This window comes from Malaclemys terrapin, chromosome 23 (assembly GCF_027887155.1).
Source record: "Malaclemys terrapin pileata isolate rMalTer1 chromosome 23, rMalTer1.hap1, whole genome shotgun sequence".
Lineage (NCBI taxonomy): Eukaryota > Metazoa > Chordata > Testudines > Emydidae > Malaclemys > Malaclemys terrapin.
In genome coordinates this window covers 11909714-11977610 of record NC_071527.1, presented here as the reverse complement: position 1 = coordinate 11977610, position 67897 = coordinate 11909714, and the positions used below count along the sequence as shown (strand labels likewise).

Genomic DNA, 67897 nt, shown 5'->3' with positions numbered 1-67897 from the left:
GTGGCGATGCCCCAGTGTGGGGCTAGGGGACGCCGTGCCATGGGGACGGGGTGGCGATGCCCCAGTGTGGGGCTAGGGGGCGCCGTGACATGGGGACGGGGGTGGCGATGCCCCAGTGTGGGGCTAGGGGGCGCCGTGCCATGGGGACGGGGGTGGCGATGCCCCAGTGTGGGGCTAGGGGGCGCCGTGCCATGGGGACGGGGTGGCGATGCCCCAGTGTGGGGCTAGGGGGCGCCGTGCCATGGGGACGGGGTGGCGATGCCCCAGTGTGGGGCTAGGGGGCGCCGTGCCATGGGGACGGGGGTGGCGATGCCCCAGTGTGGGGCTAGGGGGCGCCGTGCCATGGGGACGGGGTGGCGATGCCCCAGTGTGGGGCTAGGGGGCGCCGTGCCATGGGGACGGGGTGGCGATGCCCCAGTGTGGGGCTAGGGGGCGCCGTGCCATGGGGACGGGGTGGCGATGCCCCAGTGTGGGGCTAGGGGGCGCCGTGCCATGGGGACGGGGTGGCGATGCCCCAGTGTGGCGCTAGGGGGCGCCGTGCCATGGGGACGGGGTGGCGATGCCCCAGTGTGGGGCTAGGGGGCGCCGTGCCATGGGGACGGGGTGGCGATGCCCCAGTGTGGGGCTAGGGGGCGCCGTGCCATGGGGACGGGGTGGCGATGCCCCAGTGTGGCGCTAGGGGGCCTCTCCCCTGTCCGGCTCTGGGCACCGCTCCAGCTTACGCACACAATGGGCTGCTGTTCGGCCCTGCTGCCACAGCTGGTCGCTCTGCTGGAACAGCTGGCTGCCTGGGTGCCTCACCCCGCTCTGCTGGGCGGGGGGCCCTGGGCAGGGACGGGAGCAGCTGGGAGCTGACCCCCCCTCCCCCCGCTCCCAGCCAGCCCCAGGGCCCCTTCACAGGGGGCACCAAAGAGCCACTGAGCTGACATAGCCCCCTGCCAGGCCCCTGTATCCTACAGACCCCCACCCTGACCCCCTGGGTCACCCAGACCCCTCTTCTTCCTCCGGGGTCACCCAGACCCCTCTTCTTCCTCCCTGGGTCACACAGACTCCCCCTTCATCCCCCCAGTTCACACAGATCCCCACCTGACTCTCCCCAGTCACACAGACCCCCCTCTTCATCCCCCCGGTTCACACAGATCCCCACCTGACTCTCCCCAGTCACACAGACCCCTCCTTCCTCCCTGGGTCACACAGACTCCCCTTCATCCCCCCAGTTCACACAGATCTCCACCTGACTCTCCCCAGTCACACAGACCCCGCCCTGACCCCCTGGCTCCTCCCCAGTCACACAGACCCCGCAGCTTGTCTCGTATTCTCCTCCCTGGGGTGACTCCTCACCCCTGGGCAGAGCTGGAAAGGGAGCTCGGAGTGGGGTCAGATGAGGGGCAGCCTCTCTGGGTCTGACTAGACCATTTCAGGCTCTTGGCCTGGGCAACTCTGGGGCATCACGCCCAGATCAACCAGCTCATGGGGCTACAGGGCCACCTGGCAGAGCCAGGCAAGCTGCTGCCAGCCTCCCTCCAGCTCTGCCAGTGCCCCTCAGTCCTATCCCAGCCCTGTGCTCCCCAGGTCTGCTGAGGCACCTCGGTTCCCCTCTGCTGCCCCCCGTCCCAGGTCCCAGCACCCAGTGGGGGATCCAGCTGCTCTGGAATGTGCCCGGGCTGCTTTTCCTGAACCACCTCCCAGCACCCAGGGATGGGCAGGACCCGCTGGCTCCCTGCTGCCAAGGGCTGGCCAGGGGTGGGGGGAGCAGCCCGCCCCCCCCCCGCGCCGCAGGTGCCTGGAGCTGGAGAACCAGAAATTCCTGCTCCCTGCAGGAGCTTGCCTCAGGGGAAGGGGGTGGAGAGGGAGGCCCAGGGGGTGTGGGATGGGGGCAGAGGGGATAGAGGGACAGAAGAAGACCCAGGGAGAATGAGGGGCAGAGGGAGGCTTGGGAGGATGTGAGGCGGGGGGAAACCTGGGGGGCAGAGGGGAGGTGTGGGCAATGGGGAAAAAGAAGGAGACCCAGGGGGGATGGGGGCAGAGGGAAGCCTGGGGGCAGAGGGGAGGCACAGGGGAGATGGGGGCAGAGAGGAGGCTTGGGGAGAGGCGGGTAGGGGAAAGCCTGGGGAGCAGAGAGGAGGCCCAGGGGAGATTGGGGCAGGGGGAAGCCTGGGGACAGAGGGGAGACTTGAGGGGATGCGGGGCAGGGGGAAGCCTGGGGACAGAGGGGAGGCCCAGGGGACATGGGGGCAGGGAGCACCTGTGCAGGGCAGGGGAAACCTGGGGGGGGGGCAGAGGGGAGGCCCAGAGGGAATGGGGGTAGGGGAAAGCCTGGGGGGCAGAGGAGAGGGATGGGGCACAGAGAATCCTGTGGGGGGCAGAGGGGAGGCCCAGGGGATTGCAGGGGTAGGGGAAAGCCTGGGGGGCAGAGGAGAGGGATGGGGCACGGAGAATCCTGTGGGGGGCAGAGGGGAGGCCCAGGGGATGGCAGGGGTAGGGGAAAGCCTGGGGGGCAGAGGAGAGGGATGGGGCACGGAGAATCCTGTGGGGGGCAGAGGGGAGGCCCAGGGGATTGCAGGGGTAGGGGAAAGCCTGGGGGCAGAGGAGAGGGATGGGGCACGGAGAATCCTGTGGGGGGCAGAGGGGAGGCCCAGGGGATTGCAGGGGTAGGGGAAAGCCTGGGGGGCAGAGGAGAGGGATGGGGCACGGAGAATCCTGTGTGGGGCAGAGGGGAGGCCCAGGGGATTGCAGGAGAAAGAGCCAGGCCTGGCCCAGGGGGCTCCCCCCTTCCTCACTTGGGCTCAGAATTAGCCAAGGGACCTCAAAACAAGCTCTACAGTTAAGGAGAGAGAGCATGTGGTTACAGCAGGGGGGCTAGGAGCCAGGACTCCTGGGTTCTCTCCCTGGCTCTGGGAGGGGAGTGGGGGCTAGTGGGTAGAGCAGGGGGAATGGGAAGCAGAACTCCTGGGTTTTTCATAGATTCATAGACTCTAGGACTGGAAGGGACCTCGAGAGGTCATTGAGTCCAGTCCCCTGCCCGCATGGCAGGACCAGATACTGTCTAGATCATCCCGGATAGACATTTATCTAACCTACTCTTAAATATCTCCAGAGATGGAGATTCCACAACCTCCCTAGGCAATTTATTCCAGTGTTTAACCACCCTGACAGTTAGGAACTTTTTCCTAATGTCCAACCTAGACCTCCCTTCGCTGCAGGTTAAGCCCATTGCTTCTTGCTCTATCCCTGGTTTGGGGAGAGGAGTGGGGCTGGGAGCCAGGCACTTGGAGGGGAGTTAGAGCAGAGAGGAGGCTCCCAGCTGGGTCATGCTCCCCAGGGGAGATTCTCTCCTCACCTGTGGGGTGAGCTCATCCCCTAGAGCCTGAGCATCTGCAGCGCAGCAGCTGACCCCACTGACCAGGAGCTGGGGAGTGGCGGGGCGGGGGGGGGGGGGCGATTTGAAGGTCTGGGGATGGTGGAGAGGCAAATGTCCCAGGGTCTGGTGGAGAGGGAGGAGGATGTTGCAGGGGCCCATGGGGGGGCTGGGTTGAGCCCAAAGGATTAAGGGGGAGAGTCTGCCCCAGGGATGTGGGGGACTCTGCACGGGGTGTGGCTCTGGGGAGAAGTCTGTTGGGGCAACACCCCTCCAGCTCCATTGCTGGGCCCAGGGCAGCCAGAGCGCGATCCTGCCCCCGAGCTCTTGGGGCTGGGATCTGGGGGCCAGGGCCCTACCTGGTTTGGATTCCTGGGGGCCCAGGGCAGGGGCAGACCAGGAGCAGCTCTTTGCCCTGCAGGCTTTATCCCGCCCACCCCCACTGGCCCCGCCCCTGCCCCCGCCCCATCATGGGATTAGCCAGGCAAATCAGGGGCCTGAGGCTGGCCCCTCTCATGGCTCCGGCTGGCCTGTACTCCCGCACCAACCACTTCTCGCATCCCCACAAGCTCTGGGGCCGCTGGCCTGAGCTGCAGCTCCTGACCCCACCTGCAGGGGGCAGTGGGGGGAAGTGAAGCTTACGGGACCTCCCCCACCTTTCTGCGCAGCTCACCCAGCAATTCCTCCTCGCCTGAGCGTGGCTCTCTGTTTTCCAAGTGGGGAAACTCCCAGTAACAAATCATGGCCAGACAGACCAGCCCAGCGCCTGGGAAAGGGGAAGCAGCTCAGCTGTAAAGACCTCCCCCTGCACCCCCCAGCCACACCCCAACCACCCAGCTATTCCCCTGACCCTTGACCACTCTACCTGACTTCCTCAGCCATGCCGAGAGCCCAGCGCTCCCCAGCTTGTCTCCCATTTACAAGCCTGTAAATTATTGCTCCTTTGCAGAGTCTTTATCAGCATCGACCTGGAGGGGAGGGGACCGGAGGGGTGCAACAGTCCAGGGACTTGGCTCCCTCCTTAGGGGCTGCTGCTCCCTCCCCCACACTGGACTTTCTGTCCCTCTGGTCCTTTTTCCATGGTGGTGGGAGCGCGGGGCTGGGATAGCAGGGGGCTGTGGGTCGGGACTGAGTTCTGAGGGGCATTGCAGAGCTGCGGGGGCTGTGGGTTGGGCCTGAGGGGCATTGCAGAGCTGCGGGGGCTGTGGGTTGGGCCTGAGGGGCATTGCAGAGCTGCGGGGGCTGTGGGTTACGACTGAGGGGCATTGCAGAGCTGCGGGGGCTGTGGGTTGGGACTGAGGGGCATTGCAGAGCTGCGGGGGCTGTGGGTTACGACTGAGGGGCATTGCAGAGCTGGGGGGGCTGTGGGTTGGGCCTGAGGGGCATTGCAGAGCTGCGGGGGCTGTGGGTTGGTACTGAGGGGCATTGCAGAGCTGCGGGGGCTGTGGGTTGGTACTGAGGGGCATTGCAGAGCTGCGGGGGCTGTGGGTTGGGACTGAGGGGCATTGCAGAGCTGCGGGGGCTGTGGGTTGGGGCTGTGGGGCTGTGGGTTGGGCCTGAGGGGCATTGCAGAGCTGGGGGGGCTGTGGGTTGGGCCTGAGGGGCATTGCAGAGCTGTGGGGGCTGTGGGTTGGGACTGAGGGCATTGCAGAGTTGCAAGGGCTGTGGGTTGGGAGGGGGGGGGCATTGCAGAGCTGGGGGGGCTGTGGGTTGGGACTGAGGGGCATTGCAGAGCTGCGGGGGCTGTGGGTTGGGCCTGAGGGGCATTGCAGAGCTGCGGGGGCTGTGGGTTAGGACTGAGGGGCATTGCAGAGCTGGGGGGACTGTGGGTTGGGACTGAGGGGCATTGCAGAGCTGTGGGGGCTGTGGGTTGGGGCTGTGGGGCATTGCAGAGCTGGGGGGGCTGTGGGTTGGGACTGAGGGGCATTGCAGAGCTGCGGGGGCTGTGGGTTGGGACTGAGGGGCATTGCAGAGCTGCGGGGGCTGTGGGTTGGGACTGGGGGGCATTGCAGAGCTGGGGGGGCTGTGGGTTGGGGCTGGGGGGCATTGCAGAGCTGGGGGGGCTGTGGGTTGGGCCTGAGGGGCATTGCAGAGCTGGGGGGGCTGTGGGTTGGGCCTGAGGGGCATTGCAGAGCTGCGGGGGCTGTGGGTTGGGACTGAGGGGCATTGCAGAGCTGCGGGGGCTGTGGGTTGGGGCTGTGGGGCTGTGGGTTGGGCCTGAGGGGCATTGCAGAGCTGGGGGGGCTGTGGGTTGGGCCTGAGGGGCATTGCAGAGCTGGGGGGGGCTGTGGGTTGGGCCTGAGGGGCATTGCAGAGCTGCGGGGGCTGTGGGTTGGGACTGAGGGCATTGCAGAGTTGCAAGGGCTGTGGGTTGGGAGTGGGGGGGCATTGCAGAGCTGGGGGGGCTGTGGGTTGGGACTGAGGGGCATTGCAGAGCTGTGGGGGCTGTGGGTTGGGCCTGAGGGGCATTGCAGAGCTGCGGGGGCTGTGGGTTGGGACTGAGGGGCATTGCAGAGCTGGGGGGGCTGTGGGTTGGGACTGAGGGGCATTGCAGAGCTGCGGGGGCTGTGGGTTGGGACTGGGGGGCATTGCAGAGCTGCGGGGGCTGTGGGTTGGGCCTGAGGGGCATTGCAGAGCTGGGGGGGCTGTGGGTTGGGACTGAGGGGCATTGCAGAGCTGGGGGGGGCTGTGGGTTGGTACTGGGTAACATTGCAGAGCTGGGGGGGCTGTGGGTTGGGATTGAGGGGCATTGCAGCGGGGGCTGTGGGTTGGGCCTGAGGGGCATTGCAGAGCTGCGGGGGCTGTGGGTTGGGACTGGGGGGCATTGCAGAGCTGCGGGGGCTGTGGGTTGGGACTGGGGGGCATTGCAGAGCTGGGGGGGCTGTGGGTTGGGACTGAGGGGCATTGCAGAGCTGGGGGGGCTGTGGGTTGGGACTGAGGGGCATTGCAGAGCTGGGGGGGCTGTGGGTTGGGGCTGGGGGGCATTGCAGAGCTGGGGGGGCTGTGGGTTGGGGCTGGGGGGCATTGCAGAGTTGGGGGGGCTGTGGGTTGGGACTGGGGGGCATTGCAGAGCTGCGGGGGCTGTGTAGGGGAGAAGTAAGAACTGCCAAAAGCCAAGCAGAGCTGGACCTTGCAAAGGGAATTAATACCAACAGCTAAAGGTTCTATAGCCAAATAAATAAGAAAACAAGGAAAGAAGAAGTGGAGCTGCTAAGCACTGAGGATGGGGTGGAGATTAAAAATAACACAGGGCATGGCCCAACACCTAAATGAATACTTTGCCTTGGGTTTTAATGAGGATAAAGAGGAGCTTAGAGGTAGTTGCATGGTGACTGATGGGAATGAGGATATGGAGGTAGAAATTACCACATCCGAGGTGGAAGTCAAACTCAAACACCTCACTGGACTAAATCAGGGGGCCCAGATAATGACCATCCAAGAATATGAAAGGAACTGGCACATGAAATTGCAAGCCCAATGGTAAACTCGAGGGTCGTATCCTATGGCTGGAGTTCCTATTTTAAGAAAAGGGGGGGAAAATGATCCGGGAAACTATTTTTTATCTCAGCTATGCAAGGTCTTGGGACAAATTTTGAAAGAGAAAGTAGTTAAGGACATAGAGATGAACAGTAATTGGGATAAAATACAACCTGGTTTTACAAACGGTAGGTCCTGCCAGACCAACCTTATCTGTTTCTCTGCGAAGATAACTGATGTTTTAGACAAAGGAAATGCAGTAGATCTAATCTACCTGGATGTCAGTAAGTCATCTGATACAGTTCCACATGGGAAATTATTAATTTAATTGGAGAAGATGGGGGTTAATATGAGAATTGAAAGGTGGATAAGGAACTGGCTAAAGGGGAGACAACAACCGGTCACACTGAAAGATGAACTATCAGGCTGGAGGGAGGTTACTAGCGAGTTCCTCAGGGATCAGTCTTGGGACCGGTCTTATTTAACATTTTTATTACTGACCTTGGCACAAAAAGTGGGAGAGTGCTAATAAAATCTGCAGATGATACAAAGCTGGGAGGTATTGCCAATACGATGGAGGACGGAATATCACACAAGAAGAGCTGGATGACCTTATGAACTGGAGTAATAGAAATGCGATGATATTTAATAGTGTGAAGTGCAAGGTCCTGCATTTAGGGACTAATAAGAATTTTTGCTATAAGCTAGAGATGTATCAGTTGGAAGTGACAGAGGAGGAGAAAGACCTGGGTATGTATTGGCTGATCACAGGATGACTATGAGCCGCCAATGTGGTACAGCTGTGAAAAAGGCTAATGCAGTCCTAGGATGCATCAGGTGAGGTATTTCCAGTAGCGACAGGGACGTGTTAGTACCATTATACAAGGCACTGGTGAGACCTCATCTGGAGTATTGTGTGCAGTTCTGGTCTCCCATGTTTAAGATGAATTCAAACTGGAACAGGTGCAGAGAAGGGCGACTAGGGTGATTAGAAGAATGGAAAACCGACCTTGTGAGAGGAGACTCAAAGAGCTTGGCTTGTTCAACCTAACCACGCAGAGGCTGAGGGGAGATCTGATTGCGCTCTGTGAATACATCAGAGGGATAAATGGATATAAACTGCTCATCAATGAGTTTAGGCTTGAAATTAGATGAAGGTTTCTAACCATCAGAGGAGGGAAATTCTAGAACAGCCTCCCAAGGGGAGGAGTGGGGGCAAAAAAATGAACTGGCTTCAAGACTGAGCTTGAGAGGGAGGGGATGGGATGACGAGACGGCCTCCGATGGCATAATTGATCTGCGACTGCTAGCAGCAAATATCCCCAACGGCCGGAGATGGGACACTAGATGGGGAGACTCTGACTTATCACAGAGAATTCTCTCCCAGGTGTCTGGCTGCTGGGACTTGCTCACGGTTCTCAGGGTCTAGCTGATTACCAGATTTGGGATTCGGAAGGAAGTTTCCCCTGGGTCAGATTGGCAGAGACCCTGGGAGGTTTTCGCTTCCTCTGCAGCGTTGGGCCTCGGTCACTTGCCGGTTTAAACTAGTGTAGATGGTGGATTCTCTGTAACTTGAAGTCTTTAAACCAGGATTTGAGGACGTCAGTAACTCAGCCAGAGGTTCTGGGTCTATTCCAGGAGTGGGGGGTGAAGTTCTGTGGCCTGCAATGTGCAGAAAGTCAGACTAGATGATCACGATTGTCCCTTCTGACCTTAAAGTCTCTGAGTGCTCACCTCTCGTGTCCCGCCTGGCAGGTCCCCTGGCTCTGGGCTCAGGTGCAGCCTGAAGGTTGGTTATGAAACGCTTTTGGTGGGTCTGTTCCTCTTCACACAGCAGCGAAGAGCTGAAGGGAGCACAGGGCTCCGGATGCTAAATCCCCATGGCCTGCCAGGCCCAGGTACGCACCCACGACTGCTCTGGGGGCTCCACAGCACAGATGTGGCGAGTGCCGCTTGAGGGGTCACAACCACACTGCCCTTGCCTACACCACACCTATCCATGGCACACAGCCACGCGGGGCCCTCATGCTTCACAAACTGGAGCAGATTCCACCCCCACCCCCAGCCAGGCATGGCAGTGAGTTGAGCCCGCTAAAGGTGGGAAACTGAGACAGAGCAAGGGGACTACCCCAAGCTAGAGATGTGACCCAGGAGTCCTGGCTCTCTCTCTGCTGCCATGACCCCCTCTATGTGTTCCCCTTTGGGGAGGAGCTGGGAACTTCCAGGCCCAAAGGGATTTAATGTCCAATCATCGCAGAGAAAAAACAACCCAAGAAAGAACCAAGTCAGGCCCACGGGAGGGAGCCCAGGCCTGTGTCCCTGCACTTCCCCAGAGCCAAGGCTGTAGCTGGGGGGGTGCAGCAGTGACCTCAAACAATGGCTGCATGGTGCCACCCAGCTGAGCCAGAGGAGACTGTGCCCAGGGCCCCCACTGCTAGGCAGACACATGGGAACTCAGCTGGGGAAGTGGCAATGTCCAAATCCCCCTGCCCTGCCCCTGCAGGCCCCAAATGTTACTGGCTCTACCCGGGATCCAGGAGCAGCTCTGCCCAGGGATCCACATGTGGCTGTGCCCGGGGATCCATGTGCAGCTCTGTGGGGGGGATGGTGGGGCTGGAGGGGAGGTGTGGGGGGATGTGGGGATGGAGGGGACATGTGGGGGAATGATGTGTGGCTGGATGGGAGGTGGGGCTGGAGGGAAGATGTGGGGGAATGTGGGGCTGGAGGGGAGGTGTGGGGGGATAATGTGGGGCTGGAGGGGAGCAGGGGGGTGGCTGGGAAGGATCGTTTTGAAGCTGAAAAGATGCATCTTTGTCATCCGTGCCTAACCAGGGAACAGCTGCAGCGATTCCAGCAAAGCCCGGCTGGGCTGGGACCCAGCAGAGGCTGCGGCCCGGGGGGGTGGAGCCTGGGAGATGGTTATGGACAGAAATAACCTGCGTGGGCCCCACTGCCCCCTACAACCTGGCTCCCCCATCCCTACTGCAAAATACATGGTATGCAGGGACCAGCCAGCGCTGAGCTGCAGCCACTTCTGGGGTGGGCCGGGGCCAGTTTAACAGCCACATGCACTACATGGCTGTGCAAACATGGCTGTTTAGGACAGGAAGTGAAGGCCGAGGTCATAGCAGGGGAGATGGAGTCTGGCTGCCTGTTGGGGTGCCTGGCCTGGCTCTGGGGTGAGCCCCCATAGTAGGAACCATCCCAAGGGCAGCACCTCGCAGCCCTCCTGGGCCTCTGGAGTAGTTCTGACCCCACAAGGGGTGGAGCCTGGGCAGCTCAGGGCGGAGCCTGCCCTCTAGCTGTGCCACCCAGCACTCACTATTCTAGGGCTGGGCAGTCTCCCCAGATCCAGCAATGTGCTCCCTGTCGTGGAAAAGGGGGGGGTCTGAACCAGTCACGGGGTGCCCCCAGGCACCCCCAAATCCTCACTGTGGGAGCCCCCCGGTACTCCTGAACTCTCACTATGTCAGCCCCTGGGAACCTCTGAACCCTCACTGTGTGAGCCCCGCAGGCACCCCCAAACCCATTGCTGTGTGTGTTCCTTGCCCCCCTGAACCCATCACTTTGCCACCCCAAACCCTTCACAGGGAGCACTCCTAGGCACCCAAACCTCTCACTGTGCTCCCCAAGCCCCTCTGTGTGTTCCCAAGCCCCACACACTGTCCCTCAACCTGTCTGTGTCCCCCAGAGCCCTGGAGGCACCTTGCTCCCCCAGTCCATGGCTCTGGCTGCACCTTGGCACCCCAAGCCCATTGCTGAGACTGCTCCCTGGTCCCCCAAACCTCTGCAGATGTGCTCTGAGCGGGGCTTGGCAGCTCTTTCCCAGCGCCCCGGCAGCCGGCCCTGCTCCACAGCTGGCTTTAGCTTTCACACAAGAATGACAAAGGAAAATAAATAGGAGGATCTGGGCTGTGAGAATCGCACAGAAAGGGGGGAGCAGGAAGGGCTCACAGAGGAGGAGGCTGTTAGACCCGGCGCTTTGCAAAGCCTGGGGCAGCAGCAGAGGGAGCTAATGCCATGGGGGGAATAGAGGGGCTGTGACTAGTGCCCCTTGCAGACATCGCAGCCCTGGGGCAGGCAGCTGCCTTGGGACCTGAGGCCATTCCCATAACTCAGTCGGGATCCCAGGCGCCCAGTGGAGCTGCTGATCTCCAGCCCAGGGGACATCCCAGCCTGTCCATAACAGAGTCCTCGTGATGGCCGTGTCTCAGCCCCCATGAGATGAGTTGGCTGGGCCTCAGCCTGGAGATCACTATCTGCCCCCCGCAATAGGCTAGGCCCCAGGTTGGCAGCCTCAGCCAAGCTCTCCGCTGCCCCCAGAGGGGCCTGTCCCAGGCAGGGGGCGGTGCATTGCTGGGGGTCTGGGTGCAGATGCTTGCCCTGCAGTAGATGAATCTTCAGGGCCTGATTTACAGAGGTGCTGAGCACCCACAAGTCCTGTGAGTGCTCAGCCCCCCTGAAATGAGCCCCATAGCTCCAGCTATGCCCCATATCCCATGCCCCTTGGTGTCATGCGGAGACCAGCCAAAGACGGGAGCATGGCCTGCTGTGTGCCAGCCTCAGGGCACTCTGCCACTTTGTCACAATTGGGGCAGCTGGGCGTGCCCCACCCCATGTGCTGTGGGGTGAGGGGCCCAGAGAGCATCACCTGCCCCTCCCCCCCCGGCTCACACAGCAGCTGTGCCCGCTCCAGTCACTGGGGTCTGAGATGGCGGCAGCAGCGCTGCGGCTAGTGAAGGAGTAAAATGGGTGTGACGATATCCCATCCTCACCGAGGGTCAGGACAGCAGGATGGGAAATGGGGCTCCATCGTCCAGACAGCCCCCACAGCACCACCCAGTCTTTGACCCCAGCCAGCAATTCCCTGAGCCCCACTGCTCCCTGGGGAGATCGGTCTCACCCCATGATACTGGGGGCTCAGGTGCCCCAATGGGAGGGCACCTGCCCAAGGCCACCCAGTGAGTTTGGGGGAGATTTGGGATCAGAATCCTGGAGCACAACCCCCTCCCTCCCCGAGATGGGCCTGAATCCCCAGGCCCCACCAGGAACCTTCTCTCTGGAGAAAATGTTTCTGCCAGATACACCCCCACTGCCAGCTGCCGTGGGGGCAGCAGGGCTAGGAAGGCTGCAGGGGAGGTTCTGCTGTGCAGGGTTTCTCCTCTGAGCTGCTGAGAGCTCTAAGGCCAGAGAGCAGGTGGGCCTGGGGAAGGAGAACGGCCCTGTAGGGAGGGCACTGGGCTGGCCCCCAGCAAGACCTAGGTTCTGTTCCAGGCTGTGCTGCAGTCCTGCTGGGTCACCTTGAACAGGTCACCTCCCCTCTCTGGCCTGTTTGCTCTCCCAGCCTGAGAGCTCTGTGGGGCAGGGACTGTCTCTCCCTAGGCAGCTGTGCAGGGCAACGGGGCCCTGATCCCATCTAGGGCATGTATATGGGCCATGCTAGCAATAACTCCCACCAGTACCAGCACCTCTGAGAATCAAGAGCCCTGGTCTCTTGTGACGGAGCAATCTCTTGGGGGGGAGGGGCAGGGCAGCCCCTGTTCCCTCCTTGGGAGGCCAGTCACATGTGCCAGAGGCTGCGAATTGGGAACAGGCAGCTGTCTGTCTGTCCCACACGCCGACCAGTAGGAATAGCAGTGAGCTGGGGAGCAGGCTGTGGTTGGGTGGGGTGCTGTGCCAGGGAGCAGGAGGCCTGGTTCTATTCATGCTCTGCCACTGAGTTGCTGAACGGCCTTGGGCAAGTCATTTCCCCTCCCTCCCACTGGATGGTATTTCTTGCCTCAGAGCTTGGCCGGGGGGGCTGTGGCTTGCAGCTGGCTGTGAAGCCCTATCAAAGCGCAGTGTTAGTAGTGGGATTAGAGCCCCCCAGCCCTGTGCCCATTCCACCAGAGAGGCTTCTACTGCCTGGGTCGCCCTAGTCAGATAGGACGGAGCGTCCCGGTATGTGATTGCCCAGGGGGGATGCACATGAGCCTTGGCGCGGCTGTGGCAGCCAGACCCAGGGGGTCAGGGTGCAGACGCTCACCCAGCTGTAGATGAATCTTCAGGGCCTGATTTTCAGAGTGCTCAGCGCCCCTGCAAAGAGCCCCACAGCTCCCTAGCTCTGCCCCATATCCCATACCCCTTGGTCCCTCCATGTCCTCTTCCTCAAATAGAAGTCAAACTGCCTTCACCCCCACAATTTGCCTCCTGCAATGACACCTGGCTTTCCGGAGCCTGGAAGAGCAGTGTCTGGGCTGAGCTGTCTTGGACTCTCCTGGAGCCCAGCTGTCTTGTCCGAATTGCCTTGAACTTTCCAGGAAAGCTCCATCCTGCCAGGGCAGCATGAGGCCGAAGGCTCTGGGCTGGCAATGTTACCAGTGTGGGCACAGCTGGGCCCAACTCCAGCTGGTGATGGAGCAAGGGGGGGCTCTGCACTGAGGAGGGGCAAGTGGCTCTCTCCAGCCCTTCAGCAGCTGGGGCCAAGTGGCAGGAACCCCCGAGATACTAACCAGCCCCCCGGCCTCTCTCTCCAGTACCCCTGGCTGGTTCTGCTCCAGCTGGGACTCAGTTCATCCAAGGTCTGCTCTGTTCCATCCCCGAGTCTGCCTGGCTCCCCCCAAATGCTAACAAAGCAGCGGGGATCCTGCCAGGGCTACAGCCGCCCCAGTGTGCGGACCCCACCAGTCGACTCGGGCTGGAGTTGCCGGAAGCGGGGGTGGATGAGAGGCCGCCCCTTGCCACAGCCAGCCAGCGATGGAAACTTTCCCCTCCTTGGGGACTTGGATGTTCATAAAAAACAACCGCTTTTTTGGTCATGTTGGAGGGAGGATTCATGACTCTGTGGGAAAGGCCGAGGCTATGGGGTCTGAGCCAGCACATCCCTGACCCCAGTACACACCGCTGCCTGTGCCCCCTCCCCCACCCTGCTGGGGGGGGGGGCAGGTTTGTACCCCTCTCCCCCGGGGAACCTTTATCAGGTCGCTCAGAGATCTCCCAGCAGAGCCCCCCACTGCATCCCGCTCCCTCCATAGTCATCTGTCCCCCGGAGCCCGAGCCCCACTGAGCGCCGCGCTGCCCCCCTCTCCCCCCGCCTGCAGCGAGGGAGCGCGGCCAGCCCCCCGCCACCTGCCGGCGCTAGCTGCAGCGCGGGGCTGGGGCTGGGCCTGGCCGGGAGCGGGCTGGGCAGGAGGGAGCGTGGGAGCCCAGGGAGGAGGAGGCCGGGCCCCGCCCCGCGCAGAGGAGGGGCGGCCGGGCCGGGCCGGGCCGGGACTCGAGTCGCTGCTGGCGGGGGAAGTTTCCCAGGGTCCGGGAGGGAGGGAGACAGCCTGGCTGCGCTGGTGTCTGGCTCTGCGGCGCGGGGCTCTTGGCCCCGCCATGGATCTCTAGGGCGGGGGCGGCGGAAGAGCGGGGTCCGGGTCCGGGATCGCGAGCGGAGCAGCGGGATGGGCTCGGGGGCCGGGTCCCGGGCGCTGCTGGGCGGCAGCCTCCTGGGCATCGCGCTGCTGGCGCAGCTGGGAGCCGGAGCAGGTAAGGGGGCAGGGGATCCCGTGCGGGGGGCGCGCCGGCTGGGGGAGTTGTGGTCTGGAGAGCTGGAGCGGGGATCGCGGCAGCTGCGAGTGCCAGGGGACCCCCGCCCCCGGCGAGCTCTTGTTGCTCAGTGTTGGGGCAGTTTCGGGGACCCTGTTGTTGAGGGGTCCTCTCTTGCTGTTTGGGGGTCCTGGCGATTTCGGGGGGCCCAGGTTGGCGTTCCGGGGGGGGCGTCTAGTGGCGTCTGGAAGGGGGGCGACGTGATCTGGTCCCTTCACTTTCTCTTTATAAACTTTGCAAAACTTTTTTTTTTGGGGGGGGGGGGGGGTTCAAAGCCAGGAATCCGCCGCGCGCCCCAATGATGCGGGCTCCCCCGGCAGGGCTCAGCGGCTGAATCGGGGGCTCAGGACGGGGACGGCTTCGTCCAACTTGGGAACTACTTGTAACCCGTCTCTTGTGCGCTCCCCCCTGCTCGGAGCCCCCTCCCCTGTCTGCGCTGGGGGGAGGGGGCCGGCCCTGTGTCTGAGCACAAAGAAAATACTTAATCATTGTATAATCCCCGCTTGGGGGAGGGGGCTGCGCGGCCCCTGCCCCGCGGCTGGGCTGGGCTGGGAGTTCGCAGGCACTGATTTGAGGCTGCGGGGAACAATCCTGCGCTCCTCTTCTTTCACTATTGACTAGAAGTAAACTTTCCTCGCAGCCAGCCTGGGAGCGTGGGGAAACCTGGAGCTGGAGCGCGGATCCGGCTTCTCTCTGCTTCCCCAGCCGGCGCCTTCCCCCTGGCCGCCCTTCCCCCTCTCTGCGATCGCGGCCTCCTGCCCATGAAATCCCCACGAGCCAGGCGCAGAGCGTGGGGGGATCCCATTGCACTGTGGTGGGGGTTCGTGGGTGAGTTGGGGTGGGGGGAGCAGGGCTTCCGGGGGGCGCTGGGGCTGACCTTACATTTGATGGCATTTTTGTCGCGGTTCAGGGGGGGCTGATGTCCTGCACAGATGTTTTGACTCTGGTCTCTTCCCAGCCCCGATGCTCAAACTTTTTGTGTTGGAAAGTAACTCCGAGGCCCCGTCCTGGGGCGCTCCCAGACCTGCCCGGGCTGGGCTCCCCTGCTTCTTCACAGAGCTGGGACATTGGGGCAGGGCACCCGCTGGCTAGGAAGCACTGAGGAGGCTGGGAGAAAACTTCAAAATGCTCCCCCAGCTCTGCATTGGGCCAGCTGGGATCTGGCCTCCCCTGGCTCTGCCGGGCAAGTGGCAAACTCAGCAAGAGTCCGGGGAGCCCCGCTGGTCAGCTAGCGGCCCCCCCACCCCCCAGTGAGTGTGAGCTGGGACTCGAGGTGATGCATCTGGGAGATAAGATGAGTTAATTGCGTGTCCTGCACCGACTTGCCAGCACACAGCGATGTGCCAGCAATGAGAGAACTGCTGTGAAAGGTAAATACAGTGCAGGGTTATTATTCAGCGTGGGTTTCACTCGCCCATGAAGCTGCTGGACTGGTTTGTGCAGCTTGGCGAGGCCGGCCTGCCCTGCGCTCCCAGCCAGCGCATGGGAACACATGTGGATGGGCCCAGGGTCTGTGGGATGGCTGCTGCAGGTTGTGGATGCCCTGAAGTATAACCCCCTCCACCCCCCCTTGCTGCCTGGCTGGACATAGACCAGCATTGTTCTTGTTGAGTAACTTGCTGCATTGCGGGAGTCCCGCCGTGCTGTTCGTTCCTGAGCATTGCGTGGCCCCATGGCTAGACGGGGTCTGGCCACTCTGCCCCCGCACAGACTGCTGGTGCCAACCCCCCCTTGCAGGAACTTGGAGCGTCTCTGTCCTGGAGCCAGCCTCCAGATGCACCCAGACAGCGTCCTCGCTAGGGAAAGGCACCTCTAGCCCCGAGTGAGGCAGAGGCCTTCGCAGCAGCTCCAACTGCTTGGGGGCTGGGAGGCCTTGGGCTCAGCTCAGGTCTCTTCTGGGTAAATTCTCATCTTGGGCAGTAGTAGTGGAAATCAGGAGGCAGCCTGGTCCTCCCCGTCCAGGGGGATGAGCTCCAGTCGTCGTCCCCCTCCCCGCTCGGGGGTCTTGGGGGGGGCAACAGCCTAGCTCCTCGCCCCCATCCTGGGTATGAGGTCCTCCTACCTTCGCAAGGTCTCCCACTTTCAGGACTTTCCCTGGTTGATTTTAGCCACCCCCTGTTTAACCTCCCCCCTTCCTCCAGAGCAGCCTCAAAACTGGCTTCTCTGTGCCGTGCTGCAGCAGCGTGGGCTCCCCGGAGCGCGATGGTTTGTGTGCCCATGTTGCCCCCTAAGTGAAGGGGCTGGTGGGGGCAGCTGCCCCGTGGAATGAGGTGGGGTGGGGAATTGGGTGGCAGGCAATGGCTCGGTGGTGCTGGCCTCTGTCATTCACCCCATAGACAGTCTCATAGACCTGGAAGGGACCTTGAAAGTTCATTGAGTCCAGTCCCCTGCCTTCACCAGCAGGACCAATTTTTTGCCCCATCCCTAAATGGCCCCCTCAAGGATTGAACTCACAACCCTGGGTTTAGCGGGCCAATGCTCAAACCACTGAGCTATCCCTCCCTGCCCCTCCCCAGTGCTGGCTATGCCCAGGGAGCGCTCAGAGCTGCAGCAGCTGCCTCCCCTCCAGATGCAGGAGAGGGCCGGCTGGCTGGGCCATTCACTCGCCTGCCCCTTTCTTCTCCCCACTGCGTTGCTAGCCTGTGAACAAAGCGGCGAGGCAGCTGGAGAGCTGTGGAATCTGGAGAGGGCCCTGGAGCCGCCTGAACAATCACACTGGCTAATCCGGTTGTAAACACTCCTCCCACAGAGCCGCTGGCTGCAGCAATAGGGAGACCTAGGGACCCAACCGGCCAGGGAGGAGTGGGGCTGGGGGGCCCGCCTGCCCCAGCACAGCCAGCGCAGGCCGTGCTCTCCTGCCCAGCTGGCAGGACAGTATGGACCTGTTCTCAGGGGCTCTCTGCCTGGCTAGTGAGCCCCCTTCCCTGCTGCCTTGCGGACTGCAGAGCTTTCCTCAAGACAGCATCCAAATGTGCCCCAAAATCAGGGCCTGAACCTGCTCGCCCACCCAGGATGGAGACCAGGAATCCTGAGGCGGGTGGCGTCTCCCGAGCCCCCCTCCACTCATGGGCTTTTAGCAACACTGACCCCTTCCCCCACCATGGGGAGAGTGAGGGGCAGGTGAGCCTCCCCGGGCCCTGCCGGGGGCGCCAGTTGCACTGAAGGGTGCCTAATGGGGCCAGTGATAGGGGTCCGGATGCTGGGCTTGGACTGCACCATAGAAGTGACCGGTCCTGTCTCCCACTCCCACCACCCCCGCACCAGTCGGTCTCCCTGCTCTGGGCTGGGTCACAGAGGCCCCGACTCTCCCAAGCCAACCACTTGGCTCTGAATTGGCTGCACTGTTGGGGCAGGGGCAGTTGGCTGTGTCTGCCAGGCCAGGGGAGCCAGCTCCACTGTCCTGTGAGGGTCAGTTCTGGTCCATCCGTGGGTCGTCGGCTGGCAGGAGCAGCCCTTCCCCTGCCCTGGGGAGTGGGGGATTTGCAGCAATGGGATACAGCCTGGGGCGCTGGCTGAACCCTCCCTGGCTCCTGAGCTCATGAGCCTTCACAAATGCCACAGAGGAGGCAGGTTGGGGCTACTTCTGCCCCAGCATGAATGACTCCGAGAGGGCAAGTGACTGGCCCAGTGATTGGCAGAGCTGAGGCTAGAACCCAGGAGTCCTGGCTGCCTCACCTGGCTCTGGACCCCGTGTACATTGGGCTGGCTTGGCCTTTGGGGGGCTGTGTCAGGCAGTTGGGAGTTCCAGCAGTCCCTGGGCTGGCTGCGGCTGTCGGACTAGCGTAAGTGGTCCGGCTAGGCTGCCAGTGGTCAGGATCCCAGGGCGCTGGGGCTGCTGGGCAGCATGGGTCGGGGTGGGAGACTCTGTAGGTATGTGCCCTGCCTGGGCTGGCATACCTGTCAGGAGAGCATGCCGGTCCCTGATGCAGAGGGGTGAGGGGCTGTGTCCCAGCATGCACTGCCCTTGTCTCAGCTGTGGGGGGCGGGGGATTACGGGGGCTGGGCCAGGTGTGTGTCGGCACAGTGCCCCCCTCGCTGCCTGTGAGCCCCCAGGGCTCAGTGCTGAGCCCCCACTGCTCGCAGCACCTTGCCTGCAGGGGCTGATGGGAGACTGTGCCCCAGGCCTGCCGGAGTGAGAAGCTGGGGTTGGGGGTGTGTGTCTTGTGTTGCCAGCAGCTGTGTGTCCTGAGCACCGGTGGGGGTTCCTGTGTGTGAAGGTATCCCACTTTGGACAGCGGGACTTGGGGGAGGGGTGGGGGGGTCGTTCTGTGCCTCTCACCCCCCCAGGAATCCCAGAGCCCTCCGGGGCAGCAGAGCCTCCAGGGTCATCCTGTCTTACCCTGCCTTTGGCAGCGTGGTGAACTCCCCCAGCGTTCCCACAGGCTCTTATCTCCACTGTCCTTTAATTTCTGCAGTGATGGGGCCTTGACTGCTGCTGGGTTTATTTTTGGGAGGGGGGAAGTGGGCGCTAGTGGGTTAGAATTGGGGGTGGGGCTGGCAGTCAGGACTCCTGGGTTCTATCCCTGGCTTTGGGAGGGAATTGGGGGCTACTAGGTTAGAGTGGGGGAGTGAGGTCGGTAGTCAGGACTCCTGGGTTCTATCCCTGGCTTTGGGAAGGAATTGGGGGCTACTAGGTTAGAGTGGGGGAGTGAGGTCGGTAGTCAGGACTCCTGGGTTCTATCCCTGGCTTTGGGAAGGAATTGGGGGCTAGTGGGTTAGAGTGGGGGGTGGGGCTGGCAGTCAGAACTCCTGGGTTCTCTCCCAGTTGTGCCACTGACTCGCTGGGTGACTTTAGGCAGTCCCCTTCCTATTTCTATGCCTTAGTTTCCTGTTGGTGCTCTCTTTGGAGGGCTGTGCATGCTGAGGGTTCCCCATTGCACTTCCTATCAGGCCTCCCTGCAGATGGGGAGTTGGAGCTGGCACCCAAGGGGTTAATGTTCTGGGACCCCTCCCCCCCCATTCTGACTCTAGGCTGGAAGAAGTTAGGACTCTTCTTAAAACTCTCCCCCACTCCGCTGCTAGGCCTGCCCTGGGTATCACATTGGGACCCCCGCATCGCACGTATCCCAGTGTGGAACAGGCCCCCGCTCCACTGGGGGGCTCGACTGGGTTTGCCACTCTCCAGACACATCTGTGCCTGACAGGCGGGGTTTCCGTGCGGGGCCTGAGCGTCCTCCTGGCACCTGGGGCAGCCCCACCAGCTACCCAGGAGAATGAGCCTCTCAGCATCTCGCCCCCCTCCCCCAAAACTGCCGCGCCTGGGGCCCCTCATGGGGCTGGGGGTTGGCGCCAAGGGTGAAGGAGCCCAGGGATCAGGGTGTGGGGGGGAGCTGTCTAAGCCCAATGCCACCCCTTCGGTTGCAGCCGCGTGTGGGGAGGGGGCTGGCCGGCCGGCGGAGCAAATTCCACTGCAGCACTGGCTCTGGGGACTGGAGTGGGGGAGAGGGGCGGGGGCGGCATTGTCTCTGGGAGCTAATCTGTGTGCTGGGCACGCAGCGCGCTCCAAGTGGGTCTGGAGGAAATAGCTGGTGGGGGAAGGCGCGAGGCCCCTGAGCCCTATGTGGCCTGTGGGGCCCAGGCTTGGCCTCCTCTCTCTCTCTGTATGGGGGAGGGGAGGGGGCTGTTGGGTTTGTGCCTCCTCAGCCATGGAAAACTGCTGCTGGGGTTTCCTTTTGGGATCGGCTCCTCCATGGGGCCTGGAGTTGCAGCCCCAGGGGCATAGAGATGTCTGAACCCCATTTATTCCGGGGTCCAATCCAGCTGGCCCCCAGGAGAGCTGGGGGGGCTGTGACCAGCCCACCCTACCCTTCCAGTGAGTCCCCTTAGAAGCCCAGGCAGTGGCCCATGGGTGTGGGGTGTCTCTAGTTTGCCCCCCCCCCATGCTAGCCCAGCTGCTGGCAGAGCTGTCCAGGGGTCTGGAAGGGGAGAGGGCTCACAGGGCTGGGTGTCCTGGCCCCTCGACCCTAGATTGGGTCCAGCCAGGGCTGGCAGCTGGTCCCTGTCATCCTGGCACAGGCAGCCTGGGCCTCACTCTTCCTGGGGAGGCTTCTTCAGGAGCCTGTGGGGCTTGGCAGAGCTGGGGCTGCCTTGGACAACAGGTCCCCGTGCTGGGGGCTGGGAGGGTGGGCTCTGAGTCGGTCTCCCACAGAGCGACCCTACATCCCCAGGCTGTGGGAGCCTCGCACTCAGGATGGAGGCAGAGGGCTGGGCTGGCTGTAGGGTGAGCTGTGGGTGGAGGTTCCTGGCTCGTTTGTCGGGGAGCCGTCGGGCCTCGAGCTGCTGTAACACCCAGGATGGTTCAGTTGCAATCCCCTCCCAGCTGTGCTGCTCTGTCCCCTGCATGTGGGGCCGAGGCCCCCGGCTCTGTTCTGCCTGTAGCCCTGTGCTGCCTGGCATGGCCCAGCTTCCTTGGCAGGGTCTGAGCCGAGGTTCGAGCTGGCAGGCTACTGCTGTATGAGGGACCCGGGAAGGGGCAGAGATTAGCAGGGCAGGTCCCTGGACACTTGATGAAGACACTGGCTGGGCTCTGAGGCCCTGACAGGCCCAGCTCTCCCTGTGGGGTCCTGGTGGCCTGGGCCCATGTGCCACAGGGCAGAAGGTTCTCGGAGCAGGAGCTCTGGGGGCTGCTGTCCCTTTGGTCCCAGGGGGTGCGGGGCCCTAGCATCTGACTGGAACCTGCAGGTTGTGCCTGGAGCCCTGGAAACCCCTGTCCCCCTTCCCCTGTGCTGGATGGCACTGGGGGCTGGTGGTGGTGGAGTCACACAGACCTTTCCTTGGCTCACTGGTAGGGGGCATCCCCAAGCTAAACTTCCTAGTCATGCATGGAACTTGACTATCAGCTGCCCTCCTCCTGGTTTGTGGTGTGTGTGTCTCTTCCCTTTGCCTGCTGCTGCTGGGATGAAACGTTCCCCATGCAACTTCAGTACCAGTGTCAGTGTGGCGTTGACTCTGAAGCCTAATGATGGCTGTTTAAATCCCAGCCCTGATAGCAGCATTGCTGTTGATCATTTCAGGGTGGGGCTTGGGGTTATGGGCAGGGTCCTGCCACATCCATCCAGTTTATGGGGCGCTCTGATGTTCCCTGGGGCTTGCCCTGAACAGTGTGCTCTAAGCCAGACGGGTGAGGTTTTTAAGGTCAGGCTTGACAAAGCCCTGGCTGGGATGATTTAGTTGGGAATTGGTCCTGCTTTGAGCAGGGGGTTGGACTAGATGACCTCCTGAGGTCCCTTCCAATCCCGATCTTCTATGATTCTATGGACCAAGGACCATCTGGGTGGGGCGGGGGGACAGGGAAGCAAAGAGCAGCTGCTGTCAGGGGTTGCTGCTAGGAAGCCCTCTGGATCCCAATGCCCTGATGCCCCTACCTTGGTGCAGCTGGCATGGCCAGTGACTGAGCTGGGCTCCCCACTGAGGGGCTGGGTGCGAGGGAGCTCTGCATGGGGATGGGGGCAGGGAGGTGAGGGGGCCACTCCTCTCTGCTCTAATGGGCTCTCTCCCGCTCTCTCCCTGCAGCCGTGCAGTGTCTGGAAGGCTCCATGCCCTGTGAGAATGGCGGCCAGTGCATCCTCTACTCCAACGGGAAGGCAGCCTGCGTGTAAGTGACCCCCTGCCCTGCAGGTTGGGATCCATGCCTACTGCCATCCAGCACGGGGCTGTGGGCAAGACGGGTTCCATGGTGGTGGGGTGTTGCTCACAGGCTGCGGGGGTGGGGGGGCTTTCCCACCCTCCCTGGGGTGAGGGGATGGGCAGGTCTGAACCAGCAGGAACTGGAGGCCTGGGACTGGGTTAGCAGGAGGGAGGGTGGTTCCCGGCAGCGCAGCCATACGGAGTAAGGGCTGCCTGGCCCAGTGGTTCAGCTGGCCCAGGCCAGGTTCTGGAGCGCTGGGTTTTGTTCCTGGCGCTGCCCCCATCTTGCTGCGCCTCACCTGATGTATGTCCTTGGCTAGGGGCCTGCACAGCCCCTGTCATCGTGCCTGGCATGGCCCTGCCCCAAAGCGCTGGTGGTGATTGGGGGTGCCAGCCAGCAGGGTGGGGGGGTCATGGCACCAAGCCCCAGTCGCTGCTCTGCTCTGTGGAGCTGGCAGAGCTGCCTGGGGGTAGGAAACACTGGCAGGGTAGAGGGTCAGGGCTGGGGGATGTGGGGAGCAGTCATTTACTGTGAGGTAACCTCTTGCCTGCTCCTCGTGGTCCCTGGGAAGGGATGCAGCAGAAGGGACCCTTGCCAGGCCAAGAGAGGGGAGTCACACCCCCCTGGGGCTGTGAGCATGTGGGAGGGGGTAGGGGTTCCCCTGAGCTGATGGGAGCGGGGGATGCTTGGGGCAGGGTGGGGGGGTTATAAGAGTGCGGGGGGTGGGTGGGTCTGTTTCCATGTGAAATGAGGAATGTCAGCAGCCAGGCAGTGGGCGACTCACTCTGCCCCTGGAAGCCCGGCTGTTGGGCGTGACCCCTCGTGTCCCCAGGCTCTGCGCTGGGGAGGGGAACACGGGGTGATGCTTGCTGACGCAGAGGGGCAGGAGAAAGGGCTTCCAGACGGAGTCGGATGAGCTGGGAGGGCGGCTGCAGAAGAGGTGAATCTTGTGCCTGGCGGGGGGCTAGTGGAGGGCAGAGTGACAAAGTGCCTGGATGTTTTCTTTGGGGCTCCCTGGGCAGAGAACTGACACCCTGGAGCTCACATCCTCTGGCCCTTTCCCCTGCCCACCCCTACTGGCAAAGGGGCGGAGATCTGCCCCGTGCCCGCCCGCCCTTGTTTCCTCCCTGCTGTGGCTGTTGCAATCCCAGATTGCAGAGCAGTGTTAGCAGTGACGTATGCTGGCCCCCCTGCTGCTCCCCACTTCCTGCGGGGGGGGGGGGGGGGGGGGGGGAAGTTCCTCCTTCCCAGCCTCCTTCCCAGAGTCTCCCAGACAGGGGGCCTCTTCAGGAGGGGGCCCTGGAGTCATTTGATCCCAGCGGCTGCAGACAGTGCTTGGAAAGGAAGCAGCTGCTGATCTGCAGAGCTGGGGGGGGCGGGGGGGAATGTGAGACCCAGGCTGTGTCCGGAGCTGAGCTGACCCCATCAGGCTAGGGTGACTGGGCTGACCCCCTTCCCCAGCCCCCAGTGGAGCAGTTGGCCCGCATGGGAGAGGCCAGGAAGGAGTGTGTTGAGTTTCCTGGTTCTCAGCCCTGCCAGCGGGAGCACCTGAAGGGAGGCCGTTTGAGTCCCCGGCCCTGGCTGGTGGGAGGGCCTGCCTTCCCTGGGCCCCAGCCTGGCCAGGTGCTTTCCCTGGTGGGGCTGCTGTAAAGGCCATGTGGGGGGACCCAGGAATTCTAGCTGTGGGTGGGGAGGGGCTGGGAAATAAAGGGGAGGTGGCAGTGGGCCATGGCAGCTCCTGCCATGCCTGGACCCGCTTGGTCAGTGTGGATGGGAGATGGGTTTGGAATGGCGATTGCCACTTCTGCCATGCTGTGCCACCCGACAGGATTGCAGAGCCCTGGCGAGCCAGCGGCAAGGGGCTGGGGCTGACTAGCATGGGGTGCTTCAGTGAGTGACATCACCCTGCTTCACGGGAGCAGAGCTGGGGATAGAACCCAGGAATCCTGACTCCTAGTGCCCCTGCTCTAACCACTAGACCCTGCTGTCTCTGACTTTCTCTGTGAATCACTTCCATTTTCTTCCTGCTTCTGACTCTGCAGTGCGAGCTCTGGACGGTGGGGGCTGCCAGTGGGGCAAGGCAGGCTGATTATCTGGGAATTCTCTCTCCAGGGCAGGGCACCCTGATGCTGGGGAGTTGGAACCAGACAGGGCTAAGCCCTGGAGACTGGGTGCAGGGGGCCTTGGCAGCTCCTGGCAGTCTGTCTGCAGAGCCGTCTCTGACCTGTCACCCAGGTCGTCGGGTTCCAGGGGGAAATGGTTGGCGCCTGGTGGGGGCAGCGGCTGGCTCTGTATGGGTAGCCTGGGTGGCCCTGTGCCCACCACTTCCTGCCTAGTGAGCCAGGAATAGCTGACTAGTTTCTGTGCTGTGCCCTCGCCCGGTCCCCGCTGCCCCTAGTGCCAGGCCACGGCACAGCTGCCGCGCGGGCAGGTGCCGGAGCTCGCAGTGGCAGGTTCCCCTCTCCTTGCTGCCTGCGTTGGAATGCCAGACAGGTGGATGGGCCTCCTGCCGCCCCGCCCCGAACAGGTGAATCACCGGTTGTGGCGCCGCCTGGCCTGGAGCAGGAGTAGGATCTGGATTGGGCCTTGTTGCCTGGCTGCTGGAAATCGTGGGCTGGAGTGTGGGACTGGAGCACCAGCTGTATGCTGACCTGGCCTAGTGCCAGAACAGGCACAGTGCCCCCAGCCCCCTGCCCCATCTCACTGGAGCAGGCTCTCGTCTGCATGCTGGGTTCTTGGTGCTCTGGAGACAGTCCCCCAGTGCTGTGGGAGAATCGGGGGAGGGTGCAGAGAGGATTGGGTGTGGGGGGCAGGAGGGGCATGGCGGGGCCACTGAGGATCAGGGGGTGGGATGGGAGCAGTGGAGGGCAGAGAAGGACAGGGGAGGGGTGGAAGGGGCACAGCAGAAGCAGAGATGATTGGAGATGGGGCAGAAATGAGCAGCTGGGGGGTGGGGGTGGGAGAGGCATGGTGGGGCACAGAGAGGAGCAGCTGACAGGGGACTGAAGAGGGGCAGAGAGAAGCGGCCAAGAGGGTGGGGGCAGGGGGAGAGGAACATTGTGGGGGCACGAGGGGGCAGCTGGGAGGGCAGAGAGGAGCGGTGGGGGGGCACAGGGGACATCCAGGAGGACAGAGAGGAGCGGCCAGGGGTGGGGGGCAGAGAGGAAAGGCCGGGGGGATAAGAGGAGGGCAGGAGCAGAGAGGAACAACTGGGGAGGGTGGCAGGGGCAGAGAGGAGCAGCCCTGGGACAGAAAGGGGGCAGGGGGTAGAGAGGGGTGGCCAGGGGGACAGGACGGGAGAGACAGGGAGCAGAGAGGCGCAGCTGGGCAGGCAGGAAGGGGGTAGGGGACAGAGAGGAGCAGCCAGGGGGGCAGGACGGGCGTGGCAGGGAGCAGAGAGGAGTGGCCAGGGGGCTCTCCCTGCCGTTTGGCTCAGCATGGTGCTGGTGATGCTGGAACCTGTCGAACGGGTTGGAACCGGCTCAGGAACGGCTGAGAGGGGGGGAAATGTATCCCCATCCCAGTGCCAGAAATCTGCCCCCCTCCTCCCCAGTATGCGGGGCCCCTCACAGGGGGACAGCTCCCCATGGGCCCTACTGTGCCAGCCTGGAACTGGGTTTGCTGCCTGGGTCCCTCTGCCAGGCGCCCTCGGGGCAAGAAGGGGAGACTAGTTTAGGCTGGATTGTGCCCGCCCAGGTGCCGCAGGAGGGGGCGCCGAACGAGCGTGGGAGTTGGAGAAGTGGGGAGGTGGGGGACAGGATTGGAGCAGGGGCTGATGGGAGATGGGGTGGGGGGAGTGAGGATGGATGGGGGAGGGGCCCATGGGGAGTGTGTAGGTGGTGGACAGGATTGGAGCAGGGGCTGATGGGGTGGGGGGAGTGGGGATGGAGGGGGCTGCTGGGGAATGCATGTGGGAGGATGGAATTGGAACAGGGGGGTGAGGTCAGGGAGTGCAGCAGAGACCACTGGGGGATGGGAGGGGGCACATGCCAGGGTAACCCCCATCTGCCAGGCGAAGGGGCATTCTGGGAGCAGACGGGCAGTGTAGCTTGGTGGTCAGAGCAAGGGGAGGCAGGCTGGGAGTCAGGACTCCTGGGTTCTATCCTCTAAAGCTGGCTGCTGCCTCCTGCGGCTGGGAGGTATGGGGGGAAGTTGTGCCCCTGTGCGCTCTCGTGCCCAGGGGCATCCCATCCCTCCAGGAGTGGGTGCCTGAGGCAGCCGCCGGGGTGACTCATGGGGTGATGTGGCAGTGGAGCCGCTGAGTCACCGCCCCACGGAGTGGGCTGGATGCCGGGCTCCACTCCCCAGACATGAGCAGGCAGGAGCACTGCCAAGGGGCTGGGAAGGGGGCTGCCTTCCCAGCGTGGGAGCCTGGCTCTGCCTGCAGGGAAGGGCGCTGCCTGGTGCTGGGATACAGGGCCCTGCTCCCTGCCACAGGGACGCCTGTCCCCACATCCCCTTTCCCTTTCCAGGGGCTGGGTGGGTGGATGGGGTGGGAAGCTCTGCCAGCCCCAGCCCTGCACTCAGGGTGCCTCCCCCCCACCACATGCAGGGAGAGGGGAGTTGGCATCTCACTAAGTGCTGCTGGAGGGAGCCCAAAATGGAGTGAGCAGGACAGGGATGGGGGGGTCCGCCGGGCATTCCTGGTCCGTACTGGGACCAGTGGAGCTGCCCATGTCAGTGCTGGGGGGGCTGTGGCCTGGGCTGATTGGTGGCATTTGCTGTGGCTGTTGCTAAGGCAGGCATAGCCATCTGCAGGCTCCAGGGCATGAGGGTCAGGCAGGGACCAGCACACCAGGGGATGGGGAGGGGATGGAGTTCCTACAGGCAGTATTGGTCAGTGGGTCTCAGCCTGGGGCAGGGGGGTTATGGTCTAGATGGGCCCATGGCTCCCATCTGGTCCAGTGGGGCAGGAGAGAAGGGCTACAAGGCTGGATGGGCCTGTGGGTCTGGCAGGCAGGGGGGATCTGGCCTGCGCTGTCTCTCTCCTCACCATCCCTCTCCCCCGCCCCGTCTGTGCCCCTAGCACCATGTGTGCTCTAGCACCGCGCTGCCCTTTTTTCTTTCCTTGTTGGACCATGCCCCCAGCTCTGTGGGGTAGAGCTTGGGTCCCCGGGAAGGGCCCAGCGCTCTGGGGAGCTGGTGTAATTCCAGGCCTGGGCAGAGTCCCTGCTGTCCTGTGGTACCTGCCTGCAGGGGGCGTTGGAGGGAGTGGGGCAGGAGCTCCTCCAGTCCCAGCCTCTCCCAGCAGGGGGTGCTGTATAGAGCAGGCTGGGAGCCCCCGTGCTGCTCTGGGGTGAATTGAGCGCCCCCCCGTTTCTGCTGCAGGGTTCTCCTCCCCCCTGGAATTGAGGGCCTGGACAGCAGAGCAAACAGGTGTTGTGCGTTGCCCTGGTAACGGCAGGCGGGGGTAGGGGTATAATCTGTGCACCAGTACCCAGGCTGTGGTGCGGCTCCCCCCAGCCGGTGCCCTCTGGAGCCGGCCCAGCCTGATGGGGAGCACCCAGGTGCTGCCCAGCGCTGGCTCCATCCTGGACCCTGAGCGGTCGTCAGGAGCGAGCCCAGATCTGGGACTGGGGAGGCAGGATGGTCCTGTCTGGCCTGGCTCAGCCCGGCAGGCTTGGCTGCCCTCCCCTCCTCAGCCCCTGCACACCGTGGGTCTTGGACCCAGCCCTGTGGTGCATGCAGAGCCCAGGTCAGCCCCTCCTGTCGCCTCCCCACTGCAGAGCTCCCAGCATGCCTGCTTCAGCTTGGTTAGTTAGAGACCTGTGAGCTGGGCCCTGGTCACTGGGGGGCTGGGTCTGCCCTGGCTCAGTCCCATAGGATGTGGCCCTCTGGGTCAGAGTTCAGGGCCCCTGCGTGACGGGGGGGATTGTGGAGGGCAGGAGGGACTCTGTACCCTACTCCTTCTGCATGCTCCCCGAGGAGGTGAAGCTGGGGGGCGGGGCAGAGAACCCCTCACCAGGCTCTCCCAGAGAGAGGTGCGGACCTGCTGGCTGGACCAGGTTCCACTGGGAGTGGGTGTCCCTGCGACGAGCTCTAGGCAGTGGGGTCCCGGGGTCAGAGTGGGATTCTAGGGCCGCCCCTGCGGACCAGCTCTAGGCAGTGGGGTCCCTGGGTCAGAGCGGGGTCCTGGGGCCGCCCCTGCGGACGAGCTCTAGCCAATGGGGTCCCGGGGTCAGAACAGGGTCTGGGGTTGGGCAGGTGCTAAGAGGTGCAGCAGCAGGCGGGCTCTGAGGAATGATAGGGTGCGGGGGGCCCAGGGAGTCAGTCCTGAATTGGCTGACGCCTGCTCTGCAGTTTGTAGCGGGTGGGGGTGATTCTCTGCCGATCCGAGGTTACAGCATCATGTGAGGGTGCCGCTCTGCTGCTATAAAGGTGCCTTGTACTGGTGTAGCACGTTTCCTTCCCTGTGCAGGGATAGCTACACAGTGGGGAGCCCCTTTACATTGGCACAGCTTCCCCCATGCTTGGAGCTGTACCCTCATGCCGAGCCCAGTCTGGTTTGCCAGCAGACCAATCCTCGGGGCAGGAAGCAAAGTCAGACTCAACGGCCCCTTCTCCCCTGGCCAGGGCTATAGGCCGAGTCCGGGAGGCTCCCCCTGGGGGGAGCAGAGAGGGGGGTTAAAGGCTTCAGTGGAGATCTGGCAAGGGCTGGGGGAACAAGGAGGGGGCAAAGTGAGCAGCTGGCACAATGATGAGTCCAAGCTGGTGCCAATTGAGGCCCTGCAGAGGGAGCTGAGCCCACAGGGCGAATGGGCAGCACAGAGTAGGGGGTGTTTGGAGCGGAGCAATGCCAAGCAATGTCTGTTGGAGGGAATAACCTGAGATCTGGGGCAGCCCCCAGGACCAGCACCAACTGCATGAGGGCCAGGCTACCCTGGGGGCAGTTTGATGGAGCTGCAGGGATGGAGGTGGCCGATGTGTTGTGGCATAGGGGCACATGGTTGGGTGCTGAGTGCAGGGCTGGGTGCCCACCCACAGAGCACAGTGGGGGGATGGGATGGGCCAGAGACAACTCCCCCCCCCCCCCCAGGAACCCCTGGAAACCAATAAAAGCAGAGGAAATTGATGGACTCTAGCCCCCCCACCCTGCCCCAGAAAGGCAGACCAGCTGGAGACTCCATGATGCTGCCCCTAGGAACTTCATTGCCAGTGACGTGATGTATAAGGCGCCCAGATGCAGTGGTGATGGGCATGTGTCCTTCCTGCACTGGCTCCAGGCGGGAGGGACTCACACCAGTGTGCCCCCTCTCTGCAGGTGCCAGCCTGGGCTGATTGGTGAGCGTTGCCAGTTCCAGGACCCCTGCCACCAGTCGCCCTGTGCCAATGGGGGCGTGTGTGAAAGCTCCCTCAAGGATGGCACCGTGCAGTACCAGTGCACCTGTCCCAAAGGCTTCCGAGGTGAGGGTCATGTAGGCGGGGGGCATGCTGCTCTAGGGGAGGTTGGGGAGGGGGTGGGACCAGCTTGGCCCGGTTTGAGGAGGTGTCAGGATCTGACCAGGCCGGAGAGGAGAACCCATGCCACCCAGGCCTAGGGGAAATGGGGGATGGCCATGGGGGTGCTGTGGGAGATGGGGAGGGACCCTCAGCCCAGCTGGGGGAGGGGAACGGAACCTGACTGGCTGGCGTGGGAGGAGGGCTGGGCACATCTTGGCCCCGGAGCGGGGACCTGCTGGACCTAGGGGGAAGGGCTCTCTGGAGGGTCCTCATGCCCAACCAGGCCCCGCTCACAGACATCCCCCCCTCCCCCCAGGTCAGGACTGCTCCCTGGGTGATGCCTGCGCCAACAACCCCTGCGCCAACGGGGCCCGTTGCACCAACTGGAACAGCCGCTACAACTGCACCTGCCCGCCAGGCTACCAGGGCCGCAACTGCCGCACGGACGTGGACGAGTGCCGGGCACCGGGCGTCTGCCGCCATGGGGGCACCTGCTTCAATACGCCGGGCTCCTTCCGCTGCCAGTGCCCGGCCGGCTTTACGGGACAGCTGTGCGAGAGCATCTACACACCCTGTGCGCCCTCACAGTGCCTCAATGGGGGCACGTGTCGCCAGACCGGGGAGCTGAGCTACGAGTGTGCCTGCCTGCCGGGTGAGGGGCTGGGGGGGCGGGGGGGCAGCGTTTGGGAGCAGCAGGGGTTGGTGTGTGGGGGCTTGGCCGGGACGGTGCTGGAGGAACCTCTTTGGGGGGATGCTGTCCCCTCCCTTAGCCCTGGGAGCAGGGGTTGTTGGGGGTGTGTCTCTCCCCCTGCCCTGGCACGTGTGCCCACGGGGCTGGCGGCTCCGGGCCGCACTGCAGGAAGCTCATCGGAAGCTGTAAATGGCGCCGGGGGATCCTGGACTCCGGCCAGGAAGGAAACAATCCCAGGGAGCGTCCAGGAGAGCAGCATGGCCGGAGCTTGTGGGGGAGGGGGGGCACTGTCCCTCCCAACCCTGGGCCATCCCCTCCCCTGCTCCCCAGAGCCCTCTTTGGCCCCCTCCCCACCTCAAGCTGACCGTTTCTTTCTCCCCGTTAGTCCCTTCAGCCCCTTCCCCCCAAGTAATGGCTCATTCTCATCTAAGCTGCAGCTCTGCTCCTGCCAAATCCTGCGCCCTCTGCCAGCTGGCCTGGCCCTGGGAACACAGGGAAGGAGGGGTATGGTCTGGAGGACCCTGTGTGTGGGGGGCGACCAGGCCCTGTGGTCCGTGTGGGAGGTGAAGTGGCTCTGAGGCAGCTGTGTGTTTGAGGGGGAGCAGGCTCAGAGGGTGCTGTGTGTGTGTGTGTGTGTTGGGGGAGTGGGTTTGGGGGTGCTGTGTGTGCATGTGGGGGGGGGCAGCAGGCTTGGGGGTTCTGTGGGGGGGGCAGGCTCCGAGGGCACTGTGTGTTTGAGGGGGAGCAGGCTCAGAGGGTGCTGTGTGTGTGTGTGTGTTGGGGGAGTGGGTTTGGGGGTGCTGTGTGTGCATGTGGGGGGGGGCAGCAGGCTTGGGGGTTCTGTGGGGGGGGGCAGGCTCCGAGGGCACTGTGTGTTTGAGGGGGAGCAGGCTCAGAGAGTGCTGTGTGTGTGTGTGCTGGGGGAGTGGGTTTGGGGGCACTGTGTGTTCATGTGGGGGGGCAGCGGGCTCAGGCACGCTGTGTGTGCATCAGGGGGAGCAGGCTTGGGGGTGCTGTGGGGGGGGGAGCAGTCTCCGAGGGGACTGTGTGTTTGAGGGGGAGCAGGCTCAGAGGGTGCTGGGGGCGGGGCAGCGGGCTCGGGGGTGCTGTGTGTGGGGGCGGGGAGCAGGCTCCGAGGGCACTGTGTGTTTGAGGGGGAGTAGGCTCAGAGGGTGCTGTGTGTGGGGGTCGCCAACGGGCTCGGGGGTGCTGTGTGTGTGTGGGGGGGAGCAGACTCCGAGGGGACTGTGTTCGCGTGGGGAGGGCAGTGGGCCTGGTGGCGCCCTGTACGCATTTGGGGGGAGCGGTCTCCGACGGTGCTGTGTGTGCATGGGGAGGGGTGAGGGGGCGCTGTGTGTGCATGTGTGTGGGGAAGCAGCCTTGGGGGTGCTGTTTGTGCATGGGGGGCAGAGAGCTTTGGGGGCGCTGTGGGGGGAGTGGGGTTTGGGGAGCTCTGTGTTCATTGGGGGGCAAATGGGCTTGGTGGTGCTGTGTGTGCATGGGGGGAGTGAGGGGGTGCTGTGTGTGCATGTGTGGGGGGAAGCAGGCTTGGGGGTGCTGTGTGTGCATGGGGGGAGCTGGCTCTGTGTGGCAGGGAGCAGAGAGCTCAGGGGCACTGTGTGCGTGTGGGGGAGGAGTGGGCTCGAGGGCGCTGTGTGTGCCGGGGGCTAGAGAGCTCAGGGGCACTGTGTGTGCCCTGGGGGGGAGAGGGGGCAGTGGGCTCAGGAGTGCTGTGTGTGTGTGGGGAGGGCAGGCTCCAGGGGCGCTGTGTGCACGTGTGGGGGGGGGAGTGGGAGCTGGGGTGCTGTGGGTGCGGAGCAGGGCGCTGTGTGTGCGTAGGCGGGAATTGGGCTTGGGGGTGCTGTTTGTGTGTGAGGGGGGGAACAGTGGGTTTGGGGTCGCTGTTTGTGCGTGGGGGGGAGCCGTGGGCTCGTGGGCGCTGTGTGTGCATGGGGAGGGGAGCAGCGGGCTTGGGGGCCCTGTGTGTATGTAGAAGGGAACAGGCTTGGGGGAGCTGAATATGTGGGGGGGAGCAGTGGGCTCAGGGGCCCTATGGGGGGAGCAGTGGGCTCAGGGGCGCTGTGTGTGCGTGTGGGAACAGCAGCTTGGGGTGCTGTGTGTTGTGGAGAGGAGTGGGCTTGGGAAAACTGTATATGTGGGGGAGCAGGCTCAGGGGCCTGTGGGGGGGACAGCTGTGTGTGTTTGTGAGCAGGGTTCGGGAAGCTGTGTGGGGGTGGGGGGACAGCGGGGTTGGGGGTGCTGTGTGTGCGTGGGGGGGAGCAGTGGGCTCGTGGGCACTGTGTGTGCGTGGGGAGGGGAGCAGCAGGCTTGGGGGCCCTGTGTGTGTGCGTGGCGGGGGGAGCCAGCTCTGGGGGTGCTGTGGGGGGGGGCACGGGAGAGCTGGCTTGGGACCCCATGTGTGCGTGGGGCAGGGGAGCAGGGTTGGGGGCGCTGTGTGTGCGTGGGGCGGGGGAGCGGGTTTGGGGGTGCTGTGTGTGCGTGGGGCAGGGAAGCGGGCGCTGTGTGTGTGGGTTGGAGGTGCTGGCTCTGGGGCACTGTGTGTGTGTGGGGTGGGGGCACTGGCTTCGGGGTGCTGTGTGTGTGGGTTGGAGGTGCTGGCTCTGGGGCACTGTGCGTGCGTGGGGCGGGGGCGCTGGCTTGGGGGCGCTGTGTGTGTGGGTTGGAGGTGCTGGCTCTGGGGCACTGTGTGTGTGTGGAGTGGGGGCGCTGTGTGTGTGGGGCGGGGGAGCAGGTTTGGGGGTGCTGTGTGTGTGGAGTGGGGGTGCTGGCTTGGGGCACTGTGTGTGCGTGGGGTGGGGGCGCTGGCTTGGGGGCGCTGTGTGTGCGTGGGTCTGTTCCTGTTGCAGCGTGGCCTAGGGCCGAGCAGAGCTGCGCGGAGCCAGAGGGGCGGGCAGCCACCCGTTCCCCCTGCAGCACACCCTGCTGGAGCCTGTGGAGCGGGCCCCCCATGGAATCTGGTCCCGCCATGCTCGAGGCAGCTCTGTTGTGACCCTGGGTTTTTTCTCACCCCTCCTGGCCAAGCTGCTGAATCTCCCATTGCCCCGGTGGTGCCAGCCAGGGGCAGGTGGGCATGGGCATTGCAGGGCCTGGCCCAGGGCCCTGTCCCCTCAGGGCTTTGTCTGATAAATGCCCCATGACAGGCTCCTGACTGAACCCCCTCCCTTGTCTGCAGTGACCTCTCGCCCTGCTCCCTGACCTTTCGCAGAAGCCCCTGCTCCTCTTGCTGCAAGCCCCCGTGTGGGCAAAGCCGGGGAAAACTGGCCTGCCTCACTCAGCCCTGCTGGGACCTGCATTTGTTCCAGGGGTCTGCTGGGTTGCAGCAAGGGGCTGGGGACTGGAGCCAGGACTCCTGGGTTCTATTCCCAACACTGAGCAGGGCGAGGGGGCTAGTGGGGGGAGGCGGGGGCTGGCAGTCAGTTGCCTGGGCTCTGTTTCAGGTTTAGCCACAGAGACTCTGTTTGGCCAGCTGCCTCTCAGATTGGGCTGGGGGTGGATTTGAGCTCTGTGCCTCTTGGAGACTGGGTGGGAGGCGCTCTGGGCTGGGGCTGGGGAGTGGGTGGGAGACACCTGGGGCCAGGGAGTGGGTGGGAGGCGCTGGGGAACGGGCGTACACACACACTCTCTGACAAGGCCGTGCTCTCTCTCTCTCCAGGCTTCGAAGGGCAAAACTGTGAGATCAACATTGATGACTGCCCGGGCCACAAGTGTCTGAATGGAGGCACCTGTGTGGACGGGGTCAACACCTACAACTGCCAGTGCCCGCCCGAATGGACAGGTACCACCCAGCGCCAGGAGTTAACCCCTCATTGCCCACCACCAGCTGTGTCAGCACTGTGGGCCCTGAGCCTTAGTGCCAACATCCAACCCTGTGGGCAGGGACTGTGTGCCCAGTAGCCCAGGGCTGCCATAGGCCCCAGGAGGAATGTGACATGGGGCCTTCCCTTCTAGGGGGCGCCGGCTCTGATACAGCCCCAGGACGGGACTGGCTGGCTCAGGGGGTGGGGAATGGGACACGGGGCCTTTCCCATTTATCATAGAATATCAGAGTTGGAAGGGATCTCAGGAGGTCATCTAGTCCAACCCCCTGCTGGGGGGACTGGGCGGGGGACTGGCTGGCTCGGGGTGGGGAATAGGACACGGGGCCTTTCCGGCTCAGGGTAGGCAATGGGACACGGCCTTTCCCCTTTATGGGGCACCGGCTCTGATCCAGTCCCAAGACGGGACTGGCTGGCTCAGGGGGTGGGGAATGGGACATGGGGCCTTTCCCCTCTAGGGGCGCTAGCTCTAACCTGCCCAGGCTCAGCCCCCTTCTCCCCCAGGCCAGTTCTGCACAGAGGACGTAGATGAGTGCCAGCTGCAGCCCAATGCCTGCCACAATGGGGGCACTTGCTTCAACACCAACGGTGGGCACACCTGCGTGTGCGTCAATGGCTGGACGGGCGAGAGCTGCAGTGAAAACATTGACGACTGCGCCACGGCCGTCTGCTTCAATGGGGCCACCTGCCACGACCGCGTGGCCTCCTTCTACTGCGCCTGCCCCATGGGCAAGACAGGTGAGGTGGGAAGGGGGGTCCGGCCTGGCTCAGCCCAATCTCAGATCTCCAAGCACCCCTCACTGCCGGATTTGGGATTCTTCCCCCCATGCCTAACCCCCCCGACGATCTGTGGGGGGCTGAGGGGTTGGCCAGTGGGATGGGAAGGGCTAGGAAGGACCTGAAGGGGCAGGAGGTGGCTGAGTGGAAGGGGGCAAGAAGATGGGGGCAGGAGGAGTGGAAGGGGGTGGGAGGGAGACCTGAGGTGAGGGTGACAGGCTGGCTGAGTGGAAGGAGTTGAGAGGAAGGCTGTGAGGGGTAGGGAGCTGGGGCAAGGGCAATAGTGTGGGAGCGCAGATCAGGGAGGACTGGAGCTGGCTGGGGGGTGTTGGTGGGTGGCTGTGTGGGTGGGAGATACTAAGGCCAGATGGGGCTGGGGGGTTGGTGGGTCTGTGTGGGTGTGGGGGGACAGGGGCTGCCTGGGGAGGGGGGGGGCTGGGGCCAGCTGTGGGGTGGTTGGTGGGTGTTTGTGCGGGTGCGGGGGACTGGGGCCAATGGGGGGTGTCTGTGCGGGAGGCCGGGGCCGGCTGCGGGGTGGGAGGGTTGGTGTGTGCGGGTGGGGAGGAGGGATGAGGAGCATTGCCTTAGCCTTCCAGGATGGGGCTGGCACTCTGCTCCCTGAGGGCCAGGCTAGCTGGGGTTCCGGAGGGTGGTTGCCCCACTGCTGTCCACGCCCCTCACTTCCTCCCTCTGCCAGGTCTTCTGTGCCACCTGGATGATGCCTGCGTCAGCAACCCCTGCCATGAGGATGCCATCTGCGACACCAACCCTGTGAACGGCCGGGCCATCTGCACCTGCCCCCCGGGCTTCACTGGGGGGGCCTGTGACCAGGATGTGGATGAGTGCTCTATTGGTGAGGAGGGGCCCACTGCCTTGGCACAGGATTGGGTGCGCCTGGCCCTTTGCTCAGTAATGGGGTAGGAGAGGCTGGGCCAGGATTGGGGGGCGGGGGGCTGGTGGCTAGAGGCCTGGCCCTTTGCTCGGGGTTGGGGTTGGGGAGGCCTGGCTGGGATTGGGGTGAGGCAGGAATTGTGGGGGTCTGGCCCCAGCCCCGTCTCTGACTTGGCCACGTCCCTGCAGGTGCCAACCCATGCGAGCACTTTGGCCGCTGTGTGAACACGCAGGGCTCCTTCCAGTGCCAGTGCGGGCGCGGCTATACGGGTCCCCGCTGTGAGACTGACATCAACGAGTGCCTGTCCATGCCTTGCCAGAACGACGCCACCTGCCTCGACCGCATCGGGGAGTTCACCTGCATCTGCATGGCGGGTGAGCACTCAGCCCGCCCCCTGCATTGCCCGCAGGATGCCCAGTTCAGCCTGCCTCAGAACAGCTGAACTGCAGCCCCGGAGTCCTTGGGGATGTGTGTGCTCAGGGGCTGGGTCCCTGCCTTGAGGGGAGACTGGCTCTACACCCTTTCCTCCCCCCGACACCAGGACTCTGAGAACAGCCTGTGTCTCGGAGCACCAGATCGCCTGGGGAATGGGGGCCAGTTTATCCCCCAAGATGCCAAGTGCTGGTTAAGTGATTGTGAAGTTGACTGGGAGCCAGGACTCCTGAGCTCTGTTCCCAGCTCTGGGAAGGGAGGGGAGTCCAGTGGTTAGAGCAGGGCAGACTGGGAGCCAGGACTCCTGGGTTCTCTCCCCAGCTAGGGGAGGTGAGCATTGTGCTGTCAATCCAGGGGCTGGCTGGCCTGAGTGTCTTGAAATGAGAGATGTGATTCTGTCCCCCCGCCCCCCAGGGCAGGTGCAAGGCGTAACTGTCACGGAGTATTGGGGGACTCAGGGCCCTGCACCCCCGGCTTCCTGCGATTCACCATGACTCTCAGCCAGCCAGTAAAGCAGAAGGTTTATTTGGATGACAGGAATACAGTCCAAGACAGGTCTTGCAGGCACAGACAACAGGGACCCCCTCAGTTAGGTCCATCTTGGGGTCCCCGGGCATCCAAGCCCAGCCCCCCTTGGGAGGTCAGAGCCATCTATGCCCCCCAGCCCTCTCTCCCTGCCTGCTTCCAGCACTCTGCTTTCAGCGACCCCTCCCACAGCCTTTGTTCAGTTTCCCGGGCTAAGGAGTCGCCTCCCCTTCAACCCCTTCCTGGGTTCTCATGTTACACACTCAGGTATGCGCCCTCGGGCGCCCTCGGGCGCCCTCGGGCAGATCCCATCCTGCAATGCAGACTATCCCAGAACACTCCCCTGTCAGCATTCACAGACCACCGTGAGAACAGGCCCAGTTCGTCACATCTCTCCCCCCTTCGAGACCGAACTGAGCAGGGTCACTTTAGCCAGTGACCCGGGGAAGTTCGAACCTACCCCCGTTCCCATGGATGCCCCCGCATCCCTCCAGTTCCTTGGTGGGAATTACACCAGGCCCCTTCAGTTTCACGCCCCCCCTTAGGTCGGGGTGCTTGATGGCACTCGCAGTTCGCATGTGGGAAGGTTTATGCGGCCTGTGCCCTTTTCCCACCCCCATACCTCTGGGGTTCCAACTGGGCTGTGGTCTTCTCCCAGCGCTCCAGTCTGGAGGTCTGTGCTTTGGGCTCTCTTGGTTTAGAGCCGCCCTTTTAACCTTGGCCACCCTCTGGAAAGGATCCTTTATGCTGGGCAAGGGTCCTAAAGCTGTTTTCCCCTTGTCCCAGGCCTTCCTCCCCCTCTGACAGGGGTCACAGGATCCGCAGTACTGTCGGACAGTAACAAAGACCCCAGGCCAGTAAAAGCTCCGTAGCAGCCTCTGCTGGGTACGCCAGGTTCCCTGGTGCCCTGAGAGGGGAATATCATGGGCCCGGCACAGCAGCTGGCGGCGATACTTCTGGGGTACCACCAGCTGCCTCCTGATCCCCCCTGACTCCATTTCCCCTGGGGGAGCCCATTCTCGGTACAGGAACCCCTTCTCCCACAGGAACCTTTTCCGGCCACCTCGTCCCATGGTCTGTACCGCATTGAGGTCGGCTAGGTCCCTTATCTTCCGCAAGGAGGGGTCTCTCTGTAACTCGGCCTGGAACTCAGCAGCTGGGACAGGGATGGCCACCTGCTCTTCCTCGCCCGCTGGGCCTGAAGCTGCAGCCTCCCTGAGCCGTGTCCCTGGGCGTTCCCTCCCCACCAGGTTAGGGTCCTGCGCCTCAGGCAAGGCACCCCCCCCAAGGCCAGGGCGCAGTGCCCCTCGCCGGCTCTGACTGCGGGTCACAACCAGTGCCTTTTGGGGGTTGCTTGGCCAGTTCTCCAGGTCCCCCCCCATCAATACCTCAGTGGGCAAATACGGGTGTACCCCCACATCCTTGGGGCCCTCCTTGGCCCCCCACTTCAGGTGTACCCTTGCCACGGGTACTTTGACTGGTGTTCCGCCCACCCCCGTCAGGGTCAGGTAGGTGTTGGGCACCACCTGATCTGGGGCCACCACCTCGGGCCGGGCCAGCGTCACCTCTGCGCCCGTATCCCAGTATCCACTGACCTTCCTCCCATCCACCTCCAGGGGAACAAGGTACTCTCTCCGGAGGGACAGCCCCGCGCCTACCATATAAACCAAAAACCCTGAGTCTGGAGCATCCAGCCCCCTAGAGGAGCTGGCCTGGAGCTCTCCTCCCTCCTTAGCAGGTGGTACTCTGCCAGCCCCTCTTCCCTGGGAATGCTGCCTTTCGCCGGGCTGGGTCTCTACCCAGTTAACCCTCTGTGGGTTCGGTCTGCTCAGTCTGTCCCTGAGCCTAGGGCACTGGGCCCGTATGTGGCCCTTTTGGCCACAGTGGTAGCAGCCCATGTCCCATGGGTCCCCTTGAGTAGGTCGGATGGTCCTGATGCCGGATGCTCCCCTCTGATGGGTTTTTTCTGTATTTTCCCATGGGGAGGTCCCATGGTGACTCTCTCTCTGCGTTGTGGTGGGACTGTTCCTTTGGGACTCCTCCCTTTTATCTCCTGACCGGCTCTTTACAAACTCATCAGCCAGCTGCCCGGCGTGTCGCGGGTTCTCTGGCTTTCTGTCCACCAACCACAGCCTCAGGTCGGATGGGCACCGGTCATACAGTTGCTCCAGTACCAGCAGTTTAATCAGGTCCTCCTTCGTCTGGGCCCCACCAGCCCACTTGCTGGTGTATCTCTCCATGCGGGCGGCTAGTTGCAGATATGAGATCTCAGGGGTTTTATCCTGACTCCGGAACCTTTCCCGGTACATCTCAGGAGTCAGCCCAAACTCTCGTAGCAGGGCCCTTTTGAATAGTTCGTAGTCCCCTTTCTCTGCCTCTCCCAGTTGGCGGTACAATGCCACGGATTTGGGGTCCAGTAAGGGGGTAAGGACCCGGAGTCTGTCCGCGGGGTCCACACGGTGCAGCTCGCAGGCCGTCTCAAAGGCCTCCAGGAAGTCATCCATGTCCTCCCCCTCCTTGTATGGGGCCATGATGCACTTATCAAAGCTCCGTGCAGTCCTGGGTCCCCCCTCACTCACCGCAGCCGGGGGTTCGCTGCCCTTCAATCTCGCCAGTTCCAGGTCATGCTGACGCTGTCTCTCATTCTCCTCCCGTTCATGCTGTCTCTGTCTCTCTTCACGCTGATGCTGTCTCTCTTTCTCCTCCCGTTCACGCTGATGCTGTCTCTCTTTCTCCTCCCGTTCATGCTGACGCTGTCTCTCTTTCTCCTCCCGTTCACGCTGATGCTGTCTCTCTTTCTCCTCCCGTTCATGCTGTCTCTGTTGTTCACGATCCTCCAGCTCTCTCAGTTTTAGCTCTTTCTCCCATTCCAGCCAATTCCGCTCCCCGGATGCCGAACGTCGCCGGGAGGATCCTCTGCTGGCCGGCGGGCTTCGCCGGGGGGATCCCCTGCTGGCCGGGGGGGTCACGGCGCCCTCGGTATTTGCTGGGCTCCTCCCCACCCTTCCCCTAGGCATAGGAAGGAGGGGTCTCGGGAAGCCCTCAGCAGCCGGCTGACCACTCCCAGCTGGGACAGACACTGGTGCCTGCGCTGCATTTGCCAGGCTGCTTCCCTGAGACACAGGGATCAGTTCATTCGCGCGATCTTCTGCCTCCAGCTGGGCAATGAGCTGTTCTTTGGTGAGCCTCCCAATGCGCAGCCGCCTCTGCTTGCACAGCTCCACCAGGTCGCTCTTAAGCCGCTTGGCATACATCTTCCTGCTGCCCACTCACCGGCCTGTGTGCTCACAGCTCCCCACAGTTCCCAGGGGGACCCCTAGTGTGCCAGCCCTTCTCGAGGTCACCGCCTCTCTGCCAGGGTCGAGCTGCAGACTCCTCCGCCCCTGGGACCACTCGCTGCGATCCCCTCGGGGGACCCTGTTACTGCAAAAGTCCTTCTCGCTGGTCACACACTCCCAGGGGTAATAACCGTCTCTCTCTCACTCTTCAGCACGCCTGGTCCCCGTCAATCCCCCTTCGTTTTACTGCTCCCCAGTCACTTACTGCAGGAAGCGCCGAGGAAGCGCCGTCCACGGGGTGCAGTAGATCCCACCGCTGCCACCAGTTGTCACGGAGTATTGGGGGACTCAGGGCCCTGCACCCCCGGCTTCCTGCGATTCACCATGACTCTCAGCCAGCCAGTAAAGCAGAAGGTTTATTTGGATGACAGGAATACAGTCCAAGACAGGTCTTGCAGGCACAGACAACAGGGACCCCCTCAGTTAGGTCCATCTTGGGGTCCCCGGGCATCCAAGCCCAGCCCCCCTTGGGAGGTCAGAGCCATCTATGCCCCCCAGCCCTCTCTCCCTGCCTGCTTCCAGCACTCTGCTTTCAGCGACCCCTCCCACAGCCTTTGTTCAGTTTCCCGGGCTAAGGAGTCGCCTCCCCTTCAACCCCTTCCTGGGTTCTCATGTTACACACTCAGGTATGCGCCCTCGGGCGCCCTCGGGCAGATCCCATCCTGCAATGCAGACTATCCCAGAACACTCCCCTGTCAGCATTCACAGACCACCGTGAGAACAGGCCCAGTTCGTCACAGTAACCTTCTAACAACACCTCACAGTGAGTTTGTTGAGACTCAGCCCAGTGCCCAGCGGGATGGGAACCTGGGTCCCCTGCCCTGTATCCCAGCTGGCTCTAGCCAGCCCCATCTGAGAGGCCAGGGCTGGATGGGCGTTGGGTGCCCCTCTGTGACAGGGCTCCCCGTGGACAGAGCCCGGCCTGGCCTGCATTCCTCTCCTGTCCAGAGCAGGGAATCCTGGCTTGGCTCGGCTCCCAGGGGTTGGGAGCGGTTGGGAAGCCCAGGCGGTTGGGGCGAGGGCCCCTCCCCTGGCAGCCGGATGGCGGGATCCCGGGGGCTGGGCCTGGCAGGGAAGGATGCAATGCTTAATTTGGAATGAAAGAGGTGCCAGGGCTCAAGCATAACAGATGCAGCGGGGCCGGGGCTCTGAGCTCCCAAGCCCAGCGGGGGCCGGGGCTCTGAGCTCCCAAGCCCAGCGGGGGCCGGGGCTCTGAGCTCCCAAGCCCAGCGGGGGCCGGGGCTCTGAGCTCCCAAGCCCCGCGGGGGCCGGGGCTCTGAGCTCCCAAGCCCCGCGGGGGCCGGGGCTCTGAGCTGGCAAGCCTTGGCACAAGTTAAGTCGTGGAGCTGGCTGTGGAGCCGGCGCCACACCCGGAGGTACTGGAAGGGCAGGGGGTGCGTAGCCGGCAGCCAGACGGTGGGAGTGCAGGGCTGTGCCTGGAATACTAATGGGGCAGGGGGGAGGTCTGCGCGGGGCTGGGCTGCTCCTTTTTGTCTCCCCGCTACCCCCTATGGGGAGGAATCTTCCCCTCCTTTGTGGGGCCAGAGCGGGGGGGAGGGGCAGTGCCGGCACAGCGCTCGCCAGGGCACCAGGCCCTCTCCCCCAGTCCAGCACCCTGGTGCTCTGCTGTGCCGTGCTGGTGCCTGGGCATCCTGATGGGATGGGGGCCGCACAGGCCCCTTGTGGTGCAGGAGGGGAAGGAGCCATAGAGCCTCTGCCCCGATGCCTGTGCCAGTAATGTGGGGACCAGGGAATGGGCACAAAACCAACCCGCGGACTCCACATGCCGACCGCCTGGCCGCTCCGGGGGCCACGCACGTCGCTGAGCTCAGAGCGTAGAGCAGGGATCTGTGCTCTCCTAGCTCTGGGCGGGGACTTGGAGTCAGGTCTGTCCCCAGCTCTGGGAGGGGCGTGGGGCCTAGTGGGTAGAGCAGGGGGCCTGGGAGCCAGGACTCCGGAATTCTGTCTCCCCAGCTCCGCCACTGACTGGCCTGGGCCCTTGGGTGAGCGTTTCACCTCTGCATGAAATACTGTCCCTGTGCTTGATGCTTCGTTAAAGTCCCTGAACCAGGCAGCACCAGCGCCCCTGCCCTTCCCCGCCAAACCATCAGTTTTGTAGGGGACCCACTGCCCCCCAACCAGCAGTACTGGCAGCCCTGAGCTGGGTGTGTCCATGGGGCAGCACTGGGGTCGGGATGGGCCTGGATAGTGAGCTGGGGGGATAATAGTTTAGGAGCCCCCAGGTCCCCTCCATTCACAGCCAGGGCAGCACAGCCATCGGGAGCTCTGCCAGGCTGAGGCTGGAGGGTGCTGTGGGCCTGCCCCAGATCTATGGGCCCAGAGGCACTGGAATTTATGGGGAAAGGGGGCTCCCAGATTTTAATGGGGGCTGGGAGGGAGGTGTTGGGGGCAGGAATTCCCAAATGCGTTGTGGTCTTCCCACCCCGTGTGGCTAGCTGCAGGAGGAGCCGTAGCCCCAGGGTGCAAGGCCCTCCGGCCATATGGGAGCAGCCTGTCCGTGGGGTGGGGTCACAGCTCTGGTGGAAACCGCGGCTGCTGAGCCCCAAGAGGGAGCGGGCAGGGCTGGCTCCGCTCTCCATAGCCTGGGCACCCCCTGCTCCCTCTGACTGCTGCCTCCCCAGCACCTCTGTGTCTGCTGTTGCCCTAACACTGCCCTCTCCTGTCCCACCCCACGTGGGGCAAGAGCTCCCACTGCTGCAGCCTTCACCAGGGTGTCTGCCCCCCACACTGCCCTAGTGATGGAACCCCCTCTGGTAATGGGCTTACTCCAGACCCCCCGCACAGCCTCTCTGCCCCATGGCGCAACCCTAATACCATACAGTCTGCTGCTTCCCATGCTCCATGGCAGTGCCCTGCCCATCTGGAGTCTGCCACCTCCCCTTCTCCCCCGCCCCATGGTGCTGCCCTGCCCCCACAGAGCCTGTCACCGCCTCGCCTCCCCTGCCCCATGGTGCTGCCCTCCTTCCACATAGCCTGCCAGCTCCTCATGGCACTGCCCTGCCCCCACAGAGCCTGTCACCTCCTCGCCTCCTCTGCCCCATGGCACTGCCCTGCCCCCACGTACCCTGCTACCTCCTCACCTGCTCTGCCCCATGGCACTGCCCTGCCGCCACGTACCCTGCTACCTCCTCACCTGCTCTGCCCCATGGCACTGCCCTGCCGCCACGTACCCTGCTACCTCCCCCGCCGCATGCTGCTGCCTGCCCTGCGTGGTCCCTGCATGCAGCCTTGCCCCTGCCCCAGGGAGCTCTTCTGCCCCTGCCCCATCTCTAATGCTCCCTCTGGGTTCTGGCTGCAGGGTTCAGCGGCACATTCTGCGAGATCAATGTTGACGAGTGCGACAGCAACCCCTGTGTCAATGGCGGGGTCTGCCGGGACGGCGTCAATGGCTTCACCTGCACCTGCCCCTCTGGTGAGTCTGGCTCCTCCTGGGGCCATGGGCTGAGGGCAGGCACAGGGGTCCCAGCACGGCCTGACTGGGCTGAGGGCAGGCTTAGAGGTCCCAGCGCGGCCTGGCCGGGCTCCTCCTGGGGCCATGGGCTGGGGGCAGGCACAGAGCTCCCAGCGTGGCCTGGTCGGGCTCCTCCTGGGACTGAGGGCTGGGCCCATGGAAGTGCCCTGGGCTGGACAGGCTGGGTCCAGCAGCAGGGGGCCCTCTGGGGTGGAGGGGAGGGAGCGCTCGCTGGGGAAGCATAACCCCCTCCCCCCTGCTCCTTTCACCCTGGAGGTTACCTCTTGCGGGACTGATGGACAGCCAGGCCACGGCTCTCCGTGCTGACTGGGGACAATAGCACCTTTGTTTTCTTGGGGCCGCCTCCCCTGCTGGCACACAGCCCCCTGAACCCAATTTACATGTGGGGCAGACGCCGGTGATTGGGATGGGAGGGGAGCTGGCCTGCTCCATTGCCGGGCCCAGTGGGGAGCCTGTGCCATGGTCCTGCACAGCACCCTCCTCTGGGACAGGATGCCCCCCCCCCTAGCTCGCTCGCAGATCCACCAAGCTTACACCCAGCCCCACCCCAAAGCCCTTCTCCCCCTCCCACACGGACCCTGCACCCCATCCTGGAGTCCCGCTCCAATCCCCAGCCCCAGAGCCTACACCCTGCCCCTGAGTCCCTCTCTTCTCCCACCCCTGGACCCTGCGTCCCATCCCAGAGCTCCTCTTCTGCCCCACCCTCAGACCCTGCACCCCGCACCTCACCCCAGCTCCTCTCCTGTCCCAGCCCCACTCCTGGACCCTGCACCCCACTCCATCGCCAGGGCCTGCACCCCCAACTTGGAGCTCAGCTCCCCCCACCACTGTGGCCTACTCCCTGACCACAGCATATCCCTGTCCCCCTTACTCCTGTGGCATCTCTCCCCTCCCCCCCAGCCCCTTTGTCCACTTGGCCCCTTGCTGTTGCCCAACCCTGACCTGGAGCCTTTGCCTGAAGTTGCTCCAAGCTCGGCCCCCAGCATCTGTCCCCGAGCAGGGCTGCGTCTGAGAGCACAGCCCAGGGAACGTCCCCGAGGTGGTGCTGCCCCCTGGGGTGGCCCCAGTGCCCCGGTGGGGAGTGGGGGCTCCATGGGGAGGCAGTGCAGGGCCCCGGCATACATTTGAGCCCCCTGCCTTTCTGTGCTCAGGTTTCTCCGGTTCCATGTGCCAAATCGACATTGATGAGTGCGCCAGCACGCCCTGCCAGAATGGTGCCAAGTGCGTGGACCGGCCCAACGCCTATGAGTGCCGCTGCACTGAGGGTGAGTGAGGGTTGGTGCTGAGAGCCTGGTGCTCCGTGGCCTCAGCACAGGCTGGGCGGCTTGTCCCCCAGGGGCCACAATAGTTCCTCCCATCAGCAGCGGGCAGGGTGCCCCAGAGCACCCCCATTCCCAGGCGTGGCTAGGGCCCCCACCCAGCAGTCTGGGGAAGACACTGCAGCTGCACCCCCAACCATAAGGGGGTCAGGGGTACGTCTGTATTAAACAGAGGCATTCATGGTGCCCAGGGAGGGGGAGCCAGTGCCAAGGCTGGGACCCACCTGCCAGCCACACTCTAGGGGCTCCTCCCCTCACAGCATGGAGGATGGAGAGCCAGGTCTGGCAATGTGTTGGGCCGGTTGCCTGCACTGGGGACCCACACAAACCTGTGGCTGGGGTCACATTCCATGGGGCTGGGCTGTCCCCCTCCAGGGCCCTCCGGCATCTGGAGACGGGACAAGAATGGAACTGCTGGAGTCTGTCCCGTGTGGGCATCCCCTCCCCAGCAGGCGGGGGTGGCGCTACCCACATGCCATGTGGCTGCGGGGCACTCGGGCCACACCAGCATCACACAAACTTGGCACTGCCCCGCGAGGAGGGTCAGAGTCAAGCCCCCCTTCCCTCCGCTCCCACCCCCAGGTTTTGAGGGCACGCTGTGCGAGAAGAACATTGACGACTGCTCGCCCGACCCCTGCCACCACGGCACCTGCCTGGACGGCATCGCCAGCTTCACCTGCTCCTGTGCCGCCGGCTACACCGGCTACCGCTGCGAGAACCAGCTCAACGAGTGCCACAGCAGCCCCTGCCAGCACGGGGGCAAGTGCATCGACCGCATCAACAAGTACCAGTGCAACTGCCTGCCGGGCACCTCAGGTGGGGGCAGGGCTGGCCAGGTCTGTGGCCCCGCCCCACCCCCTCCTCCATCCCCAGGGTCCACAGCCCCTTTCCTTCCCAGGGGCGCACTGTGCCCCACCTCACCCCCAGGGGTGCACAGTACCCCTCCTCTGCATCCCCAGGGTCCACAGCCCCTTCCCTCCCCACCCCAGGGAACACAGTACCCCTCCTCTGCATCCCCAGGGTCCACAGCCCCTTCCCTCCCCACCCCAGGGAACACAGTACCCCTCCTCTGCATCCCCAGGGTCCACAGCCCCTTCCCTCCCCACCCCAGGGAACACAGTACCCCTCCTCTGCATCCCCAGGGTCCACAGCCCCTTCCCTCCCCACCCCAGGGAACACAGTACCCCTCCTCTGCATCCCCAGGGTCCACAGCCCCTTCCCTCCCCACCCCAGGGAACACAGTACCCCTCCTCTGCATCCCCAGGGTCCACAGCCCCTTCCCTCCCCACCCCAGGGAACACAGTACCCCTCCTCTGCATCCCCAGGGTCCACAGCCCCTTCCCTCCCCACCCCAGGGAACACAGTACCCCTCCTCTGCATCCCCAGGGTCCACAGCCCCTTCCCTCCCCACCCCAGGGCGCACTGTGCTCCTTCCCGCCATGTGCCTATGCTGCCCCCCTCACTCCCCCTCCAGGTCCATGGCCCCTCCCTCCCCTGGGTCCTCTGGCTTCCCTTACCCCCAACCCTAGGACATGCACTACCCCCACCTCAGAACACACCATGCCTCCCACCCCCAATCCCAGGGTGCATCCGCTGCCCTCACTCCCACCCGCCTAGCCCTAGGGCATGTGCTGTCCCCAGGAATACGTTATTCCCCCAGCTCCCCTTCCGCTGCTCCTGCCCTCCCAGCCCACACGCCCTGCTCTGGCCAGGCCAGAGTGGGTGTCGTGGGGCGCTGCCAGTGGCTGGCTGGCGCGGATGTAAGGCAGCCCCTCTCCCCAGGCGTGAACTGCGAGGTGAACTTCGATGACTGCGCCAGCAACCCCTGCGACTACGGCGTCTGCCGCGACGGCATCAACCGCTACGACTGCATCTGCAAGCCTGGCTTCACAGGTGAGGCAGGGACGGGGCCCAGCTCCAGGGAGCCCTGGCTCTGGGAGGTGGGGGTGGGGTCTTGTAACCCTGGTTCTGAGAGGATGGGGAGGGGGGGCCTGGCTCTGGGGGGTTGTTTGGGGTGGGGCCTAACTCTGGGGTGGTGGGACCCTAGCTCTGTGGGGGTGGATGGGGGGTGGGAGCAGGGCCCCATGACCTGCCTCGGGGGGTGGGGCCCTGGTGTTGCAGAGCTGGGCAGGGATGGGGTCCTGGCCCTGGGAGGATGTGGTGGCTAGGCCACGGGGTGCCCTGGGCCGAGCCATACGCGGCCCCCATGCCAAGCGGGCGTCTCATAGGACCCCTGTGCAACGTGGAGATCGACGAGTGTGCGTCCAGCCCCTGCCAGAACGGCGGCACCTGCCTGGACGGCGAGAACGGCTTCACCTGCCTCTGCCCCGAGGGCTTCCACGACCCCCACTGCTACTCCGAGGTGGACGAGTGCAGCAGCAGCCCCTGCGTGCACGGAGCCTGCCGCGACGACATCAACGGGTGAGGGAGCACTGCGCCTGCCCGGTCTGCCCCTGCCCTGCCCTCCCTACCCTGCCCTGCCCTGCCTGCATCTGCCCCGCGTCTGCCTGCCCTGCCCCACCCCGCCTTGCCTTCGTCCGCCCTCCCTGCCCCGCATCCACCCCGCCTTGCCCCCATCCTGCCCTGCCCCGACCTGCCCTGCCTGCATCTGCCCCATCCTGCCTGACCCCCCACCCCACCCTGCCTGTGTCCGCCTGACCTGCCCCCGCCTCACCCTGCTCTGCCTTCCCCCACCCCACCCTGCTGCCCGCCTGCTGCCCTGCCCACTCTGTGGCCAGCACTCCGCCCACCTGCCCTGCCCAACCTGGGGAGCGGCGCTTGGCTCGCCTGTCCTGCCCACCCAGGGGGCATCGCTGCGCCTGCCTGTCCTGTCCTATCCTATCCCCGCGTGCGCTGTGGGCAGCACTGCGCCCACCCATCCTTCCCTGCCCATCCTGGGGGCAGTGATGCACTTGTCCGCCCTGCCAGGGGGAGCCCCTGGACCCAGCGGCCCCATCCAGTGCTTGCTGTGTGGTGCCAGTTCCCCAGAGAGCCCTGGTGGCACAGAGTTGGGTCCCCATGGGGCAGGACCTGCACTGACGCCCCCTCCCCCACAGGTACAAATGCGAGTGTGAGCCGGGCTGGGCTGGCACCAACTGCGACCTGAACAAGAATGAGTGTGAGTCCAACCCCTGCCAGTTCGGGGGCACCTGTACCGACTACGTCAACGGCTACCGCTGCAAGTGCAAGGAGGGCTTCCAGGGTATGTGCCCCCGCATCCTCCCTCCCCCTCCAGTCCCCCTCTCCCTCCCCTCAACTGACCCTCTCTCTCCCTCCCAGGGACCTACTGCCAGACAAACATCAACGACTGCATCTCCAGCCCCTGCCTCAACAAGGGCACCTGCATTGACGCCATCGCCAGCTACACCTGCCTCTGTGACCTGCCCTACACAGGTGGGGCTGTGCCCATTGTGGGGAGAACAGGGTGCCCGGGCCAAATGGGGAGGGCCTGTTTCTGGGAGCTGGAGGGGTGGGGGGTCCCTGTGGTTCGGGCGGGTGCCAGGCCAGGCGGAATGAGGGGGTGTGTGTGGGGGTGCCTGTGGTTCTGGGAGGTGAGAGGTCCCTGTGGTTCGGGGGATGCTAGGCTAGGCGGAGTGAGGGTCCCTGTGGTTTGGGGGTGCTAGGCTAGGCGGAGTGAGGGTCCCTGTGGTTCGGGGGCGTGCCAGGCTAGGTGGAGTGTGGGGGGTGCCTGTGGTTCTGGGAGGTGTGGTGGGGTACGGTAGGGGGGTCCCCATGGTTCTGAGTGGGGTGGGGATTCCTGTGGTTCTGGGGGGAACGGGGGTTACCATGGTTCTGGGAGGTGTGCTGTGGTGGGTGTCCCTGTGGTTCTGGGGTGTGTGGTGGGGCGGGGTGGCGTGTCTCTGTGGTTCTGGGCGGTGTGTTGTGGTGGCTGGGGGTCCCTGTGGTTCTGGGGTGTGTGGTGGGGCGGGGGGGCGTGTCTCTGTGGTTCTGGGCGGTGTGCTGTGGTGGGTGGGGGTCCCTGTGGTTCTGGGGTGTGTGGTGGGGCGGGGTGGCGTGTCTCTGTGGTTCTGGGTGGTGTGTTGTGGTGGGTGGGGGTCCCTGTGGTTCTGGGGTGTGTGGTGGGGCCAGGGAGGTCGCTGTGGTTCTGGGGTGTGTGGTGGGATGGGGGGGCGTGTCTCTGTGGTTCTGGGAGGTGTGCTATGGTGGGTGGGGGTCCCTGTGGTTCTGGGGTGTGTGGTAGGGCCAGGGGGGTCGCTGTGGTTCTGGGGTGTGTGGTGGGGCCAGGGGGGTCGCTGTGGTTCTGGGGTGTGTGGTGGGGCGGGGTGGCGTGTCTCTGTGGTTCTGGGAGGTGTGCTGTGGTGGGTGGGGGTCCCTATGGTGGGGGGCAGGGAGGTCGCCGTGGTTCTGGGACTCATGGCAGGGCAGTTCCTGTGTTGGGCAAGGCCTGTGGCCAGGACAGAGGCCTCATGTTGCCTCTGGGTGGGGGAGTCGGAACTGCTCTCACCATTGCCCCTTTCTGCCTGCAGGCCGCAACTGCGAGAACGTGCTGACACCCTGCTCCCCTAACCCCTGTGAGAATGGAGGGGTCTGCGACCACACGCCCGACTACGAGGGCTTCACCTGCAGCTGCCCCCCAGGCTGGCAAGGTACCGTCCCTCTGCCCTGCCCCTCCCCCACGGCCTCCCTGCCCCGCCTGCTCTGACCTGTGCCCTTTCCCTCCCCGCCAGGTCAGAGATGCCACGTGGATGTGAACGAGTGTGACCGGACCCCCTGCTGGAACCGGGGCACCTGCACCAACCTGCACGGCGGGTACAGCTGTGCCTGCCGGCCGGGGTACACAGGCACCAACTGTGAGACAGACATTGACGACTGCGCCCCCAGTGAGTGTGGGGGAAGGGTTCACGCGCACTCATCGGGGTACCGCACGCCAGCTCGATCGGATCAGCCAGGGCACCGTGCGGAACCCCAGCCCTGCAGGCTACGGGCGGGGGGCACTCTCTCTTTGCAGTCCCTGCTGCCCCAGGGTGGTGCTAGGGGGCGCTATGCTGTGGAGCGGGGGTACTCTCTCTTTGCAGTCCCTGCTGCCCCAGGGTGGTGCTAGGGGGCGCTGTGCTGTGGGGCAGGGGGCTCAGTGGGGGGTGCTTTCTCCTCGCAGTCCCAGCGTACTGCTAGGGGTGCTGTTAATTGGAGGTTTCCCACTGAGTCCTTGCTGTCCCATCATCCCGCCATTCCCCATGGGCTGAGATGAAGCTGTCCTGGACAAACCCTTCCCGAGGGCTGCCTCTGGGCCTGCCTAGCCTGCTCACGCTGGGTTCTCCTTCCCCTCCCACCCAAGCGGCCGGGCAGCAGGGCTGTGGGGCTGGGGAATAGCCGCTGCTCCTTCCCCAGAGGGGGCTGGGTGAGTGAGCGGGGGAAGGGCTCTGGGAATGACAGGGATGTGGGGTGAATCTCTCCCTGGGGGTGCCTGCCCTGAATGCCCAGGGGCGAGGCGAGGCCTGGCTGGAGGCCATGAAGTGGCTGAGCTCCTCTGGCCCCTTCTGACCCCGCTGCGGGCCTTCTCACCCCCCTCGTGACCCTGCCACTTACCTGCCTGCAGACCCCTGCCTGAATGGTGGCTCTTGCCAGGATGGCATCAGCTCCTTCTTGTGCACCTGCCTGCCGGGCTTCACGGGCCCGCGCTGTGCCAGCGAGACCAACGAGTGTCTGAGCAGCCCCTGCCGCAACGGTGCCACCTGCACCGACTACGTCAACAGCTTCACCTGCACCTGTGCCCCAGGCTGGGCCGGCCTGCACTGCGAGCACAACGTGCAGGAGTGCACCGACAGGTGAGTCCCCCCCCCAACCAGGGACCCCCCCTCCCATCCCCTGGGCTGGGCTGGCCCGCACTGCGAGCATAACGTGCAGGAGTGCACCGACAGGTGAGTCCCGTCCCCCCCTGACTAGGGACCCCCCTCCCATCCCCTGGGCTGGGCTGGCCTGCACTGCGAGCACAACGTGCAGGAGTGCACCGACAGGTGAGTCCCGTCCCCCCTGACTAGGGACCCCCCTCCCATCCCCTGGGCTGGGCTGGCCTGCACTGCGAGCACAACGTGCAGGAGTGCACCGACAGGTGAGTCCCCCCCCGACCAGGGACCCCCCCGACCAGGGACCCCCCCTCCCATCCCCTGGGCTGGGCCGGCCCGCACTGCGAGCACAAGGTGCAGGAGTGCACCGGCAGGTGAGTCCCCCCCCCGACCAGGGACCCCCACTCCCATGCCCCGGGCTGGGCCGGCCCGCACTGCGAGCACAACCCTTCCCTCCCCCCCCCCCCATGCCCCAGGCTGGGCTGGCCTACACTGCAAACACAGCGTGCCTGACAGATAAGCGTGTCCTTTCCTCCTGCCCCCCCTCCCCCGCCGGAAGCCTCCCCTGGGCTGCCCTGTGAGCTCAGTGTGCAGGGGTGCACTGACAGGTGAGCCCCAGCCCCCATCAGGGAGCACCTCCAATCCCCATCTCCCTGTCCCCAGAGGAGCCCTATCTGCAAGGAGCTTCATCCCTTCAGGGGGAACCTTGCCCCTGGGATTCTTGGCACCAGCTTCCCTCCGCGCTGCCAGGCCCTGGCCCCAGCCTATGAGAGGCCAGTCAGTGCTGGGAACCCTTGAGAGAGTGGTGCCAGGCAGGGCGGTGGAGTGGGGGTGGTTGTGAGGGGCGGGGGTCGAAGGGGAGGAGTGGAGGTGGTTGTGAGGGGCGGGGGTCGAAGGGGAGGAGTGGAGGTGGTTGTGAGGGGCGGGAGTCGAAGGGGAGGAGTGGGGGTGTTTGTGAGGGTCGGGAGTCGAAGGGGAGGAGTGGAGGTGGTTGTGAGGGGCGGGGGTCGAAGGGGAGGAGTGGGGGTGGTTGTGAGGGGCGGGGGTCGAAGGGGAGGAGTGGGGGTGGTTGTGAGGGGCGGGGGTCGAAGGGGAGGAGTGGGGGTGGTTGTGAGGGGCGGGGGTCGAGGGGAGGAGTGGGGGTGGTTGTGAGGGGCGGGGGTCGAAGGGGAGGAGTGGGGGTGGTTGTGAGGGGCGGGGGTCGAAGGGGAGGAGTGGGGGTGGTTGTGGGGGGCGGGGGGCGAAGGGGAGGAGTGGGGGTGGTTGTGGGGGGCGGGGGGCGAAGGGGAGGAGTGGGGGTGGTTGTGGGGGGCGGGGGGCGAAGGGGAGGAGTGGGGGTGGTTGTGGGAGGGGGGCGGTTGTACTGATGGGTGGCGAACGGGGCATCGAGCTAACTGTGCCTGTGACCCTACAGCTCCTGCTTCAACGGCGGCACCTGCCTGGACGGGCTGAACTCCTACACGTGCCGCTGCCGCGCCGGCTTCACGGGCACCCACTGCCAGCATGAGATCGATGAGTGCCAGTCCAAGCCCTGCCTCAATGGGGGCATCTGCCTGGACGGTGTGGAGTCCTACCGCTGCACCTGCCCCCAGGGCTACACGGGTGCCCAGTGCCAGGTGAACCCTGCCCCGGGGGTGGGCGGTGGCATGGCGGGGAGGGCCAAGGACACAAAGTCCCAGCGTCTGGGGAAGGTGAACATGAGGCCTGGCATTGTCGGGGGAGCCTGGCCTCGGGCAGGGGAGGAATCCAACACCCCAGTGCGGTGGGGGTGGGAGGCAGGGGCCAGGGCCTGGTCTCAGGGGAGGGGGGAATCCAACACCCAAGTGTGGTGGGGGGCGGGGACCTGGCATTGCCAGAGCCCAGCCAGGGCTGTATTGGTTCCCCAGGTCACGTCCCCCCAGAGTACATTGTCCCCTAACTCCCCTTCTCTTGCAGACCCTGGTGGACTGGTGCAGGCGCTCGCCCTGCCAGAACGGGGGCCGCTGTGTGCAGACGGGCACGGCCCTGACCTGTGAGTGCCCGGGGGGCTGGACCGGCCGCTACTGTGACATTCCCAACGTTTCCTGTGAGGTGGTGGCAGCTCATCGAGGTGAGGGCACTCCTGGGCAGGACTGACCCCCACTGGTCCCTGCCAGGCTGGGCTGGGAGAGGTCTGTCCTTGGCAGGCGCTGCCCTCGCTCCGGGATCTGGGTCTCCAGTGCCCTCGAAAGATGTGAGGGGAGTTGGGGGCCCATAGGGCAGCTATTGGGTGGAGCTGTCAGCTAGGTATAGCCTGGCCCCTGCTCTGCCCCCACTGGGCCCTTCAGTCCCAGCCACACCTGCTCCAGCAATGCTCTTGGTACCCCTACAGCTATCCCCAGCTCTGGGAGGGAAGGGGGAGGGGTCTAGTGGTTAGAGCGGGGGGGAGCTGTGTGTCAGGACTCCTGGGTTCTATCCCCAGCTCTTGGGGGCGGGGGGGTGTCTAGTGGTTAGAGCAGGGGGGGCTGACAGCCAGAGTCCATCTCTTCTCGGTGTCATGGTTTCCCCTGTCGGAACTGTGCTGGGGCTGTGGGCCAGGCACAAGGCATCACAGTCTCTGTCTGTCTGTCTGGGGCAGGGGTCTCCAAGGAACAGGTGTGTCACTACCGGGGCCAGTGCGTCGACGCTGGCAACACCCACTACTGCCTGTGCAAGGAAGGCTACACAGGCAGCTACTGTGAGAGCGAGCTCAACCCCTGCCAGCCCAACCCCTGCCAGCACGGTGCCTCCTGCCACAGCTTCATAGGCAGCTACGACTGTGAGGTGAGCCCCAGGGACGGGGGCTGCATGAAGGGGCTCCAGGTGCTGCCACCGGCGCTAGCCAGGCTGCTGGGGCTGGGGAGTTGCAGGAGTTGTGCGCCCCCCCGGCGAGGACGGCTGGGCCAAGGGGATACCGAGCAAGCCACATTCAGATGGGCTCACCTCGGAGCAGAGCAGCCAAGACTGGTCTGAGCATGAGCCTGGGAGCCAGGACTCCTGGGGTCTGTCTCCGGCTCTGGGAAGGGAGCAGGGTCTAGTGGTTGGAACAGGAGGGCTGGGAGCCAAGATGTCTGGCTTCTATTCCCGGCTCTGGAAGGGCAGTGGGATCTAGTGGTTGCAATGGGGGCCTGGGAGCCAGGACTCCTGGGTTCTCTCCCTGGCTCTGTTGACAGTTTGTGCTGTGGGGTGAGTCCTTCTCCTCCCCCCGATGGTGCTCCTTGGCCCCCCACAGCAGTGGAGAAGGGTTGGTGGTGGCAGCATGAGGCCTTGTTTAACCCCTCTGTGGCTGGAGGGTGTGGAGCTGAGGGGCTTGGCAGCCCTGAGGTGGGGTCCTCAGGAGCGGAGCTGGGGCCCGGGCCCTGACTGGGCTGTGTCTGTCTCTCCCTGCAGTGCCCACCGGGGTTTGAGGGCAAGAACTGCGAGTACGACATCGACGAGTGCCAGTCCCACCCCTGCCAGAATGGAGGCTCCTGCATCGACCTCATCGGGCGCTACATCTGCTCCTGCCCACCGGGAACCCTGGGTAAGGCCAAGCCGGGCTAGTGGCCAGGCACCGTGGGGGGGTGATGGGAGGCAGGTTACTGGGGGAGGGGGCGGCTCTGGGTTACTCCCAGGAGGGAGGGTACCCATGGGACAGGGGGCTCAGGTTGGGGGATGGGGCCTGGTTTCCTTGGGGGGCCAGATCCCCACATGATGGGGTGGTTGGGGTGCTCTGGTTATGCCGGGGGCTGGAAGGTCTCTGCCCCTTGTCCCCCAGGTGTCCTGTGCGAGATCAACGAGGACGACTGCGCCGCGAGCCCTGGCAGCCGGGCACCCAAGTGCCTGAACAATGGGACGTGCGTGGACCGGGTGGGTGGCTACCGCTGCAACTGCCCCCCGGGCTACACAGGCGAGCGCTGCGAGGGCGACATCAACGAGTGCCTGGCCAAGCCCTGCCTGCCCCAACGCACGCTGGACTGTGTGCAGGGCGCCAACGACTTCCACTGCCTGTGCAAGCCGGGCTACACGGGTGAGTGTGCCGAGGGGTGGGGCTACACCCAGGCAAGGGGCAGGGCTTCACGGGGCATTTACACCAGGGGCACTGGGGTACATGTGCAGGGTGGGAGAAGGGGAAACCCTTGATGGGACTCTCTAGGCCTGGGGTCCAGCTGGCACAGGGAGGCTGGAGGTCTGTGCATCCACGAGGGGCTGAGCTGTGGGAAGGTGGCGGTGCTGGGAGCAGTGCTGGAGGCGGGATGGGGGGGCAGCTCCCCTTTCCCTGGACTCTCCATGACGCCTCCCTGGGCCCCCACCCCCACCCCCAGGCCGGCGCTGCCAGAACATCGTGAACACATGCGAGTCCCAGCCCTGCCAGAATGGTGGTCAGTGCAAGATGACGGTGAACACGCCGCTGGGCTACACCTGCCGCTGCCCCCTGGTGAGTGTCCCGCGTGGGAAGGTGCAGGGCGCTGGGCTCGGGCCAGCTGGGGGCCTGCCCTTGGCCGTGCACAGTCTGGAGTCTTCCAGGCCCAGAGGGGATGGGGGCTGGGGGCCTGCTCCGCCATTCCAGTCCTGGAGCTGCAGGATGGGCTCTGATCTGAAGAGGGGCATCTTGGTTCTGGTGCTGCAGGGGAGGGTTTAGGTGTTGGTCCTGGTGCCTCGGGGGAGCAGGCTGGTCCTGCTGTGGGGGAGGGTTCCCATGTCATGGAGGGGGCAGGGGCAGTTTCCATGGCACTTGAGGATGGGGTTGGGGAGGGTTCCCATGGCACCTGGGGGGTGGATAATCGGCTGAACGTGAGCGTCCAGTGCAACGCTGTGGCCAAAGGAGCTAACGCAAGCCTGGGATGCCCAGACGGGCATAGAGAGGTTCTCTTACCTTGTAGCTGTCACTAGTGCAGCTGCTGCTGGACCCCTGTGCCCAGTGCTGGTCCCACAGTGAGGGTCAGAGGGGAGCCCCGAGAATGGCGGAAGGATCCGAAGAGCAAGGAGTTGGAGCAGTTCAGCTTCCCAAAGGGAAAGGGGCAGGGGAGTGGAGCCCAGGCTGGGCTCCTGGGCCTAGCGACTGAGGTGTGATGTGATGTAGCAGGTGGGAGCTGGACACGTTGAGCCTGGAAACAGCCCCTGGAACGGGCCAGCAAGGGCGGGGCTGGGCTCTCCGCCACGGGCCATGTGCAGTGGAGTTGGGCTCTGCGCTTGGTCACGCAGGAATTAGTTCAGACCTGTGATATACACACCGGGTGGAGGGCCCTGTTCTGGTCTGGGTCCTGCTGCTGCTGGATGAGGCGATCCTGGTTCTGGGTCAGTTCTGGTCCGGGTCCCAGCGCTGCTGGGCAAGCGAGAGGTGGTTCTGGCCTGTGGCCTGGTCCCGGTGCCATCTCTCTCACCCTCTTTCCTGCCCCTTCCCAGAACTATTCCGGGCCCAACTGTGAGCGAAGCGTGCTGTCATGTCGGGAGCTCGCCTGCTTCAACGGGGGCAGCTGCCAGCACACAGCACTGGGTGCCCGCTGCTCCTGCCTGCCGGGCTTCACTGGCCCCGACTGCCGCCTGCGGGCCAACAGCAGCTGCACCGGTGCGTCCTGCCTCAGCGGGGGCACGTGCATAGAGATGTCCTGGCCTCCCCACTTCCAGTGCCTCTGCCCCAGTGGCTTCTCCGGCCTGCACTGCGAGCAGAAGCTCACCCTGGAGCTGCAGTGCCTGCAGGAGGAGTGCGCTGCCAAGGCCGGAGATTCCTACTGCGACAAGGAGTGCAACAGCCCTGCCTGCAAGTGGGATGGGGGCGACTGCTCCCTGCTGGTGGGTGACCCCTGGCAGCAGTGTGAGGAGCGCCAGTGCTGGCAGTTGTTCAACAACAGCCAGTGCGACGAGGACTGCAACACGGCCGCGTGCCTCTACGACAACTTCGACTGCAAGAGCCGCGACCGCAGCTGCAAGTAAGGGGGGCGCTGAGCCGAGGGGGCAGGCCAATGGGCTGGGGAAGTGCTGCCCCTGGGCGGGACTCTACACAGGGTGCTCTCCCTTCAGAGTCCGCACTTGCCCCAGTGTGGTGCTGGGGGGCACTCTCCCCCCACAGCGTGGTAAGTGTGCGCTGTGCACCTGGGGGTGGTGTCTTGTGGAGGACACGTGAAAATGAGGCCCTGGGCAGTCGTGCCCAGTGCAGATGCCATGGCTTTTGCCAGGGTTGAGGCTTTAATCCTGGTGCTGTGCCCAGGTGGGGCATGGGGACTGTTTATACAGGGACCCCTCGCCCGGCGCTGAGATGTGCCCCCTTGTGGGGTAGCGTGTGAGGGCTGTTTATACAGGGACCCCTCGCCCAGTTGAGGTGCAGGCCCCTCCGGACTCAGGTGCAGAGGATGTTTATACTGGGACCCCTCACCTGGCTCTGGGGTGGAGCGCGGGGCTGTGGTAGCTACATCTCACCGCTGGCCAAAGATGGCTGTGGGCACTGGAGCCATGTCCAAGATGTTTCTCACTGCGTGAGGCAGTCTCTCCTGCAGGAGCCCAGTGACCCAGGTGCCCTGGGGTGCCCAGTGGGACGGAGGTGGGCTGGCCAGAACAGGGTAGGGCTAGAGGCTGGGTGGGGCTGTGCGCTGACCATGCCCTCCCCCCCAGCCCCGTGTATGAGAAGTACTGCTCGGACCACTTCGCCGACGGGCAGTGCGACCAGGGCTGCAACAATGAGGAGTGTGGCTGGGACGGGCTGGACTGCGCCCGCGAGATGCCGGAGCACCTGGCCAGCGGCGTGCTGGTCATCACCGTGCTGCTGCCCCCCGACGAGCTGCGCAGGACCAGCACCACCTTCCTGCAGAAGCTGAGCGCCATCCTGCGCACCTCGTTGCGCTTCCGCCTCGACAGGGACGGCAACTATATGATTGAGCCCTTCTATCGGCCCAGCCGCTTGCGCCGCCGTGAGCTGGGCCGGGAGGTCATTGGGTGAGCTGCGGGCCACAGCCGGGGGGGGCGCCGCTCCGCGGGCCGCGGCCATGGGGAGTGAGGGGGAGAGACAGCCCCGTGAGCCATGGGGGGGAAGATGCAGCCCCATGGGCTGCAGCAGGAGAGGGAGCCAAGAGCTTTGGGGGGCTGGTACAGGGGGCTGGTGCCAGGGTGGGGCTGGCACTGGGAGAAGGAGCCAGCGCCCCCTGAGGGAGCCAGCCCTGCGGCAGGCACTAGGAAGTTGTCTGTTGACTGGCACCACGACACAGCCCTTTGCTCCCAGAGATGTCACGCAGCTGCCTTCCATCGGCAATCTGGTTCGCCGCCCGCTCTGATGTGGGCCTTGGGGTGGCTCAGACGCCAGCAAGGGCTCTGGGGGCAGCATCCAGGGGCCTTGCCTCTTGCCCGGCCCTGGGACCCAGAAGGGAGCGGGTAGGGACAGGGAGAGCACAACGGTGCTAAGCAGCTGCTGGCAGCCTGGCAGAGACCACGTGGGTCATGGGACCAAACGCCCGCTGCCGGGGCCAGGCCTGCTCTGGGACGTGCACAGCCCTTGCTGCAGGCAGTGCTGAACCAGCCCTGTCCCAGGACTCCATGTGGGGCAAGGGGTGCCCAGGCCCCTACAGTCTGGGGTTTGGCGGCACTGTGGGCGAGGCCACACTGGTAACTGTCCCCGTCCCTGCCCCAGCTCCGTGGTCACTCTGGAGATTGACAACCGCCTCTGCGTCCAGGCCTCAGACAAGTGCTTCCCTGACGCACGCAGCGCGGCCGACTACCTGGCTGCACTGGCCGCTGTGGAGCGCCTGGAGTTCCCCTACCCCATCAAGGCTGTGCACAGTGAGTGCAGGTGGGGCCGGGGCCAGGGGGTGGAGTTTGAGGGCAGGGCTCTCAAGAGGCAGTGGGGTGAGTGGGAGAGGTGAGGTGAGTGAAAGGGGGCGGGGTATTGGGAGGGGGCGGAGTGAGTGGGAGCGGTGGAGTCTCAGGATGGGGTGGGATGAGTGGGGGTGGGGTATCAAGAGGCAGGGTCTGACTCCCGTCCACTCCTGCAGGTGACAAGCTGCAGCCGAAGCCCCCGGACTCTATGCCCCTGGTGCCCCTGGTGGTGGTAGCAGCGGCCGTGATCCTGCTGGTGATCCTGGTGCTGGGGGTGCTGGTGGCGCGGCGGAAGCGGGAGCACAGCACGCTCTGGTTCCCAGAGGGCTTCAGCCTGAAGAAGGAGAACAGCAACAAGAACCGGCGGGAGCCTGTGGGCCAGGACGCCTTGGGCATGAAGTACGGGACTTGCCCTCGTGGGGCCAAGCCCACATCCTGCTCCCCACACCCAGGCCTGGAGCCTGGGGGATCCCCACTCTCTGCAGCAGCATGGGGGATTTCTCACCACCACCAGGGGGCACCGTGCAGACCGTCTCTGCCGGCATGCCCCACAGCTGCCCAGTGCCTTGTGCAGGGGGGATGTCCTAGGAGTGGCCCCCTGAAGCCCTGGGTGGGTGGAGCGGAAGGCAGGGGCTGTGTGGCAGGGGCTGGGATCTAAGCTCTGGGCTTCCCTCTAGGAACATCAGCAAAGGGGAAAGCCTGATGGGGGAACACTCAGATGACTGGATGGATGCAGAGTGCCCGGAGGCCAAGAGACTCAAGGTACCAACACCTGTGGACCAGCAGCGAGCCCTGGCTTGCTGGGGGCCAGATGGGTGATGGGCGCTAGGCTCGGTGATGTGGGGGAAGGGGTGCGGGGCTCAGTGACGTGCCGGGGTGGGGGTGTCCTGATGAATCCCAGGCGCTGCACTGAGCCCCTTGCTCGGAGCCGCATGGGGTCATAACCCAAATCCCACCTTGGAGAGGTGGAGGGGGTGGGGGAATGGGAGCCTCCCGGCAGGGCTGGGGCAGGATCTACCAGCTCCGTGATTGATTGTGCTCTCCCGCAGGTGGAGGAGCCGGGCGGGGACTCAGAGGACCCTGTGGACTGCCGCCAGTGGACACAGCATCACCTGGTGGCAGCCGACATCCGCATGCCGCCATCCATGGCCCTGACACCACCCCAGGGCGAGTTCGACACCGACTGCATGGATGTCAATGTCAGGGGGCCAGGTAAGTGGGCATGGCTCCATCTCAGGGACTACAGCTCCCAGCATGCAGTGCAGGCATGCTGCACCTTGGGAGAAGTAGCATCACTGAGGAACTTTGAGCGGAGGAGCAGCTCCCCTGCCTATGCAGCTGACCACGAGCCCCAGCATGCACCACTGCCAATTCAGTCACACAGCATGCTGGGAGTTGTGGTCTCATGCTGGAGCCCCTGGGGCAGCCCCCAGTTAACCCCTTGGTGGCGGCTCTCCTTGCAGATGGCTTCACTCCGCTCATGCTGGCCTCGTTCTGCGGGGGTGGTGTGGAGACCGATCTGGCCGAGGAGGATGAGGCTGACGACTCCTCAGCCAACATCATCTCGGACCTCATCTGCCAGGGCGCCAACTTGAGCGCCCAGACGGACCGCACGGGTGAGACTGCGCTGCACTTGGCTGCCCGCTACGCCCGGGCCGACGCCGCCAAGCGCCTGCTGGACGCCGGCGCTGACACCAACGCCCAGGACAACACGGGCCGCACGCCACTGCACGCCGCGGTGACCGCTGACGCCCAGGGCGTCTTCCAGGTGAGACCCCATCCCCCACCCACCCTGCGGTGACCGCCGACGCCCAGGGTGTCTTCCAGGTGAGACCCCCATCTCCCCACCCATGATGCCGACGCCCAGGGCGTCTTCCAGGTGAGACCCCATCCCCCACCCACCCTGCGGTGACCACCAATGCCCAGGGCATCTTCCAGGTGAGCTCCTGCCTTCCCTCACCCACCTGGGAGAGGCCCCAGTTGCTCACTCTTCACCCCAGAGCTCCCCCACGCTGTTGTCTTCCACAGGAGGGCCCTCCCCCCCCCCGCATCCTGGGCAAAGCCCCTGGGCAACCCTGCCCTTGCAAAACAACCCCCTGGAGAGCTCCCCCTCTGCCCACACTGGGAGGGCTCCGAGGGCCCCTGGCTGTGCCCATGCTGGGAGAACTGGGCTGGGCAGGGTTTCCCCGACTGCGGCTCACACTTGCCCTGCCCGGCAGATCCTGATCCGGAACCGCTCCACGGACCTGGATGCCCGCATGGTGGATGGCTCCACGGCACTGATCCTGGCTGCCCGGCTGGCCGTGGAGGGGATGGTGGAGGAGCTCATTGCCTGCCATGCAGATGTCAACGCCGTGGACGAGCTGGGTATGGGGCGGCTTCCTGCCATCGGGGTCTCTGCTGAGGCCCGCCTGCAGCTTCCCCAGGGGAAGGGCCTGGCTGTGGGTATGGGGGCTCAGCGACATGGGGGGGCACTGCCAACCCGTGAGGATTTGGGAGGGGCTGTTCAGGGGAAGGATCTAGCAGGGGGCTGCGGGTGGGGACTGAGGAGCACCGGCAGAGGTGTGAGGGGAGGAGGGGAGCCCAGGGCTGGGCTAGCAGGGCTGCAGGTCAGAACTGAGGGGCAGTGGGGGGATGGACCAGCGGAGCCCCCCCCTCACGTCTCGGCTCCCCCAGGTAAATCTGCACTGCACTGGGCTGCGGCCGTGAACAACGTGGAGGCCACGATCGCGCTGCTGAAGAACGGGGCCAACAAGGACATGCAGGACAGCAAGGTGAGCACCAGGCAGGATGGGCAGGCGAGCAAGGCTTGGCTGTCATTCACCCCGCAGGCCCTGCCCACAGTGGGGGCCCCCACTGTGCCTTCCTCCCGGAACCCCTGGGCCGAGCACCAGGACGTGCTGCTCCTGTGCTGGGGAGGGGGAGCCCTGTCTGCCCAGGGCCCAACCCTGGCTCTAAAGCCCCAGCACAGAGGGCTGTGGGCATCTCCCACCCCTGCCCTGGCGGTCCCAGTACTTCAGGGATGGGGGCAGCCCCCTCAGCACAGTCTGAGCCCCGCTGTCGTCCCCCCTCTCCCCCAGGAGGAGACCCCGCTGTTCCTGGCCGCTCGGGAGGGCAGCTACGAGGCAGCCAAGATCCTGCTGGATCACTTTGCCAACCGGGAGATCACAGACCACATGGACCGGCTGCCGCGGGACATAGCCCAGGAGCGGATGCACCACGACATTGTCCGCCTGCTGGACGAGTACAACACGGTGCGCAGCCCGCAGGGGGCGCTGCCCCCTGGCCACACCATGTCCCCGCTTATGTGCCCACCCAACAGCTTCCTGCCCAGCCTCAAGCCCACCCCGCAGGGCAAGAAGAGCCGGCGGCCCAGCGCCAAGAACACGCCAGGGGCAGGCAACAGCGCCAGCCTGGCCAAGGAGGCCAAGGGGCGGAGCAAGAAGCTGAGCTTGGAGTGCCAGCGCTCCCTGCTGGAGAGCTCAGTCACCCTGTCGCCCGTCGACTCGCTGGACTCTCCCTATGTGGCCAACCCCACCTCGCCCGTCCTGGCCTCGCCCGGCGTCTTCCACCCAGCCAGCTCCTCCATGTCGGTGGGCTCCACGCCCATGGTGCATGGCCTGATGGATGGGCCCTTTGCCGTCAGCCTGGCGCGGCTCAGCGACCTGGGCGAGGTGGCATCGGCCCAAAGCACCATCCTCTCCATGAACCGGGTCTCCATGCCTTCGCTACCGCGCCAGCCCGGCTGTGTGGGGCTCAGCCTGGGCATGGTGAGCCCAGTGGCGGTGCCCTTCGACTGGCACACCCGTGTCCCCACCTCCCAGTGCAACCCAGTCATCGGGGTGGTGCATCCGGCTGCCTCCCACCCCAACCTGCACCAGGCGGCCCAGCCCTTCCCGCAGGGGCTGCTACTGCCCAACCACCTGGCCATGGTGCACAGCTCCCAGGTGCTGGCCGCCCCCAGCCCTGCCAAGGAGCAGCCCCCGCCGGCGCCCACCCCTGGGCAGCCCATGCCCCCACCAGCCCCTGCAGCACCCGCCCTGGGCCGCGCCAGCCAGCCCATCTCGCCCAAGGAGGGGCAGGGGGGTGCGCGCCCCGGCCCCCCACCACCCCCCCAGTATTACAAGGCACCCGGCGGGCAGGGGGCAGAAGATTACCCCACACCCCCCTCACAGCACAGCTACACCCCCGGCCAGGACGGCACCCCCAAGCACTACCTGCACCTGCGCAGCGAGCACCCCTACCTGACGCCCTCGCCCGAGTCCCCCGAGCAGTGGGCCAGCCCCTCACCCCACTCGCTGTCCGACTGGTCCGAGTCCACCCCCAGCCCGGCCGTGCTGGGGCCCCCCCAGACCCTCTCCCATCTGCCCGACCAGTCCACCAAGATGCAGGTGTTTGCGTGAGGGCAGGGGGGAGGGAGCCAGGGCCCCGAGCCCCTCCCCCCGGCCCCCTGACCCCCTTCCTGGGGGAGCCCCTCACTCGCCCCCGGGCCCTGCCTCCTGGAGACCACCCCCCCCCTTGTGTTTTTTATAAGAAAAATGTCAAATGTAAAAAGGAAAAGATCCCTCTCTCTGTGGGTGGGGGCTGTGGGCTCCCCCACAACTGCCATGGGGGGGCTCTAGCCATGCCCCGACCCCCCATCTCCCCGGCGGGGGGGCGTTTGTCTTTTTTTAAAGAAAGTCTTTTGTATAGAAAAAAAAAGTCATTTAAACAAGCGCTTTATTTTTACAAAATATTATATGTAAAGTGTCCAGTAGGTGTTGCTAAAGCACCATAGGCGGGGGTGGGGCTGCAGGGGGGGAGGGTGATCCCTGGCCTCCCCCCACTGTTGCTCGGTGGGCAGCGCGCCCCCCACGTTGGGGAGGAGCCCGCTCACTGTAATTGTGTACTGGGTATGCAGCGCTAGCCTGTGGCTGCTGCCTGGGGCACAGGGCCCCCCCCGCAATGCGGGGGGCTGAGCCCCCACCCCCAGCCCCCCTGCTCAGGGCCCTCCGCAATGCGGGGGGACTGAGCCCCCCACTGCCCCGAGCTCCCTGCCTGGGGCTGAGCCCCCCCGGGTCCCCCGCCCTCCCCGTCCTGTTTCTTGGCACTTCATCACATTCCAGGTTAATTTATTCCTTGGAGATGCCGCTGTTCAAGTGGGGTCTGTCTGGTGGGGGGCTCCAGCCAGCGGTGGGGGGCTGCCAGCTGCTCTCGCTGTTTGCCTCCTCCATGGCACCACTGCCACCCCCACCCTGGGCACAGCCGATTGGGATAGGCGGCACCTGTCCTCCATGGCTGATCCCACCCCTTCTGCCCCACAATGGCAGCTTGCCCTCCCACGGTACGATGCCAGGCAGCGAACTGACAGCCAGCTGGGCTCCGGCCCCTCTGTACATTCCTCACATGGCTGGCCTGTCAATGGCTCTGGGAGCAGGGGCTGGGGAGGAGCCCGGTGGCCGGGCACAGCTCCTGCCACCCGCTGTAGCATAGAGGGGGCACGGCCCCCGCTCGTCACTCCTAGGACGATGTGTAGCTCATTTTTTAAACTATTTTTTAAATCCCTGTTTAAATCAAGTAGCTTTGAACCAACTGGGCGCCGCTGTACAGAGCTTGGCCCTGCGCCTAACCTCCCTGGGACCTGCTGTACAGGGACCCTCACCCCCATCCCTGCCCCACACAACCCCCTGGGACCTGCTGTACAGGGGCCCTCACCCCCATCCCTGCCCCACACAACCCCCTGGGACCTGCTGTACAGGGACCCTCATCCCCACACATAACCCTGCTGGGACCCGCTGCCAAGCCTGCCCCTGCACATAACGTCCCTGGGACCGCTGTACAGGGGCCCCTGTCCCCTGGGACCCTCTGTACAGAACCCACCCTGCCCCTGTCCCCTGGGACCCTCTGTACAGAGCCCGGCCCCACTGCACCTAATAAAGCTGTAGTTAACAAGGAACCTGTCTCTGCCCCCATTCTGTGCGCCTGTTCCCCCGCCCCCCATGACGTGCACCGTTTGCCATACCCAGGGCCTTGCTGTGGGTCTGGTTTGGGGTGGAGTGGCTGCTCTGGGTCAGCTCCAGTCCTGGCTGATCTTGGTTGGTTATAGCAGCCTGTTTCCCTGGGGTCATCTGGGCTGGTCCCCTCTGAGCAGTTCATGGCCTCAGTGGCAGTGGCACCTGGGACTCTATCCGGGGGCTCCCAGCAGTTAGTTGTCTGCGGCCTGAAGTGCCGTGGTTGAGCGGTGGGGCCCTGGGGGAGAGTGACGGCTGCGCGCTGTATGAGGACAAACAGCAGCTGGCAGAAATGCCCACGTCCCCCCCACCCCCCATCCCCACCGTGAGCTCTGTGCCTAAACGTTCTCTCTGGGCTCAGGGAACTCGCCCGCCTTGTGGTGGGGACACACTAACCCCCTTGCCTGCTGATCGTCCTCCAGGGTCTTCCCACGGTTCCACCTGCATGCCCAGCCGGGCAGAGCTGTTCCCCCCCCAAGGCCCTGGGATACAAGCAGAGAGGGCTCAGAACCCCAGGCTGTGCCCCAGATTTCCTGGGGGCGAGCGCAGCCCCAGAATGTGAGAGCTGCTTGCAGCCAGGCACCCGCTGGGCAGCCTAGAGGGGGGGCATGGCAGCTGTTGGCTTTCAGGAGACTGTGATTGTCCTGGGTTCAAAGCCGCTAACCCCTTCAGCGTGACACCCCCGTCTCCACTCTGCCCAGCCTCTCGGGGGGGATGCAGCCCCAACAGAGAAGAAACAAATGGGCGAGACCAGCTGAACGATTTGCATCTTCCCAGGATGTGTCAGGACGAGTCACACCCCAGCCCAAATCCTCGGCGCTTCCCCTCCCTGATTCATGGGCAGCTGCCGGGAGGGGCCACCTTCGACAGGCACCTTCTGCACCTCTGTTGTTTCGGTGGAGTCCGCAAGCTGGGATGGACGTGGCTCGATCTGTCCTGATGGGAAATTCATGCCTGTCACAACTCTTCCGGCCTCAGTTTCCGCAGCCCTGTTCTCAGTGCTTGGGGCAGCCCTGAGTGGCCATGTCCATGCTCCCAGCTGTAAGTGCTGGCGTTCAGGTCCAGCAGAGGGGGGCGAAGGAGGAGTGGGCAGGTCCAGCAGGAGTGGGCAGGCCAAGGCCCATCTTCAGCTCGGTCCGATCCCATGCACCCTTCTTACCCCGCCAGCATGTCCCTGTCTCAGCCAACAGTGGCTCTATCAGCAAACCCCAGATCAGCCTCCTGTAACCAGTGCCGAGTCCACAAACCGCTGCCGACTGCACAGGACAGAAATGTTCAGCATATGCGCCGGGAGCAGCTCCAGCGTTAGCAGCTGAGGGCCAGGTCCCAGAACAAGGGTCACCCACCCGGAGCATTCCCCTGGCACGTCGCTGGTCCGACAGCTCCTGGCCTGGCGAGGCAGGACAAGGTGGTCACTGCAAACCGCTGGCCTGCAGCCCGTCAGTCTCAGGCGTGGCTACGGCTCCCAAGGGAATTCATCAGACACTGTTCCTGGCACCGATCACACTGGCCTTAGCCATAGTGAAATCCAAGACAATTATTCGCTTCTCCATCTGGGCCCCCCCAGCTGTCTCGCTGCCCTGCCAGCAGGCCGGTCAGCAAACCCAGCTCTCCCCAGATCCGAGAGCCCAGCTATCCAGTTCAGTTTGGAGTACCTAGGCCCTGGCTTTGTAGCATGGCTGGTCTCGTAACTGTTCTGTTTGAACTAGTGTCTAATACTGTACACCCTCCACCCTCACCCCCCCAGCACAGATCCTATAGCATGCAATCGCTGGACTCCCAGTTTTTGCTTTTCACGGGCTATGTCCTTGGTCCACGAGATCAGTGTTAGGCCCCAGCATTGAAACTGTCACGTGGAGGAACCCTTCAGTTGGCTAGATGCCCAAGATGTCCCGCTCTTCCTCCCCGCCTCCGAGACTGAGCCCCTGGGCTCCAGCCCTCCTGCTGCACCCCATGAGCTCCACCCGGTGCATCCAGCTGAGACAGACGCTTGGCCAGAGACTTGCCAACTCCTCAGGGCCCAGCACACCCCGGAAAGAATGTGCAGCGACACCAGGTGGCGTTTTCAAACTGAGTCAGGTTTATTAGTCATCTGGAACCCAGCCTGGGAAGTCCCCAGGTTAGCGCAGAGAAGCAAAGGCTAAGACACCGTCCATCCTGGCCAAGCCAGCGCGCCACCCAGCCAAACAGCCGTGGACTCCATTTTTAGCCCTCTCCCCTTGGCGGTCCCTGGTGGGAGCTCAGAGTCATAGAATAATAGGGTTGGAAGACACCTCAGGAGGTCATCTAGTCCAACCCCCTGCTCAAAGCAGGACCAATTCCCAACTAAATCATCCCAGCCAGGGCTTTGTCAAGCCGGGCCTTAAAAACCTCCAAGGAAGGAGATTCCACCACCTCCCTAGGTAACCCATTCCAGTGCTTCACCACCCTCCTAGTGAAATAGTGTTTCCTAATATCCAACCTAGACCTCCCTCACTGCAACTTGAGACCATTGCTCCTTGTTCTGTCATCTGCCACCACTGAGAACAGCCGAGCTCCATCCTCTTTGGAACCCCCCTTCAGGTAGTTGAAGGCTGCTATCAAATCCCCCCTCATTCTTCTCTTCTGCAGACTAAACAAGTCCAATTCCCTCAACCTCTCTGCATAAGTCACATGCTCCAGCCCCCTAATCATTTTAGATGCCCTCCGCTGCACTCTCTCCAATTTGTCCACATCCCTTCTGTAGTGGAGGGCCTCAAAACTGGACACAATATTCCAGATGTGGCCTCACCAGTGCCGAATAGAGGGAAATAATCACGTCCCACGATCTGCTGGCAATGCTCCTACTAATACAGCCCAATATGTCATTGGCCTTCTTGGCAACAAGGGGGCACTGCTGACTCTCATCCAGCTTCTCGTCCTCTGTAATCCCCAGGTCCTTTTCTGCAGAACTGCTGCTTAGCCAGTTGGTCCCCAGCCTGTAGCGGTGCATGGTGTCACGGAGTGTGGGGGGACACAAGGCCCTGCACCCCCGGCTTCCTGCGATTCACCATGACTCTCAGCCAGCCAGTAAAGCAAAAGGTTTATTTAGATGACAGGAACACAGTCCAAGACAGGTCTTGCAGGCACAGACAACAGGATCCCCCTCAGCTGGGTCCATCTTGGGGTCTCAGGGCATGCCAGCCCCCTTGGGAGGTCAGAGCCCCGTCTGCCTCCCAGCTATATCACCAGCCAGCTCCTGAAACTCCCTCTTCAGCGACCCCTCCCACAGCCTTTGTTCAGTTTCCAGGGCAAAGGTGTCACCTGGCCTCTAACCCCTTCCTGGGTTCTCATGTTACATGCTCAGGTATCTTCCCTTAAGGCTAGTCTCCCATCCCCCAATGCAGACCGTCCTAGCCAACCTCCCCTCTCAGCATTCAAAGACCACATTAAGAACAGTCCCAGTTCGTCACACATGGGCTTCTTCCTTCCTAAGTGCAGAACTCTGCACTTGTCCTTGTTGAACACCATCAGATTTCTTTTGGCCCAACCCTCCAACTTGTCTAGGTCACTCTGGACCCTATCCCTACCC

The 67897-nt window shown here is 64.1% G+C and overlaps 1 protein-coding gene across 1 annotated transcript; it reads left to right on the top strand.

The window, feature by feature from the left end:
- The first annotated feature begins 14104 nt into the window (after positions 1-14104).
- Positions 14105-64286, top strand: NOTCH3 (notch receptor 3). The gene is made up of 34 exons (XM_054012596.1): positions 14105-14344; positions 21917-21998; positions 29293-29435; positions 29788-30123; positions 33836-33958; positions 34503-34736; positions 35473-35628; positions 35856-36041; positions 43282-43395; positions 44607-44720; positions 45357-45590; positions 46557-46667; positions 47003-47195; positions 47831-47976; positions 48054-48167; positions 49262-49381; positions 49463-49615; positions 50332-50560; positions 51993-52194; positions 52514-52667; positions 53175-53359; positions 53966-54098; positions 54333-54584; positions 54880-54992; positions 55961-56484; positions 57164-57484; positions 58173-58321; positions 58534-58756; positions 59035-59119; positions 59407-59569; positions 59821-60125; positions 60577-60724; positions 61034-61131; positions 61438-64286. The coding sequence occupies exons 1-34, from the start codon at positions 14260-14262 to the stop codon at positions 62758-62760; spliced, it is 7251 nt and encodes a 2416-aa protein (XP_053868571.1). The 5' UTR covers positions 14105-14259; the 3' UTR covers positions 62761-64286.
- Positions 64287-67897: the final 3611 nt, after the last annotated feature.

Excerpts from the sequence above, each read along its gene's own strand:
- NOTCH3 (XM_054012596.1), top strand. The coding sequence starts at position 14,260 with ATGGGCTCGGGGGCCGGGTCCCGGGCGCTGCTGGGCGGCAGCCTCCTG. Across the intron at positions 14,345-21,916 it reads GCAGCTGGGAGCCGGAGCAG|CCGTGCAGTGTCTGGAAGGC; the intron begins GTAAGGGGGCAG and ends CTCTCCCTGCAG. Across the intron at positions 56,485-57,163 it reads AGCCGCGACCGCAGCTGCAA|CCCCGTGTATGAGAAGTACT; the intron begins GTAAGGGGGGCG and ends CCTCCCCCCCAG.